This window comes from Dipodomys merriami, unplaced genomic scaffold, assembly GCF_024711535.1.
Source record: "Dipodomys merriami isolate MVZ:Mamm:240054 unplaced genomic scaffold, mDipMer1.0.p SCAF_9, whole genome shotgun sequence".
NCBI classification, from domain to species: domain Eukaryota; kingdom Metazoa; phylum Chordata; class Mammalia; order Rodentia; family Heteromyidae; genus Dipodomys; species Dipodomys merriami.
The window spans coordinates 4,752,393-4,824,481 of record NW_027206512.1 but is presented as its reverse complement, the minus strand read 5'-3'; the positions used below and the strand labels follow the sequence as shown (position 1 = coordinate 4,824,481).

Here is a 72,089-nt window from a genome sequence, read left to right as displayed (position 1 = left end):
TTGGTAGGAACATTATATGGTTTTAACTGAAACTTAGCTCATAGTCACTCAGGGGCAAAGTCACTCGAGGGCAAACACCTGCCTTAAGCAGACACTATCTATGGCTCCAAGAATTGTTTGTGCATGGCTTTCTGTCATAAATTCCTAGCATTGGAGCTAAAGTGGGCCACGAGTTAAGTCGCAGAACTGAGATGGGGTCTTAAGTAACATGGAGTTGCTTAGGTTTCTCAGTATAATTGACAATCATCAAGAATACAAACAAGGGGGCTGGGAAGGTAGCTCAGTGGTATAGTGCTTGGCTTGCATGCATGAGACCCTAGGTTAGATTCTTCAGCACCAAATAAGCAGAAAAAGCCAGAAGTGGCACTTTGGCTCAAGTGGTAGAGCACTAGCCTTGAGATGAAGACCTGAGGGACAGCACCCAGGCCCAGGGTTTAGGTCCCACAATTGACCAAAAAAAAAAAAAAAAAAAAAAAAGAAGAATACAAACAAGTTGGGTGCTAGTGGCTCACGCCTGTAATCCCAGCTATTCAGGGGGCTGAGATCTGAGAATTGCAATTTGAAGCCAGGCCTGGCAAAAAAAGTTTGTGAGAGGCTCTTATCTCCAACAAACTTCTCAGAAAAAGCTCGAAGTGGCTCTGTGGCACTAGAGTTGAGCACAAAGAGGCTCAAGAACAGTACTCAGTCCCTGAGTTGTTTATATATATGATATATATATATATATATATATATCATATATATGCACACATATAGGTATATATACATCCCCCCAACATTTTTTGTTTATATATATGGATACATATATATGTGCATATATATATATATAAACAAAAATGTTGATGGGATATAAAGAAAAAATAATTCTAGTATACTGTTGGTGGGAATATAAAGTAGTGCAACCACTCTGAAAGGTAGTTTGGAGGTTCCTCAGACAACTGAACCTAGAACTATTCCATAATCCAGTGATGCCACTCTTGGGCATCTACCAAAAATATTATGTCAGGACATAGTAAAGGTTCTTGCCTGTTCATATTTATTGCTACACTATTCACAATAGCCAAGTTATGGAAACAGCCCAGGTGCTCTACAATTGATAAGTGGACCAAGAAAATGTGGTACATATATACAGTGGAATTTTTCTCATCGATTAGTTATGTCTTTTGTAGGGAATGGATACATCTAGAAAGAATTATGTTGTTGAAGTAAGTCAGACTTAAAGAGATAAAACAAATCTTATTTTCTCTCCTATAGAAAAGTTAGATCTAAAATACAAACATACGTAATAACATATACAAGGTTATATGCCTATACACATAATTCATTGAATAAAGTATACTTAGTGGAGGAGTCCAGTGATGTTACTCTTTTGAACAATTAAGAAACTGTTTAACAAAATAAACACCAGGAAGCAGAAACATATTCTGAAAGGGCAATGGGGGTCATATAAAAGGAGTGAGAAAGGGAAAGTACAGTATTTATATTAAATGTACATTTTGTAAAAATTGAACTACGTGACTATAGGGTAGAGATGCGAAGGTAGCAATGGGAAGAATGGAAGAAGTGGACATGATTAAGATGCTTTATACATATAACTTGAAGACCCTTTGTACAACTACTTAATAAAAACAAACAAATAATAAAAGTGCTAATGGAGATTCCTAAAATAAACAAATAAATGATGAATAGTTAAAACATTCATCAAGCACACTATCTTAGCAATTAAAGGCATATAGTAAAAGTACTGATACCAGAGAATCGTGGTAGCAAAAATTAAATCCCTTGAAAGTTAGACTAGTTAATAGAATGCTAACTGCTGACACAGTCTCAATTAATATATATTGTAGATTGTGTAATGCTATTTCAAGCATGGACTATAAAAAATTACTGAGCTGAAAATAATGAAAGATAATTTGAATAATGGTAACATCATGGTTTCCATCTAATATTTATACCATATTGCAATTTCATATTCATCCTCATTACCGTCAAACAGCAGCAATAAGGCAGAAATGAGCCCTACTGATTTCCTGCAATACATCTTCCCTGCCATTAAAAAAGGAAAGGCCTATTTCAGTAATGAGATAAGAGTTCATTCTTTTTTTGAAGAGAGAAATATTCATGCTATAAGCTCATAATATCCTGACTCTCAAAAGAAAAAGCAATTGAGCTTTGATTCTATTAATACTCTGAATTTTGCTTATAAATACAAGAGAGTTAGGAAATGAAATTCTCAAATGCAAACAAGAGAAAACACCTCACAAAGAGTCTAGTCATATTGGATTAATTTAAAGACAGTATTTATTTATCTATTTATGCTTTCTGTTTTCTGAAATATTAGAGAAAAATATTTTGGCTTAGATGCTTTTTTATTCAAGTATTACTTTAGAAAAATGCCATAAACCAATATATTATTGAAAATATTTTGCTTAGGAAGCTATATAATATGAATGGAATATATATATATGGTATTAATGATTATGGATAGTCTTCCATTGCCTTGAAATAATTCATTTTCACAGCTGTTTTCAACTTGTCATTGCTTTATATTTTCCTGCTTAAAATTTGCAAGGCCAGATTATTTCTTATTCATTAACACAAGGAACAAAGTCCAGTATAACATATTATATCATCATCACAGCAGGGGACTCACACCTATAGTCCTTGCTATTCAGGAAGCCAAGACCATGAGAATCATAGTTGAAGGTACCCCATGTAGAAAAAGTTTACTACATTTTGTTTTTAACATAACCAGTAAAATATTAAGCTTGAGAAATGTTTTAAGTGCATGAGTTGAGCAAGCAAGTGATGTGCAAGCAAGTGATGAGCAGGTAAGTCAAATGAGTATGAGGACTTGGGTTCAAACTTGGTCCTGCCATGCCCTTTCCCCCCAAAAATGTTACCAGTTACCAATCTAGGAACCTAGAGTCTCAATAATTAAATCAAGTAGAAAAACAGACCAGCATGACTGACATGTTTGTGTTATTCATTGAGAAAATAATTAGTTAATATTTTGTGCTCTAATGTGAAATAATGGTTAAATGTAACCATCAGTACATATTGATGATTTTATCATTTTTAATATTAGTAGGTAAACTGTCTTCAAATTGCATTCTTTCTATCAAGGAAAGATTTTCTTTTGAGCTCATTTTAGAGTCAGGAAAAGTTGCAGGGATGGTAAAGGAATCAACATTGATGCATTAATCAAATACTGTTAATTAAACTACAGTCTTCCCACATTTCACCAGTTTTTTTCAAACTGCCTTTTATATGTGCTAATAGACTGTACCATGTTCCTTGTTATTTTCATTGTTTTTCCTTTTTTCCCCCCTAAACTGTGAAAACTTTCTTAGCCCTTACTTATCTTTCATAGTCTTGTCAACCTGTGAGGAAAACTGATGACTTAATTTTATGGACTGTTTCTTACATTGGATTTGTCTGATGTTTCCTTGGAACTGGAATGAGGGTATTTCCTTAACTAGTTAATTGTATCAAGGGGTTCATGATGTTGCTATGTTTCAGTACTGATGACAACCAATAAGGTGAGTCTGGCTAATTTCTCCTATATGTTTTTCATAGTCAGGAAATACTTTGGGTGATATACATTACAAAAGTCCAGTTACATCTCAAACTTTTACCCACTTATTTAAGTTTATCTCATTGAGTCATCAATTATTTTTGCCTAATGGTGGCCTTCTATTTCCCTTTTATTTCTATCTTTATTAATTGGAATTTTACAGTAGCAAAAAGTTATCTTCACCAATAAATTGTCAGATGTCTGATCTAGGTCAGTTTAGACATATATTTACTAAATAAGTTAATATATACTATCTCTAATTACTTTGTTGCTCAAACTATTTGATCTTTGACCAAAAGATGGTCAAATCTCACGTTGGGTCCTCAGTACTTTTGACAAGTCTATATCCTTACTGATATGCTTAAAACTATTTATGTAAGTATTTGTTGAAATACAGATCTTCACACAAACATACATTAAATATGCACCTGCATTCAGCCACTTGTCCTAGAAACCCTGGTTGATTCTATTAGAGAAAAGTATTCTATTATATGTATATATATAATATATAAATTCTATTATATATATTATTTTTTACAACCATATACATTCTTAGCTTTATTTCTAATTAAATTATTATTTCATGTGTGAAAAATATTCACTGTGAACAAGTTTAGTAAAGTTATTTTTTCAAAATTTGTGATATTAAAAATATCTTTAAGTAGTTGTGCAAATCATTTTCAATTCAACAAATCAATGCATATTGATCAATGTCACACTTTCCATCATTCTGCCCATCTTTCCCAACCCTACTTAAAAACTGTCAAGTTATATGGACTATTTTCATATGTGTTAATTGCATATAATGACCATAATTGCTCACCTTTCCTCTCTCCATTTGTCTGCTCTTCCTCTCCTAGATCATCTCACCCTGACAATCTATATTTCTGTTTCCTGGTATTCATTTAATCAAACTTCCTGAGTTGTCCACAGGATTTATGCCATTGAAAACCTCCCATGTGTATATCATACTTTATATGCATATAATCCTTCAGATGTTTATGTAATCTTTTTTTTCATGGTTCCTCTTTTTTTATTGTGAAAATACTGTACAGAGGGGTTACAATTACATGGGCAAGTAATGAGTACATTTCTTATCAAGCATTGTAGATGTTTATATAATCTTGTAATTTAGGTTTAACTTCCTCATATGAAAGGGCTACATACCTTTATGCCTGACTTACTTAAAAATAATTTTTCCAGGTCTACCCATTTCCCTGAAAATGACATTATATTATTTTTTCTGATAGATGAGTTAAATTCCAGTATATATGCCTACATAATGGAATTTAACTAATACACACACACATATACATATACACATTTGTATATGTACACATACATTGGGTATATATATATATATATATATATATAGTGTATAAAATTTCATTCTTATATTTTATATTAGGTCTAACTATTTTCCATTTTCTTTTTTAATTTTATTTTTATCATCTTTAAGTAGTTGTGTAAAGGAGTTTCATTCAACAAAGTAGTATATAAGTATAATAAATCTTAATCGTGTCAACAATTTCATCATTCTCTTCCAATGTCTCCCAACCTCAACCTTTCCCTCAATTTTCCTATTTTTGTAAAATAAGCATTGGTGTATTACCTCATTTCATTTCCACCCTCTTTTCACCCTTTATTTGTCTGCCACCTTCCCCTTAGTCCTACTCCCCACTTTAACAAATTGCCTATCATGAATAGTGCAACAACAAACATTATTGTACAAATGAATTTATTATCTCTTGACTTGCAATATTCTTGGTAGATTTTTGAGACTTGTTATTGCTAGTCACAAGATAGTTCTATGTTGATCTTTTTGAGGAATTTTCAAACTGTTTTTTAAAGTGGTTACACTAGTTTACATTTCTACCAGCCCTATGATATGGTTCCTTTTCTCCCACATACATGCCAGCATTTGTAGTTGTTTATAGTCTTGTTGAGACATTCTTACTGTGATGATATGCAATTAGTATTGCCTTACTTTACATCTTCTTTAAGGCCAGAGATGTTGAGCATTCCTTTATGTATTTATTGGCCATTTTAACTTCTCTGGGTAGTTACAATTTAGTTCATTTGCTCATTTATTAATTTTGTTATTGATTCTTTGAAGGTTAAGTTTCTTGTACTCCTTGGATTTTCTAGATATTTAATCCATAGTTGGTAATAATCTTGCATTTTGGGGCTCCCTTTTTAGATTAGCAACTATGACATTTGCTGTGCAGAATTTTTTTAAATCTTGATGCAATCTATTTGTCAATTCTCTCTCCAATTTGCTGAGTTTTTGGAACTCAGAAAGTTCCTGCCTATGCCAAGAAGTTCTAATATTTCTCATACTTCATCCTGCACGAAGTTTCAAGGTTTTAGGTCTTTGATCCACTTTGAACTGACTATTAGTACACAGCAACAGACAGTAATCCAGTTTCAGTCTTCTGCATATAGATTATCTTGTTTTCCCAATATCACCAGTTGAAAAGGCTTTTTCCCAACATATTTTTGACTATCTGTTAGTATATCCTCCTCCATTTTGACTTAACAACCTCCATTTTAGGTCCTCAGCCCTATCCCTCAATTAAGGTGACCAGACCATACCTGAACAAAATTGTTAACTCCCACTCCTGAGTATAATAGCCTCCAGCTGTAGTAGCAGAATACCTTCAGCCCAGACTTAACTGCAACTGTTTCAAATAGTAAACCTTGCTGCTATCTCCTTGCCCTACAAAGCTATCCTTTGCAAGACAAGTGTTGAATTGTATTGTGCCTAGTCCAAAAGGCAGCATTGTTAGCTTGATGGTAATAAACTTTGTTGTCCCTCTGGTTTTTTTGTGGTCCTCTGGGCTTGAGCTTTCACTTATACATACAAATATACATATGTACATACATACATACATGATAAACACACATATATGAACATATATATGCACACATCTGTATATATGAAACTATTTCTGTACTGTGATTATGTGCTTTAAACAAGGTGAGTGCACATTGATACCTATTCCTCCAATCCATTCATTTTCACATATTACATTTATTAGTAACTTTTTTCTTAAAAAGTAGTGATGATGATGATGATGATGATGATGATTTTTGCAGAGTTTGGAAGTGAACCCAGACAGGATTTTAGGAATACCTCAATTCTTAAAGGCAGAGATGAATAAACTCATGAGGATAGGTGGGAAAGTGCCAGGAAAAACATGAAACAATGAAAGAGTAATCCCTGTTTGTAAAAAGCTGGCCAGTGGTAGTTGTGAGAAATGGTAAGGCAGTGGGACTCATTGTAAAGGGCACATTGAGGAGAGCAATTCATTAAGAAGACAACATTGACTTGTATATTTAAAGGGCTTAGACACAAATGAGTCCCTTATCTCTAAGGTACGGTGCAGGTGGAAGGTCAAAGGCAAGAAGCGGTGATGGCTCCCAGTGGTGGAGAGCTAGTGACTCTGGTTCCCTGGAGTGTCTTATGTTGGAACTGGCCAGAGCTAGCTATAGATCAGAGTTCTTGCAGAAGCCAAATTCAATGATGCAAGAGGTACATTGTTCCAAGCACCCACAAACAGCAGGATATTTTCTGCAGGCATACCATATCCCTCTTGTCTGAGGTCTGCTGTAGGAGTTGCAGAAAGTAGCCCCAATCAGGAGCAGAATAGAGGCAGATGGACCTGGAAGTAGAAGAAAGCAGCAGATTCTGTTATTTCCCATACTTTATCCCACTTTTTTGTCCCTCACTTTGTAGTTTTCTTTCACATCACTTGTTCAATGGACTACTTGGGTCCTGGGATTGCATGAAACACAATAGGAGGAGAGATCTGGAAAGGCATGAAGATTTAACACACACTGGAAACTGTCTGGAAACACTTCAGATGGAGAAAGGTTAGTAGTTTTATTCTTTTGCCAGTGGCCTAAGCACTTAGTAACCCAGTGCATGGCCACTAAAATAATGTCCCATGCATATTAATCACTGTAATTGAGATGTTGCCATAGAGATCTCTGTCTGATGTTCTATCCAAGTTGGTCCCCAAATTCTTTCATGGGAATTCTCCCTTTAGATAATTTTGATTTCTCTTAATGTAATTGAGTTTAAAAAGGGAGAAGAAACATTAAAAATATCTGTCTTTGTCAAGGTTCTCTAGAGAGGTAGAACTAATAGATTTTCTTTAAAGAAATGGCTCCTGAAACTGTTGGTGCTGGCACGTCTGATATTTCCAGGGCAGATTGGCATGCTGGATGCTGGAGAAATAGGAAAGAGTTGATATTGTGATCTTTATGGGGTTTGGCTGAGGGCTCTGGTCAGGAGGGCTGTTCACAGTGCTACAAATCCATCATTAACCTCAGTTCTTCTCTGTGAAGCTGCATGTCAGAAAGCATCTCTGTGATCCTGCTGCATTGTCCTTGCTACTCTCATTAATAGTCTCCTGTGGTTTCCTAGCCTTGGTGTAGGATGCTGGGCTACTGGTTCTCAGCTATACCAGTCCAACCTCTAGCTTTCATAGGCCTTGTGCATCTGTTTCGAAAAGTAGGATATTCTTAGCTGTATATCCTTTCCTCTAGTAGCATGTTACCTTTAGTGATCTGGCCAGGGATGACTTCCTGTCCCTCTGCCTGGTCAGGTGTTGTTCCCCTTCCCCAATCACAGTGGATGTTCACTTGTCCTATGGGATGATGAGTTTTCTGCCATTTGATCAGATGCCATTTAATCATAATTAATGACTAATATTTATTAGGATAGAGGAGTCTCAGTAACTTGAAAATTCTGAATAACTTCCTTGCGACACTTTTAATGTCTGGATTTGGTCTAGAAAGACAGTTATGAAGTGCTCAGGTCAAGAGAAATAAAGGGAATTTCAGACAGGAAAGTACTGTAATGAATCACATTAACACTTGTTTGAAAAACAAGCATGTTTTTACCTGGACCAAACTTCAGAGAAGAGAATAATTCTCAGACAATGTTGAAAAAGCAAGAAGATGAACTGGTGGAGGAGAAAGAAGTCAAAATGGAAAAGGTTGTTAAGTAATAAGTTAGGGTGCTGAGAACACTTGCCATTGGAGGCAAGAGGTACTGAACTATCATGGTGGTAGTATGACTGGAAAGACTTTGGAGTTATTTAGATGGTAAAAACTTAAAAAGAAATATTAGTAGCTGACTTGTTTTGGTGGGGATGCAGGGAGAGGGAGAAAGGATGGATTGTCCATTTCTTTCTTGACTTAGTACTGGTAGTTGATGATGATATATGAGTAAAACAATAGGCACATTTGAAACTCATTAGGGTTGAGATGCCTTTGAGAAACTGAAGGAATACTTAGCAAGCAATCAGATTGCTGAGTTTGGAGCTGGCATGGAAAGCCAGCATATGGGACATTTGCCTGAAGGTAGATAACTCTACTCACTTCCAAAGACCAAAAGGTAACAGAAGATGTGACTCAGCACAAGGTCTGGGCAGCTGGGACTCCATTCATCTTCTGTGATGTGTGTCTTCTGTAAACTAGATTCCCTTTTCCCAAGTCTATATGTGCTTATGAGTTAGTTTTCCCCACTTCTTTGCTCAGGTATGCCTGAAACACCATTGCTTCTACTCAACATCCTGTAATAATTGTCTTCTGGCCTCACTGGTGCCACCTGCAGGGACTGTTGGGTGAAAATACTACATTTTCTATACAATTGAACTAGGTGGGATATAGCCCTCAATTTGCTAACAGTCATCCATCTACCTCTTCAAGCCTGAATAAAGCCAACAAAAGAGAGGGAAAATAAAAAGCCTAATTCCATCCATTAAGCCTCTTCTAGTAGCCTCTGCTACTTGTAGCTGACACCTTTTCCTGACATTTCAATTATAGAAACCAATATTCCCTTTCTGATGGCTCATAAGCTTTCTATCACTGGTTTCATAACCTGTGTTTATTAAAGCTCAATACCTCAGTGTCTGTACAGTAGTAGAAACAAATGAAACCTATTGAAAGTAAAGTCTAAGACTTATATTAATATATGGGATAATAACTTGAAAAGTGGTAGCTCATGCCTGTAATCCTAGCTACTCAGAAGGCTGAGATCTGAGGATCAAGATTTGAAGCCAACCCCATGAGATTCTTATCCCCCCAATTAATCCGCAAAAATCTGGCACTAGTGCTGTGGCTCAACTGTTAGATGCCAGCTTTGAGCAAAAAATCTTAGATATCACATCAGGTCATAACTTCAAGACCCAGTGAGGCACACATACATGAAAAATGTGGGATAATAAACATAAAGAACAGAAATCTATTCCACAACACTGAGGTAGAATAAAAAGCATATGGACATTTTAATTCAAATTAAATGTGATTCTCATCATTCCTTTGGTGAAATAATTTTATCACAGTTAGCTCATTTCCTTATTTAGTGGAATATGCACTGTGAAAATTATTGAGAAAAGAGCTTCAGGAACTTAGTCCCTTATGTTGCCTTGTAGCATGGCCAGCTTCCTCAGTGCCTACAAAAATAGATGTTTCCCAGATCCCGTGGCACATATAGACAATGATCTCTTTCACCACATGCACCAAGACTTGGTACTCCATTTTCTCCTTCCCAGCAAATCCATCTACTCACAAATCAAGTCTGTCTGCTTCCACAAGAAATCTGTCACTATGGAACTTCACAGTATTAGTTTCCAACTTATTCTTAATAGATCCTTCAGCAAGTCCTCATATTTGAATATAATTCCTTCCTTATCTCTTCTTCTTCATGACCACTGTGGTAAATGGCCATCTCATTAAAGGAACTGGATAGGTCTGGGAACTGGTGCATACCAAGTTCTATTTATGCCAGGAAATAGAAAAAGAATAGTAATCCATGAATACTAAAGGCCAGAAACTGTCTAGAAGAGAGGAGTTCTGAATAACTCTTTCAATCCTCTGAGGAGACTGTCTAATAAGAAAAGACAACTTGATAAATTAACTTGCCATTGGCACAGAATTTGGAGGTAGAATATGAATATCGTATCCACTTATTATCAACACAGACTCTTCAATAGTGAATTGAAACTTTTATCCTATGAGTTTGAGTCCTCAAATCCTGAGATAAGTGGTGCAGAGCTGCTGATTTAAAATCTCAATGCAACTTGCTGTTATTCATAATATTCAAGTGTGTTTTTATGACCTAGGAAATTAATAGTTCGATTGGGTTCTAGTTTTCAGAGATATTGGAAATTCCAGTTGAGAGGTTCTGTCATTTCCTCCCAGGGCACCTTCCATAGCATCTTTGTATTTATTCCCCCTTCCCTTGAAGGTTAGAAGTCCTTCAATAATTTTTGTATTCTCAGTTGTCTCAGTTGACCCCACAACAGTTTTGATCTTGAGACATAACTGTGAGTGAAGTTGTGAAAGTTCTAGCACATTTTTGGCGGTTTTGGCTCCAATGAGATGAATTGGGTTTCCAAGTGAACCAAAGTCATTGTTCTCTGAGTACAAGGTACAGGGATGACCTTTGATGAGGAGATTGAAAGTGACCCTGGAAGAGACCAGGACATGAAGATCACAAGCTAATCTAGCAGGCAGATAACTGCACTGAAATAAGATAGTACACACCAGCATGGCAGGCAGGCATCTAGCCTTACAAAGGAGGTCATTACCAGGACTGAGAAAATCCTTTCAAAGACAAGACCTGCAGACACTTCTTCCTGCATCCAGCTGCTTCACTAATGCACTAACAAGCTTCTAATAAGCAGGAGCAGGCTGGTTTCCAATGGGGATATTTCTGGAAACTTCAGTTTACTGGTAATGAATTCATTCAGCTTTTATAGGTTCAATTCACTTGTGCTTTACGTTTTGAAAAAATGTCCATGCTAGTATAAAAATATAGAGTACATTTTCTCCTACATGTAAATTTTATTTTATTACTATCACTAAGTAGTTGTACAAAAGGGTTTCACTTGAACAAATCATTTGATAAGTTCCACACATCTTGGTCAATGTCACCCAACCCATCATGCTCCTGCAGCTTTTCCAACCCTACACATATACACATGTATACACATTTTAAAATGCTGCCCTACTATCTCTGATTTAATATGCCATTTTCCTTTGGCTTCTTCCATTAGCTTTACTTTACCCCTATTTTAAAACAGTGTTATTATTTTGTAATAATAAGTGCTATTTTGCCAAAATAAATGCTTAGTTTGGACAGTACCAAGTTTTATATAGTACATTTCTGCTTAAACATATGAATTTATAATAATTTGTACAATTATATTTGGTCCCAGTCTTTGGCACAAAGTTGTGGTGAAGTCAACCAATAACTGACAAAGTATAAAAGATTCATATAACCAAGTTTTCAGGAGTGGGCAGGGACAATGTTCTTTGCCAGTTTGCCTTCCTTGGGGATGGGAAAAAACGTGGATTTTTGGCATTGGTTTCAAATGGGAGCTCCGTAGATCAGCCAAGCACTGGTGGCCCATACCTATAATCCTAATTACTCAAGAAAATATGATCTAAGGATTATAGTTCAAAACCAGTCCAAGATAAGTATTCAAATTTTTTTCTTTCATGCAATTGTTTCTAACATATTTATAAGATGATTTCTTTTTTAAAATTTTTATTGTGAAAATACTGTACAGAGGGGTTACAATTACAATGGCAGATAATCAAGCGTTGTAGCCTCCTCCTTTGTTTCCCCTTCCCATCTCTTCCCAGCCTCCCCCCCACCTAATCCCCCCCCCACCAAAGTTGTAAAGTTCATTTTCGACATGACAACTTGTACTTCTCATTGTTGCTACGGGTCCACCTGTATCCTTATTTAAACGACTTGTTTTTCCCCTTCCCCTCCACAAATTATACCGACATCAAATACAGTGAAAGCAGGGGTTATACTGTGGGGGAGGGACATACAAAGCAACAAAGAAATAATCTTATAAATGCATTAGAAACAAATGCATGAAAGAAAAAAATATTTAAATACATATCTTAGGGTTCATTTTCTTAACATCACCTTATCTGACCTTTTCTGCTTGACTCATACATATACTAGATATTGCAAATAAGGGAAATCATGGGACCTATGTTTCTATAAGATGATATATATGTTGCTTTGAATGTCCCTCCCCCAAGGTATAACCCCTGCTTTCACTGATGTTGGTATAATTTGTGGAGGGGAAGGGCAAAAACGAATCATTTAACTAAGGATACAGGTGGACCCATTGCAACAATGAGATGTACAAGTCATTATGTCAAAAAACGAACTTTACAACTTTGGTCAGGGGGAGGATTGGGTGGGTGGAGGTGGGGGGAGTATGGGAAAGGATGAGAAGGGGAAACAAAGGAGAAGGCAACAATGCTTGTTAAGAAATGTACTTGTTATGTTACCCATGTAATTGTAACTCCTCTATATGGTATTCTCACAATAAAAAAAGCCCCACAAAAATGAATAGAAAAACGAAAGCATTTATTGAAGACCAATAAAACAAAAACAAAAACAAAAACCCGAACTTTACAACTTTGGAGGGGAGGGTGGAGGGGGAGTGGGGGGTGATGGGAGGGCGGGAGGGGAGGGACCATAAGGGGAAACAAAGGAGGAGGTTAAGAATGCTTGATAAGAAATGTACTCATTACCTTGCTCATGTTATTGTAACCCCTCTGTACAGTATTTTCACAATAAAAAACTTATTAATTAAAAAAAAAGTCTAGGCAGGAAGTCCATGAGATTCCCTGAAGAATGCTATACTTGAGCACAAAGTCTCAGACACAGCATCTAGGACCTGAGTTCTTGCCCCAGGATGGGCACACAGAAATAAAGTAAGCATATTAGGATATTGGTAGCAATAACTAATACTAAAAAGATCATTGCTGTAATTAAAGGTTATGTAGATGTGGTTCTCTCATAATCTTCCTAACTGCACTCACCTTTCTTTCATATGAGGTGATATAATGTCTATTATGCCATGAACTGAAGTGAATGATGCAGACTCAGTGATTAGTCAGATTTAAACTTATATATTAGCTAAAGCCTATTTGGCTCTTATTTATATTCCTCTTTATCACTCCATTTCTTTATTATTTCATGATTTCTTAATTAGAGAAATGTTGACATTTTGGTTGGAATTATTCATTAGCTTGAGATGCAACTCTCAGTAATCACAAATTTGGACCAAGAATACTTTGAATATATCATTTGAATTTCAGTACATTCATATCTATATCTATATTTCTATCTATCTATCTATCTATCTATCTATCTATCTATCTATCTATCTATCTATCTATCTATCTATCTAGATAGATAGATAGATTTTTTAACAATGGTTTCAACACAGCACCTTATGCTCTCACTCAGTGATGCTCTATCACTTGAACCATGCTTCTAGTCTGGCATTGTTCTGGTTAATTAGAAGTAAAAATCTCATAGACTTTTCTGCCCAGGTTGGCTTTGAATTGAGGTTTTCAGATATTAGCCTCCTGAATAATGTTACAGATGTGAACCACTAATATATAGCATTTATCTATATCCATCTCTCTATAACAATACTCTTGTTGAAACTTTCATTTTTCACTCATTGTGCATCTTTGCTTGCTTTCTTTTGGTTATTCTGCTAAGTGACACCTTCCTCAGTACTCCTCCTTTCCTTTCCATATTACCATGAAATCTGAACAACCGTGACAGCAAGATGTTCAAGAGGTCTTTGGTTTTTACCATGGCTTAAATACTAGGCTCTGAGAGGAAAAAATCACTGAGAAATGCTCATGCTTTTCCAATTAAATACATTAACATTATTGAATAGCTAGGTACTGATGTCTCAGTTTGTATTCTAACTGTTCAGGAGGGTGAGACAGGGAGATCTCAAAGTTCCAAATCAGTCTGGGAAGAGAAATTTGAGTCATTATTTTCAATTAAGCAGCACAAAGCTTGACTTTTTAAATATTTTTTATTGTAAAGATACTGTACAGATGGGTTACAGTTACATGAGCAAGGTAATGAGTCCATTTCCTATCAAGCATTTTTACCCCCTCCTTTGTTATCCTCCCTTCCCTCCCCCTCCCCCTCGCAAAAGTTGTAAAGTTTGTTTTCAACATAGTGTCTTGTACATCTCATTGTTACAATGGTTCATCCTGTATCCTTATTTCAGCATTTTGTTATTTCCCTTCCCCTCCATAAATTAGAAAAAATGTATATACAAGGTGCAGGACACCGGAATCAAATATAGTGACATACAAAGAAACAAAAAAATGACATAGTACATTATGAGTACAATAAAAAGAACAACAATAAAGAGAAAATCTCTTGTGTCCCTATCTTGGAGTTCATTTCACTGATCAGTTTATGTGTTCATAAGTATATAGCCTTTGACCTCTTCTTCTACCAGACATATACTTGTTATTGCAGTTAAGCGAAACCATGGGACCTATTTTTTTGGGTCTGGCTTACTTCACTTAATAACATTTTTTTCCAAGTCTTTCAATTTCCTAAAAAATGGGGTGGTGTCATTCTTTCTGATGGAGGCATAGAATTCCATTGTGTGAGTATATGTGTGTGTGTGTGTGTGTGTGTGTGTGTGTGTGTGTGTGTGTGTGTGTATGCCACATTTTCTTAATACATTCAGCTACTGAGGGGCATCTGGGTTGGTTCCTTGCAAAGCTTGTACAACATAAACAAATCAATAAATAAAATTAATCACATCAACAAGAGCAAGGATAAGAACCACATGATTATCTCAATAGATGCAGAAAAAGCATTTTACAAGCTCTAACACCTCTTTATGATGAAAGCTCTGGAGAAACTAGCAATCCATGGAGCATTCCTCAATATAATAAAAGGTGTGTATGACAAACCTACAGCCAGCATTATACTTAATGGCGAGAAGCTAAAGCCATTTCCTCTAAATTCAGGAACCATACAAGGATGTCCACTCTCTCCATTTCTCTTTAATTTAGTATTAGAATTCCTAGCAAAAGCAATAAGACAAGATACAAACATAAAGGGGATCCAAATAGGGAAAGATGAGGTAAAACTCTCCCTCTTTGCAGATGACATGATCTTGCATTTAAAGAACCTCATGGACTCCACTCCCAAGTTACTCAATCTGATTCGAAACTTTGGCAAAGTAGCAGAATACAAAATTAACTCTCAAAAATCAATGGCATTTCTGTATGCCAATTATGAGATCAGCACAGCTGAAATTAGGAAAGCAACTCCTTTTGTAATAGCCCCACAAAAAATAACATACCTAGGAGTTAATGTGAAGGAAGGTCCTCTATGATGAAAACCTTATAATCCTGAAAAAGGAAATTAAAGTAGAACTAAGGAAGTAGAAAAACCTCCCTTGCTCCTGGATTGGTAGGATTAACATCATGAAAATGGCAAACTACCAAAGCTATCTACAAATTCAACGTGATACCTATAAATATCCCAACATCATTCTTCAAGGCAATATAAGAAGCAATCCAAAAATTCATATGGAACAATAAAAGACCCTGAATAACAAAAACAATATTTAGCAGAAAGAACAGTGCTGGAGGAATGTCAATACCAAATTTCAAACTCTACTACAAAGCCATAGTAATCAAACCAGCTTGGTACTGGCACAAAAACAGATCTGAGGACCAATGGGATAGAACTGAAGACCCAGAAATGAACCCAGAAACCTATAGCCACCTAATCTTCGATAAGAAGCTAAAAAAATACAATGGAAGAAAGACATCGTCTTCAGTAAATGGTGCTGGCAAATTGGTTAAACATCTGTAAGAAACTAAAGCTAGATCCTTATATATCATCCTGCACCAGAATCAACTCCAAATGGATCAAAGACCTCAAAGTCAAAACAGACACCCGGAAAACATTACAAGAAGGAATAGGAGAAACTCTAGGGCTCCTTGGAAGGGGCTGAAATATTCTTAATAAAAACCCAGAAACACAAAAAATCCAAGTTGGACAAATGGGATTGCGTGAAACTGTAGAGCTTCTCCATGGCAAAGGACATAGCTAGCAAGATCAATACAAAGCCCCCGGACTGGAAGATCTTCACTAGCCATACAACACACATATCTAAAATATACTTAGAACTCAAAAAATTAAACCCCCTAACAACAAATTCTCAAAGAAACAACCGCCTAATTAATAAGTGGGCTAAAGACTTAAAGAGACTTCTCTGAAGAGGAAATAAGGATGGCCAATAGACTAGCCATAAAAGAAATGCAAATCAAAACAACATTGAGATTCTACCTCACCCCAATTAGAATGGCTAGAATCAAGAACTCTAATAACAAAAGATGCAGGAGAGAATGTGGCCAAAAGGGAATGCTACTGCACTGTTGGTGAGAGTGTAAACTTGTTCATCCACTCTGGAAAGAAGTATGGAGGTTCCTCAAAAGATTACACATAGAGCTCCCCTATGACCCAGCAATCCCACTTTTAGGCATTTATCCAAATGATCACAAACAAGGGTATACTAAAGCTACCAGCCCAACTATGTTTATCCCAGTGAAACTTGACTTTTGGTGTGGTCCAGATGTAGAGTGCCAGCTGTGAGTAAGAAAGTTGAGCAAGGAGATGAGGTCATGAGTTCAAGACCTGCTGCTAGCACACACATACAAATACATACACACACCACACATATGTGTGTGCATACACACATGCATGCATATGTCCCAAAGCTGTTTAATTAACACTAATAATCATTATTTTATAAAAAAATCACCTCTCTATTTTTAAATTTAATTTTTTAAATCTGTTAAGTGTTAGGATTTTGTAAATGAAATACCATTCAGTTCTTAAAAATGATGGGAAGATGTAAAATATATAAATAAATTAAAGTCCTTGGTAGCTATTCTGAATATGTTTAGAAGTTTAAGAAATAATCAATGATTATGGCTTAATGTTGTAATATTTTAAAGAAATTTTTTATTTTATATGCCTATTGTAGAGAAGGAGATGAGTTATAAATATAAATAATCTTTCACCCCTTCTCATTTTGTTGCTTCAATTATCTTAGTGTATTCATTTTAACGACACTGTCATTACTTTAAAATGAATACAATAAATAACATAAAAACACCTTGCTAAATATTTATCATGAATACCCATAATACCCATTTTTTAATTACCAGTAGTGGAAGTGTAAATCTAAACAATTAAATTCATGAAAATATCTTCAGTTATTTCCCTACCAATTTAGAGAGGGATCAACTAAGAGAAGAAAGAATAATTTTACATAAAATTAATTAGATACAGATAATCCATCTCCCTGTTTGCTACAAGGAAAATATTTGCCTTGGGATGTTGAACAGAACAGCTTGAAGGGAGATGTGAAGCCAGCATATGCTCTGTAGTGTAAGACCTTTTAAATTTAAACCTAGAATTTTGATCAATAGTTCTAGTTGCATGGAACTGAAGGTTAAAGTGAGGAACTGTGTCACACTTTACATTATGTTTTCATGGTTGATAATAATTCAAGAGGAATTATTACAAATAGTCTAATTAGCCTAGATTTTGTGTTTCTTAAAAAGTAACAAATTAAACTGGGTGCTGTAGCTCATGCCTGTAATGCTAGCTATTCAAGAGGCTGAGATCTGAGGATTGTGTTTTGAAGCAAGCCTAGGGAGGAAAGTCTTTGAGACTCTTTCTCAAATTAATCACAGAAAAATGTAGAACTTGAGCTGTGGCTCAAGTAGTGTGCTAGCTTTGACCTAAAGGAGCTCAGGAACAATGCCGAGACCTACAGTTCATACCTTAGGATCAGAAAAAAAAAGTTCATTTTCTGAATTACAAATGGACATTTAATTAATATAAACATAGTAAATATTCATTTACAAAATTATCTTTTATTAACTAAAGTTAAGACAATTAGAATAATAAAAATATGTGTCTTTATAAAATACATAGGTGCACATATATATACACACATATGCATGAATGTGCAGTTGAATTGTTTTATCAAGTCTCAAGTCAAATTCTAAATAACTATTGTAATTTAATGAATCATAGTCCACATACATACATACTGACTAAGTAATTGGAATGAAAATATTGAATAGAATAGCTGATTTTACTTAGATTTTTATAACAACCCATTGTTTCTTGGTTTTTATTTTATAAAAATCGATTTCTTTACAGATAAATTATTAAATACAATTTACTATTTTTTGTAGTAGGTATTAAATCCAGGGTTTCACATTGTCACTCAGCTTATTTTTGCTCAATGCTGGTGATCTAAGACTTGAGTTACACTCCTAGTCAATCTTATTATTAGTAAGTAGGTTGGTTTCAAATTTCAATCCTAGAATTCTTAGGTTCTGAGTTGCTAGAATTATTAGTGTGAACCACTTAACTCAGACTTAAATGCATTGCTTTCTCCATCTCAGTGAAAAGTGACATGGGTGTTTTGGTGAGCTTGCATTGAATTTGTAGGTTGCCTTAGGCAGTATTGCCATGCTATTAAATTCTGCCAATCTAGGAACACAAGAGGTCGTTCCATTTCCTTATAATTTTTTACTCTATGGATTTTTTATATTTTAATTTTTTTATATAATTCTTTTTGAAAATGGTAAACACAGGGGATTACAGTTTCATAAGTCAAGCAAAGAGTACATTGCCTTTTGGATAATGTCACAGCTTTCTTCATTCTCTCCCAATTTTTTTTCTGAAAATAATGAATTTATTGTGTCTTTCCATACTTAATCTCTCTCTCTCTCTCTCTCTCTCTCTCTCTCTCTCTCTCTCTCACACACACACACACACACACACACACACACAAATCCTAGTAGTACAATTTTTTTAAATTGTGAAAATACTGTACAGAGGGGTTACAATTACATGGGCAAGATAATGAGTACATTTCTTATCAAGCATTGTAGCCTCCTTTGTTTTCCCTTCCCATCCTTTCTCATCTCCCACCCTACCCCCAGTCCCCTCCAGCCAAAGTTGTGAAGTTCGTTTTTTGACATAATGACTTGTACATCTCATTGTTGTAATGAGTCCACCTGTATCCCTTTTTAAACGATTTGTTTTTTTCCTTTCCCCTCCACAAATTATACCAACATCAAATACAGTGGAAACAGGGGTTATACTGTGAGGGAGAGACATATAAAGCAACAAAGAAATAATCCTATAAATATGTTAAAATAATTGCATGAAAGAAAAAAATATTTGAGTACTTATCTTGGGGTTCATTTCACCTAACCTCAACTTATCTAACCTCTTCTGCTTGTCTCAGATGTATACTAATTATTGCAAATAAGGGAAACTATGGGACCTATGTTTCTTTGGGTCTGGCTTACTTCACTTAATAGTTTTTTCCAAGTCTTTCCATGTCCTAATAAATGGGGCAATGTCATTTTTTCTGATGGAGGTATAGAATTCCATTGTGTATATATATCACATTTTCTTGATCCATTCATCTACTGAGGGGCATCTGAGTTGGTTCCATATCTTAGCTATGGTAAATAATAAACATATGCAATAAACATAGTTGTGCTGGTCGCTTTAGTATGGTTTTGTTTGTGATCATTCAGGTAGATGCCCAAAAGTGGGATTGCCGGGTCATAGGGGAACTCTTTTTTTTTTTCAATTTTATTTTATTTTATTTGTGAATATACTGTACGAGGGGTTACAATTACATGGGCAGGATAATGCATATATTTCTTACCAAGCATTGTAGCCTCCTCCTTTGTTTACCCTTCACATCCCTTCCCAGCCTCCCCCCTCCCCCCCACCAAATCCTCCCCCCCACCCCCGCACAGATGTTGTAAAGCTCGTTTTCGACATGAGAACTTGTACTTCTCATTGTTGCAACAGGTCCACCTGTATCCTTAAGCGATTTGTTTTTCCCCATCTCCTCAACAAGTTAAACTGACATCAAATATAGTGAAAGCAGGGGTTAAACTGTGAGGGAGGGACATAGAAAGCAACAAAGAAATAATCTTATAAAAGCATTAGAAACACATGCATGAAAGAAAAAAACATTAAAATACATATCTAAGGGTTCATTTTCCTAACATCACATTATCTGACCTTTTCCACTTGACTCATACATATACTAGATATTGCAAATAAGGGAAACCATGGGACCTGTGTTTCTTTGGGCTTGCTTACTTCACTTAATATAATTTTTTCCAAGTTTTTCCATTTCCTAACAAATGGGGCAATGTCATTCTTTCTGATGGAGGCATAGAATTCCATTGTGTATATATACCACATGTTCTTGATCCATTCATCTACTGAGGGCAATCTGGGTTGGTTCCATATCTTAGCTATGGTAAATAATGCTGCAATAAACATAGTTGTGCTGGTAGCTTTAGTGTGGTCTTGTTTGTAAACATTTGGGTAAATGCCCAAAAGTGGGATTGCTGGGTCATAGGGAAGCTCTATGTTAAGTCTTTTGAGGAACCTCAATACTACTTTCCAAAGTGGTTGAACAAGTTTACATTCCCACCAACAATGAAGTAAGGTTCCCTTCTGTTCACATCCCCTCCAGCATCTGTTGTTATTAGAGTTCTTGATTTTTGCCATTCTAACTGGAGTGAGGTGGTATCTCAATGTTGTTTTGATTTGCATTACTTTTATGGCTAGGAAGGTTGAGCATGTCTTCATGTGTCTATTGGCCATCCTTCTTTCTTCTTCAGAGAAGTTTCTCTTTTAGTCTTTAGCCCACTTATTTATTGGGCAGTTGTTTCTTTGAGGATTTGTTGTTGGGGGATTTAATTTTTTGTGTTCCATGTATATTTTAGATATGAGACCCTTGTCTGTTGTATGGCTAGTGAAGATCTTCTCCCAATCCATGGGCTTTCTATTGATCTTGCTAGCTATGTCCTTTGCCATGCAGAAGCTCTGCAACTTCATGCAATCCCATTTGTCCAACCTTTCTTTGATTTGTTGTGTTTGTCGGTCTCTATTTAGAAAATTTAGGCCTGTGCCAAGGAGATCTAGGGTTTCTCCTATTCCATTTTGAAATGTTTTCAGAGTGTCTGCTTTGACTTTGAAGTCTTTGATCCATTTGGAGTTGATTCTGGTGCAGGGTGATAGATAAGGATCTAGCTTTAGTTTTCTATGAGTACTTAATGAATTTTGCCAGTACCATTTCCTGAAGAGGCTGTCTTTCTTCCATTCTATTGTTTTAGCTCCCTTATCGAAGATTAGATGGCTATAGGTCGGTAGGTTCATTTCTGGGTTTTCAATTCCATTCCATTGGTCCTGAGGTCTGTTCTTATGCCAATACCAAGCTGTTTCCATTACTATGGCTTTATAGTAGAGTTTGAAATTTGGTATTGATATTCCTCCAGCAGTGTTCTTTCCATTGACGAGCGTTTTTGCTATTCGGGGTCTTTTATTGTTCCATATGATATTTGGATTGCCTCTTCTATTTCCTTGAAGAATGAGGTTGGAATTTTGATGGGTATCGCGTTGAATTTGTAGATAGCCTTGGGAAGTATTGCCCTTTTCACGATGTTAATCTTTCCAATCCAGAAGCATGGGAGGTTTTGCCATTTTCTAAGTTCTGTGTTGATTTCCTTTTTCAAGATTTTAAAGTTTTCATCATAGAGGTCCTTCACTTCTTTGGTTAAGTTAATTTATTTTATTTTTTGTGGGGCTATTACAAATGGAGTTGCTTTCCTAATTTCAGCCACACTTTTCTCATTGTTGGCATACAGAAAAGCCATTGATTTTTGAGGGTTAATTTAATACCCTGCTACTTTGCCAAAGTTTTGAATCAGTTTGAGTAATTTGGGAGTGGAGTCTATGGGATTCTTTAAATATAAGATCATGTCATCTGCAAAGAGGGAGAGTTTTATTTCTTCTTTCCCTATTTGGATCCTCTTTATGTCTGCATCTTGTCTTATTGCTGTAGCTAGGCATTCTAATACTAGATTGAAGAGAAGTGGAGAGAGTGGGCATCCTTGTCTTGTTCCTGAGTTAAGAGGAAATGGCTTTAGTTTTTCACCATTAAGTATAATGCTGGCTGTAGATTTGTCATATACAGCCTTTATTGTATTGAGGAATGTTCCATGGATTCCTAATTTTTCCAAAACCTTCATCATAAAGGGGTGTTGGATCTTGTCGGAAGCTTGTTCTGCATCTATTGAGATAACCATGTGGGTCTTATTCTTGCTCCTGTTGATATGATGAATAATATTAATTGATTTGCGTATATTGAACCAGCTTTGCATCCCTGAAATGAATCCTGTTTGATCATGGTGTATGATTTTTTGGATGAATTGTTGAAGTCGATTGGCCAAAATTTTGATGAGAAGTTTTGTATCAATGTTCATCAAAGAAATGGGTCTATAGTTCTCTTTCTTTGATGAGTCCCTGTCTGGTTTTGTGATGAGGGTTATGATGGCTTCATAGAATGTGTTGGTAGTGAACTTTCTCTTTCAACTTCATTGAATAGTTGGAGGAATATTGATGTGAGTGCTGCTTTGAAGGCCTTGTAAAATTCTGCTGTAAAACCACCTGGTCCTGGACTTTTCTTAGCTGGGAGGTCTCTTATTGCTGTTTCTATTTCAATGCTTGATATGGGCCTGTTAAAATGGTTTAACTTATCTTGGTTTAGTTTTGGCATATCAATATTTGCTAGGAAAAGGTCCATTTCTTTCAAGTTCTCAAACTTATTAGCATAAAGTTTTGAGAAGTATTCCCTTATAATGTTCTGAATCTTGGTTGTTTCTGTGGTGATGTTTCCATTCTCATCTCTGAGTTTATTAATTTGGGTGTGTGCTCTTCTTTCATAGTGGAACTCTTATCTGGAGTCTTTTGAGGAACTTCCATACTACTTTTCAAAGTGGTTGAACAAGTTTACACTCCCACCAACAATGCAGTAAGGTTCCCTTCTGTCCACATCCCCTCAAGCATCTGTTGTTATTAGAGCTCTTGATTATAGCCATTGTAACTGGGTTGAGGTGATATTTCAATGTTGTTTTGATTTATATTTTTTTATGGCTAGGGAGGTTGAGCATTTCTTTATGTATGTATTGGCCATCTTTCTTTCCTCTTCAGAGAAGTTTCTCTTTAAGTCTTTAGCCCACTTATTTATCTCCCAATTTTTTTTGTTCTTCTCTTTTGTTCTTCAGAATTTATACTTTTCATTGTAGAGGTCCTTCATGTCCTTGGTTAGATTGATTCTAGATATTTTATTTTTTATTTCTACTATAAATAGAGTTATTTCTTAGATTACACTCTCAATCTTCTCATTGTTGTCCAATATAAAAGGTACTGATTTTGTAAATTAATTTTATGCCTTACTACTTTGTCAAAGTCATTTATGAGACCTAGAAGTTTTGGAATGGAATATCTAAGGTCCTTTTGTTATAGGACTATTTTGTCTGCAAATAGAAAAACTTTTAGGTCTTTCTCATGTGTTTGAATCCCCTTTATGTCTTTCTGTTGGCTTAATGATTTGGCCAGGAATTCCAGTATTAAGGTAAAAACAAAAGAGGGGAGAAAGCAGAAATCCTTGTCTTATTTCTCATTTAAGAAAAAAGTTTATTTTTTCACAATTTAGTATGATGCTAGTTGTAATTATGTCATAAACAGCCTTCATTATGTTGAGAAATAGTCTATCTGCTCCCAGTTTCTCCAGAGCATAAAAGAGTTTGTATCTATGTGATGATCATGTGATTCTTATCTTTGGTTCTATTAATGTGCCATGCTACCTTTATTGATTTATGTATATTAATCAGTCTTGTATCTCTGATGAATCCCACTTGATATAGTGTATTACTCTTTGACTGATTATATTTATTAAGGAGCTTTATATCTATGTTCATAAAAGGGATAGGTCTATATTCCTTTTTTTCTCATTGAGTTCCAGTCTATTTTTCAGATAAATGTGATGCTGGCTTAATAGAATAAATTTGGTAGTGATCCCTTTCTATTGCATGGAAGAATATATGTATTAATTACATGAACTCCAAGAAACTTAAACAAGTAGTTTTTAATTTTATTTTTTTTCTCTTGTCGCTGTTTTTGTTTCTGTACCTTCTATCTTGTTTTTAAGTTTATCTATTTCTAGAAGGGTAAGGGGAGGGCTCAGAAATGGTGGGACAAGAGGTGAACATGTGCAACATTGATACTCTAATAGACACTATGTCGAAAACGAACTATACAGCTTGTCAGTAGGGGAAGGAGGGAAAAACTGGGAGAGAGTGAGGGATAGGTGACACCATTTAAAAAGAAATGTACTTATTACCTGACTTATATAACTAACTTTTCTGTATCATTAACTATATTAATTATATTTGAATATATATGTATTTGTATGTATATGTGTGTATATATATAATTTTTTTGTAAGTTGTGGGACTTGAACTCTGGGCCTGGATGCTCTCCCTCAGCTCTTCAGCTCAAGGAGAGTGCTCTACCACTTGTGCTACAGCACCACTTCTGGTTTTCTGGTGGTTTATTTGAGATAGGAGTCTCACAGTCTTTCCTGCCTGGGCTGGCTTTGAACCATGATCCTCAGATCTCAGCCTCCTGAGTAGCTAGGATTAAAGGTGTGAGCCACCAGCACCCTGCTTATAATATTTTTAAAGTCTTAAAGTATTCACCTGTGGAACCATAAGGACTTAGGTCTTTCTTTGTTTGGGGGTTGTTTATTGCTATTACATTTTGTTAGTTGTAAGAGGTATGTTTATTTGAATTGTAGCCTTTGCTTCAGTTTGTTACATTAATGTTATCTAGAAATACATTCTTTTTTTGCTTGATTTTTCAATTTGTTGGTGTAAAAGTTTGCAAAGTAATCCTATACAATATTCTGAGTTTTACTCTTATCTCTTATATTGTCCCATATTTCATTTCTGATTTTGTTTATTTGAGTACTTTTTTTGGCCAGGTTTGATAAGGGCTTGTTAATTTTGTTATTTTTTTCAAAGAACCAACATTTCATCTTGTTAATTACTTGAGTAGTTCTTTTAGTCTCTAGTTCAATTTTTTATGACCTAATTTTATTTTCCCTTCCATCTGCTGGTTTGAGGTTTGTTGCTTTTTTTAGGAGCTAGAGGTATAAGATTTGAGTACTAATTAAGATATTTTTAGTTTATTAATGGTAGGTGTTCTTAGCTAGAAACTTTCTTCTTGGTATTGCCTTAGCTGCTTCCTAAGGCTTTGATATGTTTTATAATCATTTATGATGGATTCCAGGAACTTTTGGATTTACCTTCTTATTTCTTTACCTTGATGACTCACCCATCATTCAACAATGTCTTGTTCATTTTCCGCAATTTTGGGTAAATTCTGTGGTGTCTTTTGTTGTTAAGCTCTAATTTTATTTGTAGTTTTGCAGGACACGGGAATAATTTCAATCATTTTAAATTTGATGAGATTTACTTTGTGATCTAGAATACAGTCTATATTGCAGTCTATATTGTAGAATGTTCTATGAGCTGCTGTGAAGAAAGTGTATTGTGGCCATGGTGGGTGAAATATTTTACAGATGTTTGTTAGGTCCTGTTGTTCTATGCAATCAATTAACTTTGAAGTTTCTTTGCTGAGTTTTTAACTGGATGATCCATCCATTCACAATAATGGTTTATTGAGGTCTTCAGTGATTATTGTGTGTTTCAAAGTATTTTAATGTTTGTTTGACAAAGTTGGATGCTTCAGCATTCGGTGCATAAATATTAAGAATCATTACATCTTCCTGATAGAGAATTGCCTTTATTAATATGGGATTGGGAACCAGTTTTATAACCATTGTAACTGCTCCTGTGGAGCACTGGTGAGAGCTACTCTCTCTCTGGCCTTCTCTGGCCATGTTTGGTTTCTAGAATTGGAATAAGGTTTCTCAGTCCTGATCCCTGCTCGTGTGGGAAAAAGGAGATAGGGCACTCACCAGTGGTAGATATCTATGGGATCTCCTTTTGCATTCCTCTTGTGGAGCTTCTTTCTGTAGGTTAGAGAAATCACCAATGTGAAATTCCTTTGTTTACTCTTGCTTTAGAGCTATCAGAATTGTTCCCACCACATGAGCCACCAATTATGGCTATTTATAAACCTCTAAATTCAGAGTCAGAATTTTCATTCCCTGGGCTGATGCAGTAGATATGTAGATCTCAGGAGAAGAAAAAAAGTAAAGAAAAAGGAATAAAAATCACAGACCCCAAGCTATAGCTATGGCTCATTATTATTGCTAAACCAAGCTTCTTCATGAAGTTGTTTCAACCTGCACCAAACCATGGATCTGCTGCTTTACCAAATTTAATATAATCACCAAGAAAATATTTACTTTATGAAATTCCATTGGATTATTCAGGGTACTAAATTTCTGGGGTAAGGCACACCTACCAATCTCATTCAGCCAACTTCATGGTTTTTTTTTTGTTTTCCTCCATGACCACATGGGCTAAGACAGAAATGTCATTTATACCATGTTTCTGCTCAGAAAATCCTGTATGAGTAAGAGTCTGTTTGGGTGCTTTTATGAAAAGTAGGAACATGAAAGGTAAGAACCTGACCACTGACTGTTCACCAAAATCGAATCAAATTTCTGGTGTAGAAACAGCCATAAGTTATCAAGGAGGTATAGTAGTTATGAAAATCAGTGAGGATGGCTGTACTAAACAATATACTCTCAGTGCAGATACAACAGCCATCTTTCAGAAGGAAATTCCATCTATAATCAATGAAGGAGCTAGAAAAAAGAATGCCAGGCTTCAAAATTTTCTGCTAATCAAGATTGAAGTCAATGCTCATTTGCCAGCCTCCAAATAGTAAAGCCCTTACTAATTATGCTAAGTCCACTTTGCCCATGTTCTATATAAATAGAACAACAGATCCTGGATGACAGAAAATCTCTTAACAATGTCGTTTCCTGACTTTTAAACCCATGGTTGAGATCTGCAGCTAAGAAAGACTGTTCATTTCAAAAGGATATTGCCTTTAAACAATGCACCTAGACAGTGAAAAACACTCATAGAAATGGAGATATATGAAATTACTGTGCTGCTACCTATGAAAACAGCATGTATGAATGAAAAATTAATTATGACTTTAAAGTATTTTATATTTTTTATTGTGAAAATACTGTACAGAGGGTTTATGATCACATGAGCAAGGTAATGAGTACAAGTACATTTCTTATCAAGCATTGTTGCCTCCTCCTTTGTTTTTCCCATACCATCCCTTCCCTCCCATTTTTTTTGTCGGTCTTGGGGTTTGAACTCTGGGCCTGGGCACTGTCGCTCAGCTCTTCAGTTTAAGGCGAGCACTATACCATTTGAGCCACAGTATCACTTCTGTTTTCTGAGTGGTTAAATGGAGATAAGATTTTCAGGACTTTCCTGCCTTAGCTGGCTTTGAATCATGCTCCTCAGATCTCAGCCTCTTCAGTAGCTAGGATTACAGGTGTGAGCCACCAAAGCCCAGCCTAAAGTTTTTTTTGGGGGAGGGGGAGGGGTCCGGTTGTGGGGCCTGAACTCTGGGCCTGGGCGCTGTCCCTCAGCTCTTCAGCTCAAGGCTAGCACTCTACCACTTAAGCCACAGCACCACTTCCGGCTTTTTTCTTTTTGCTTATGTGGTGCTGAAGAATCGAACCCAGGGCCTTAGGCATGCAAAGCAAGTGCTCTACTACTGAGCCACCTTCCCAGCCCCCTAAAGTTTTATTTTTAAAGAAATACATTTGGGTAATCTTTAGCAAGATGCATTGTGCATATAAACTGATTTGAATTGAAACACTTTTGTACAAATACTTAAAGATAATAAATATAAATAAAAATATATTTCATAAAAATTTAACTTCCCTAGATAGTAGTTTCTCTAATTTGTCTAGGTAAGGTTAAATTGGAAGCCTTCTAGAAGGATTCACCCTTTTACATTAAGTTCAATTGTGATTCTTCAGTGGAGGTAAAAGTCTCAGAACTAACACTTATTGTATCCACATTGACGGCTTTCAGGGAAGTAAGTACAGATGTCTTGGAACCAGCAAGAGAGTTAAAATTACTATGTGAGCCTAAAGATGGGAGTGAATCATTGCAATTGTGTGCCAGATTTTAATGGACAAGAAATTATTTTTATTGTAGAGCAAACAAGACTATTTAGATAGAATGTATTTTTTATGAAAATGCCATGAATCTTGCTTAAATGACATCACAGGCTGTGGAATATTCCAATGAATGGTTAATAAAGTAGAAGCAGAAGTTGGAGGAAAGACTCTAACTAGACATTTTCTGCTTATTAATAATGCTACTCAACAACCCTGAGTACTATAGGGAAAGTATTCATGATTCAGTCACTCAGCACACTTTACCACTTTACCCTTCCTTTTTTCCTACTTTCCTTCCCTCCTTCCCTCCTTCCCACTTTCCTTCCTTCTCTGATTTTTCACTTTTTCTTTCTCTCTTCTCTTTCTTTTCTCTGTCTTTTTTTAAGATAGGGTCTTTACTATGCAATGTAAACAGATCTAGAACTTGTTATATAGCCCAGATTGCTTCAAAATTTTGAATCTCTGTCTCCAACTCCCAAATGCTGAGATTCCATGGCTCCCTCAGTCTTCAGAAGCCACTACCCTGATCAGTTAGTAATCATTAACATGAGGCAAAACTTAGCAACAACAAAACAATGACTCACAGAAAGCTCATATATATGTTAGTATTTTTAGCAGTACACTATTTTTAAATTGGACATATTTTGAGGACATGATGTGATTTTACACTTAAAAACTACATTATAATTTAGACATAACATATATTCTGGGAAATAAAAAAATAAATCTGACTTTTTATCGGATACTTGTAATGTTTGGTGTCTTGGAACTAAATGTGTACATTTTCATAGAAAGTATTCAAAAATGTTCTCAATGAGAAGCACTAGGGAATTTTTAAAAGCTGAATTAGATTAATGATATATCAGGTAAAAAGGTGTCACAATAAATCTATTTGTAAATTTCTCAGAATAAATTTTAAGTCAGAGACAATACATTCAAATTGCTGAGACCACAAGAAAAAAACTGCCAACTAAGAACACTAGTGCTATTAAAACTGTCTTTCAAAAAGTGAAAGGACAAATTTTCTCAAATAAAAAATATCTGAAGAAATTCTTCAGCACTAGATATGACTTTTGAGAAATGCTAAAAGGATTCTTTTAGATAAAAGGAAAGAGAACCACATTTATGATAACATGTGAAAGTATAAATTTATAGAGAACTAAGTAATGATTACTGTAATAATGTAACACTGGTGGGAAAAATTACTTTTGTTTCTATGAGAGTTAAAAGATAATAACTTCAATGATAAAAATATTATATTACTAGATACCCAACAGAAAAGATGCAATACTTGAGCATATGAAACTACTCAAGAGGCTGACATCTGGAAAACTGTGGTTTGAGACTAGCTCTGTTAGTAATGTCTGAAAACTCATCTCCAAAATGACTGGCAAAAAAACAGAGCTAGAGATGTGGACCATATGGTAGTATGCTAACCACCAGCCCAGCAAGTGAGAAGTCTTGAATTAAAATCCCAAAGAAATGAGTCTGTGAGTCTGTGATGTAGCTTGCTCAGCAGTGGAGCTCTTGCCTAGTATACACAAGGCCCTGGTTTCCAACCTAGCACTGCCAAAACAAAGCAAAACATTCCCTGAATTGTAATGCCAATAATACAAAGCATACATATAGGAAAGTAAACTTGAAAATTTAATGGGTGATCAAATTTATTACAGCTGATTTATTGTATAAAAATTTTTATGGACATGTATGGCAATAAACATAAAATATGTATAGTAAATATGCAAATGTAAAAGATAAAGTAAAACATAAATATTAATATTCATATGAATACATTTAAAGTATATCATAAACATATATGAAAATGTGCCAGTATATGTAGAGAGCTGCGAGAGGCTGCACCTGGAAGATGGTGCCAGCTTCCGCCCTCCGCCTTCCCGATGGCGAGTGCTCTCTGTGGTAAACAACTCCTGATATTGCTAAGGCAAAGAATCTGGCTTGCTTCCGCGCACCTGAACCTATTGGTGGTTCCCACGTGGCGTATCAGGGTTGGCTACCCAGCGGGTACTTAAGGCTGTGGGGAATGCTCCCCGGGGTTGGGGTCAGAAGATGACTAAAAGGTCCTGAATAAACTGCAGAGAGAAGAGTCCGGTGTCGCGTCTCCTTGCTGGTCGAGGCGGTAGCGACAAGTATACACTAATAATTATTATTTTTAGTCGTGAGGCTTGAACTCAGGGCTCTTTTTGCTAACAGCTAGCACTATACCACTTTGAGCCATAGTGCCACTTGCCACTTCTGTTTTGTTTTTGTTTTTTGGTGGTTAATTGGATATAACAGTCTCATGAACTTTGAATCTTGATCCTCAGATCTGAGCGTCATATAATAGCTAGGATTACAGGCATGAGCCATTGGCACCTGGCATAAATAATTTTTTAATTAACAAGACACATAAGAGGATAGTGAGACAAAATCTAAAACTTTAGAAAAGCAAACAATAACCAGAATGACAGTAATAAGTTATTTTCTATCACTTAAAGTCAGAGTGACTGAATGAATAAAAAGTCAACATCCAAACTGCAGATGCCTTATTCTTATTAGCTAAGGTGTAGAAACAAATGAAAAGTCCAATGAAGAAATTAAGTCCAATTAAGAAAAATGTGGCACACATAGGAAATGGTCTATTTTAGCCATTAAAGCAGGAAATCTTGTTATACATGACAATATGGATCAGCCTTATGCAACTCCCAAAAGAACAAATATTTCATGAAAAAGTTTTTTTTTTTTACAGGAGATATGTAAGATATTCCAAATCATACAACACAGGAAGATTCATGTCTTCCATATACTAGGGCTAGGGGCAAACAATGATTTGGTGTTAGGCTAATAGAAAGTTTCAGGTATTCAATGTCAACTGCATAACTTTATATTTATAATAAACAATATTTTACTCTAACCTAAAATTTTAATAGGGTTTACTTTTTTTTTTTTTTTTTTTGCCAGTATTGAGGTCTGAACTCATGGCCTAGGCACTGTCTCTGAGCTTCTTTGGCTCAAGGCTAGCACTTTATCACTTGAGCAATAGCACCACTTCTGGATTTTTGTGTTTATGTGGTACTAAGGAATCAAACCCAGGGCTTCATGCATACTAGACACGCACTCTACCACTAAGCCACATTCCCAGCCCAAGGGTTTACATTTTTAAATGGAAGCTGCTTTGTACAACTACTTAAATATAATAATAAAAAATAAAAATAAATAAAATATAGCACTTAAAATTTAAGTGTTGATTTGTTTATTCATCCTATGTTCTCTGCCCTTTGAGTTCTACATTTTAACCATTTCTGTGTGCAATGCGTACCATGTTCAATGTTTTTTTTTTTTTTAAATTTTATTTTATTTTATTTGAGAACATACTGTACAGAGGGGCTACAATTACATGGGCAGGATAATGCATACATTTCTTACCAAGCATTGCAGCCTCCTCCTTTGTTTAACCTTCACCTCCCTTCCCAGCCTCCCCCCTCCCCCCACCCAATTATACCCCCCTCCCCCCCCCCCACACCGACATTGTAAAGTTGGTTTTGACATGACATTTTGTACTTCTCATTGTTGCAACAGGTCCACCTGAATCCTTAAACGAATTGTTTGTCCCCATCTCCTCCACATGTTATACTGACATCAAATATAGTGAAAGCAGGGGTTACACTGTGGGGGAGGGACATACAAAGCAACAAAGAAATAATCTTATAAATGCGTTAGAAACACATGCATGAAAGAAACGAAAACATTAAAATACATATTTAAGGGTTCATTTTCCTAACATCACATTATCTGACCTTTTCTGCTTGACTCATACCTATACTAGATATTGCAAATAAGGGAAACCATGGGACCTATGCTTCTTTGGGCCTGGCTTACTTCACTTAATATAATTTTTTCCAAACCTTTCCATTTCCTAACAAATGGGGCAATGTCATTCTTTCTGATGGAGGCATAGAATTCCATTGTGTATATATACCACATTTTCTTGATCCATTCATCTACTGAGGGGCATCTGGGTTGGTTCCATATCTTAGCTATGGTAAATAATGCTGCAATAAACATAGTTGTGCTGGTAGGTTTAGTGTGGTCTTGTTTGTAAACATTTGGGTAAATGCCCAAAAGTGGGATTGCTGGATCATAGGGGAGATCTATGTGAAGTCTTTTGAGGAACCTCCATACTGCTTTCCAAAGTGGTTGAACAAGTTTACATTCCCACCAACAATGAAGTAAGGTTCCTTTCTGTCCACATCCCCTCCAGCATCTGTTGTTGTTAGAGTTCTTGATTTTTGCTGTTCTAACTGGAGTGAGGTGATATCTCAATGTTGTTTTGATTTGCATTTCTTTTATGGCTAGGGATGTTGAACATTTCTTCATGTGTCTATTGGCCATCCTTCTTTCTTCTTCAGAGAAGCTTCTCTTTAAGTCTTTCGCCCACTTATTTATTGGGCAGTTGTTTCTTTGAGGATTTGTTGTTGGGTGGTTTAATTTTTTGAGTTCCAAGTATATTTTAGATATGAGACCCTTGTCCGTTGTATGGCTGGAGACATGGACTCTTTGCACTGGACTTGTCATAGAGCTGATTTTCCTGGTACTGCCTGCTGTCAAAACAGTGTTTTTTTTTCTTATCCTGTGAAACTCATTGCTTTTGTGACTCATAAACATACAGATCATTGAAGTATGAAATATGGGTTTTTGCCTCAAATTTTAGTGCTCAACCCAGATTATTTTAAAGAAAACATATACTTTTATTATTCATTTTATTTTAATTTAACAAAATGAAAAGGTAAGTTCTGATTTAAGCCCATCATTAATGACCTTTTATAGAAAGTTGCTTTTGTAAGAGATGAATTTAGTATTCTGTATACTTCAGGAAAAATGAAAAATTACAAAAATGCTGTTTAGCTTTGTAGTCTTTGAAATGGGAATACACCCAAATTAAATTTGATTTAATTTAGTCTACCGGTAAATCATTGACTTAATATACATCTAGTATTGTATTACATACTATCAAAATGCATAGACACATGAAAAAATTTCATCCTCAGACCTACATCATTTTTCCTCTCAAGAAGATAGTAATCACTCCTTTATATATAGTGCAAAACACCTTAAATATATTCAACAAAAAGAACTTCTAGTCTGTTTATTATCCTAAGAATGATGAAATAGTAAAGTTGAAGCTAATTAAATTTAAGGAATTGATTTCTTGGATATTTATATGCCCATTTATTCTTGTTTTTGTGTTGGCCATTTGTTGGTCATGAACAGGTGAATCAAAGCAAGGCCATTTCTTTAGTCCAGAAATCTATAAACCCTTTCTTGAGAAGTAAATACTAATTTCAGAGCCCATGGATCCTATAATGTCTTACACAAAGACTCAGCACTGATGTTGCAGTATAAAAGCTGCATTGATGAAAATGGAATAAATGACTGTGGCTATAAATATTATAAAATAATACCATATTCACCAAAATAGATGGTAAGCTAGATTTTGTCTATGAGAAGTATTTTGCTTGTTCCTGCTCTAGACCTGTACTGCTCAGTAATAACACAGCATTAAACATTTTGATTCTCATTCAACATAGCCATATTTTGAGTTGACAAAATAGGCACTGGTGGCTGGTGATGTGGCTCTGGGTGTGTCTGTGAGGACATAGAGGATTAACTAAAGGGAAAAATGATGTGTCCTGATTGGGGGCAGGACATTCCATATATTGAGGGGCTCAAATGGGATAAAAGTAACCCAAGAGAAAATCTGTAGTGGGTACATTTCTTCTGTATTGTCCAGTATATGTGGTGAGGAGTCTCTGCCACAGCTACCATCACCACAGGCCTAGAATCAACAGAGCCAAGGACCACGTACTGAACCCCTTAGATCAGGCAAATCCTTTGTTCCCTAAGATGTTTCTATTAGGTATTCTGTCATGGTAACAAAGGTAACCAACAAAATATATTTAATAATAACATGCAAAATTCATTTTTGGTAAAGAAGTAGTGGCTAATTTGTTTGGTATCTGTTACTAGTCCATTTGTATTCATTTATTTACTTGCTGGGTTTTAAACCCAGGGCCTTATGCACTGAAGGCTTATACCAGAGTTTCTTATGGTACTTGTATATATACTCAGATGTCAACATGGATTGCATCACACAGGACATCTTGTTAATTAAAAGGGGAGTGGATGAAAATACATGGCACATCAATATCAGTTTTATTAAATTACATTTCTATTAATTCTCAAATAAGGAATAAAGCAAATCATCAATCATAGATTTTTATTTCTTTGTTGATGGTAGCCTTATACACTACTCCTGATTTATTTCAGTTGTTAAAATTCATTTTAATTGTTTTAGTCTTCTAACAAACAAACAAAAACAATCATGTTAAATGAAACATAATTGCAATAGACTTACTAATGGGATATTGACTATTCAGTTTTTCTATCCATCTTCTTAGGGCAAAGTGTTGATGTCTGTATATTGTATAGCTCTCAGATTAATCCACATCTTTCTGATACTGCTTTTATGACAATCTAATAAAATATTCATTGAATAACAGAATAACACTGTGCAATAGAAACTAAAGCATCACTCTTTAAAAATGTATAGAAAATGATTGTATATGGAATATATTTAATATCAGAAAGAGATGTAATTAACTTTAAGGTTGCTCAGTACTTTTATTATTGAACTATGTATCTTGGAAACCATAGGATAGAATGCAAAGTATAAAAAAAATACTGACATCAAATGTAGTATGTTATTTCCTAAGAAGATATGTTTCCTTCTAAAATTGAGGCATCTGACTTTATTAGGTCTTATCCCTCCACATCCATGGATATATGGATCCCCAGAGGCTCTTATGGTACTTGTATGTATGGCTTGCATCACACAGGGACATCCTGTTAGCTAACAAGGGAGTGGATGAAAATAAATAACATATCAATATCAGTTTTATTAAATTACATTTCCGTTCATTCTCAACAAAGAAACAAAGCAAATTATCAATTGTAGATTTTTCTTTGTTGATGGTAGCCTTGTGATCTTTGATACAACTATGAATTCAATACACAATAACTATAATCAGAATGACACAATTATAGAATATATGTAATTTTGGAAGTTAGTGAATTTAATTAAGTAATTTAGAGACTATCAGCCAGATGTTGTGGTACATGTCTGTAAGCCTAGTTACTTGTGAGGCAGTGAAGAAAAATGTAAATTCAAAGACAACCTGAAGTGGTTGAACAAGTTTACACTCCCACCAACAATGAAGTAAGGTTCCCTTCTGTCCACATCCCCTCCAGCATCTGTTGTTATTAGAGTTCTTGATTTTTGCTATTCTAACTGGGGTGAGGTGGTATCTCAATGTTGTTTTGTTTTGCATTTCTTTTATGGCTATTGTCTATTGGCCATCCTTCTTTCCTCTTCAGAGAAGTTTCTGTTTAAGTCATTAGCCCACTTATTTATTGGGCAGTTGTTTCTTTGAGGATTTGTTGTTGGGGGATTTAATTTTTTGAGTTCCAAGTATATTTTAGATATGAGACCCTTGTCCATTGTATGGTTAGTGAAGATCTTCTCCCAATCCGTGGGCTTTCTATTGATCTTGCTAGCTATGTCCTTTGCCATGCAGAAGCTCTGCAACTTCATGCAATCCCATTTGTCCAACCTTTCTTTGATTTGTTGATTTGTATGTCCCTCCCCCACAGTATAACCCCTGCTTTCACTGTATTTGATGTCGGTATAATTTGTGGAGGGGAAGGGGAAAAACAAGTCGTTTAAATAAGGATACAGGTGGACCTGTTGCAACCATGAAAAGTACAAGTTTTCATGTAGAAAATGAACTTTACAACTTGGGGGAGGGGCGGACTGGGGGGGGAAGATGGGAAGGGATGGGAAGGGTAAACAAAGGAGGAGGCTACAATGCTTGATAAGAAATGTACTCATTACTTGCCCATGTAATTGTAACCCCTCTGTACAGTATTTTCACAATAAAAAAATAAAAATTAAAAAAAGACAATCTGAATAAAGTCAAGATCATATTTCAAAAACAAAATAAAAAGAAAGAATGCCTACAATTTGATCCATGGAGCATGCATTAAGTTAAAGAGCACTTGGCTATCATGATTGAGGCCCTGAATTTAATCTCTATTACTAGAAAAAAAAAATACTTAAGCATACATTAACCTAAAAAATTTTACTCAAAGAAGAATTTTTATTATAGTTTAAATTATTTAATTTTTACTTTTAATTTACTAGAGGATTTATTATCATGTATAGTATAAGCATTTTGTTCTGTTTACATTTAATTCTATATCTGTACTGATTACTAATATTATAGGGAAAGATTTCAAAACTTGAAGGAAAAGTTTGAAAAGGTATCATATCATAAATTGTTTTACCTTCAATGAAATATCTTTATAATGAATTTGAGATAAAGATTAGAAATAATTTTTCCCTTGAATTTAGCTGTGGAAAGATTCTTGTGTCTTTCCATTGCAGAAATTCCCTTCAGAATAGATCTCTTTATGAAATGGGCAAGAGAAGTTCTACTAATATCACCATTCACCCTCATAATGTTGAAAGTGGTATGACTCTTAAAATATGTCAATTCATCTTTTTGATAAAAATGAGTGATTTGAAGAAAGGTACTACATCTATGTATACAATATCAAATATAATTTATCATCCTTACTTTCAATTCCAAGAATGATGTTTCAACTACATGTAAATATAATATTTATAATAAATTCTCTATATGGATTATAATATTTTATGTTTTAAAATTTTATCACCAGGAGGTCTTATGTGTACAGCTTCTGTGTGAAATATTTGTCTTTTTTAGTAGCAAAAGGGAAAAACAAAACCTACAACATATTGTTTTTATTCTGAGCATATCTAAAGTTTCCAAATATTATTTGTTAATTATTGATATATTAGTTTAATTTACATGTATTTATACATCTATCAATTTTCATTCTAATTAAACCACTTATACAATTGTATAAGTGCATTCCATTGTAGTTTGAAAACATACTTAAGATGAATTGTGTTTTTTATCTTTATTAGATTGTATATTATGGGGCAGAATTGGTTTATTTTGATTAATTTTCCATTTGCTTGAAAGGAATGCACATTCTGGTATTATTGGGTATAGTATTTAAAAATTTCTATTAGATCTGATTGAAAGATAGTACTTTGAAGTCCACTATATATAGCTATTAACAATGCATATCTGCAAGCTCATTAATTCCTAATAATTAAGGTTCAAATATAAAATTGTAATTATAAATTTCTCTTTATTTGATTTTATTTCTGTAATATTCTTTATGGATTTAATTTTAGTGTTCTGATTTTTGGCACACACAGTTTTAATATTGATGTATTTTCTTAGAGAATTGACCACTCTAGCATCATAAACTCTCCTTATTCATTCCTAATAAACTATTATTTCAATCTTCTTTATTTAATTACACAAATATAATGACTCTGTTTCTTTTGATTAGTGTTAGATTAGAATATCTTTGCCTATCATGTGTAGGTATTTACAGTTTTGTAGTAGCAGATGTACATACTACCTTTTTGGGGAAAACTCACAAATGCTCTGCAAACTTAGAGCTAAATACTGTACTGCATATGCTTGACTTGTGTTTCCTACAGTACTATCCAACTTCTACTGAAAGCATACTGCCTTACACAATATCGCAGATTGTCACTGATCTCTTCCATTAAGCATCTTCACTATTATCTTGCTTTTTGATCAGAATTTGCTTTTAATGTCTGTGTCAGTATTCGGGCTCAGACTTTAAACTTAAACCCTTATGCTATCACTTAGCTTTTTTACGCAAGACTGTTGCTCTACCACTTGAGCCATTACTCAAGTTATGAATTTATTTATTTGTTTTTGTTGATCATGGGGTTTAAACTGAGGGCCTGGGTGCTGTTCCTCAGCTCATATACATTTAACATAGTTTGACTCTTTTACATTACTTTGATCTCTGCCTGTTTTGACAATTCTTTTTTTTAAATTGAATTTTATATTATTTGTGAACATACTGTACAGAGGGGTTACAATTACATGGGCAGGATAATGCGTACATTTCTTACCAAGCATTGCAGCCTCCTCCTTTGGTTTACCCTTCACATCCCTTCCCAGCCTCCCCCCTCCCCCCCAATCCCAATCCTTCTCCTTCCTCCCCCTTCCCCCCCCCCCCCGACGTTGTAAAGCTCGTTTTGGACATGACAACTTGTACTTCTCATTGTTGCAACAGGTCCACCTGTATCCTTAAACAACTGGTTTTTCCCCATCTCCTCCACAAGTTATACTGACATCAAATATAGTGAAAGCAGGGGTTATACTGTGGGGGAGGGACATACAAAGCAACAAAGAGATAATCTTATAAATGTGTTAGAAACACATGCATGAAAGAAAAAAAAACATTTGAATACATATCTAAGGGTTCATTTTCCTGACATCACATTATCTGACCTTTTCCGCTTGACTCATACATATACTAGATATTGCAAATAAGGGAAACCATGGGACCTATGTTTCTTTGGGCCTGGCTTACTTCACTTAATATAATTTTTTCCAAGTTTTTCCATTTCCTAACAAATGGAGCAATGTCATTCTTTCTGATGGAGGCATAGAATTCCATTGTGTATATATACCACATTTTCTTGATGCTTTGACAATTCTTATATCTTTCAATTTTACAAGTTCTACTTCAAATGAGGAAATGGAAAGCCAAAAGATTTAATATTTCAGACAGTACCATTAAGATAATAGGAATGGAGGCAGTAATATAGTAGAGGCTCAACAGGGGGTCTACACAGCTTTCTCTGAGAAACCAGAGTTTTAGGGCCTACTGAATAGTCTGTCTTCAGAGTCACACCAAGTGAACCATAACTGTAAAGAGATTTTTGCCAGAGAGAAACATTACAAGCAGCCTGCTTAATAAAACAGATTTGAGCACACATTGGCGGTGGTGACTTCTATTGTGGAAGCAGCCAGAGAGATTCAGGACAAAGGTACCAGAGTCAGAGTGCATGCAGCGATCCACTCAATTCCAGCATGAGCTTGATGACTAGAAATCCACATACAAGCCAGGCACAGAAAGACACAGAGAAAACTAACCGTGGATGGTTGTGAATTTTGGATTATCATCTTGGTTGGTTCAACACACCTGACAAAAGATACCATCACACCCCAAAGAGCACAACTTCTGGAAGAAAGCCCTCTACCACCCAAGAAGAATGCCATCTTTGATACTGGCATAGAGCCAGCCAGAGCAGACAGCAGTAACACAGGCTGGAGAAGCAGTAAATGCAGCACCATTTTCCAACAGGGCAAAGGAATCTGACCAATGAGAGCTAGCTACACCCAGGGCAAGGTTGCCCCACCCAGGGGGAGAAGGCTCCTCCCAGAGAGGGGCATCTTTACTTGAGAAAGGCACTGCAAGAGACAACTCTGCCCTTCTGCAGTGAACAAAGTCATTCCTGTCATATAAAAATTCAACCTGCAGCTTAGTCAGCTACAGCAATTACAAAACCAAAGTCTGTAAAATCTCAATGAAAAACAAGAGAAAACAAACCTGGACGGCTGTAAAACCAAAAATGGCTCCAGGTTGGGTTAAAAGAGATCTCAGGAGCTAATTCCTTTGGGAAAAGACACTGATTCTAGAAATGCTCAACCAAATTCAAGATCACTTGCAGAGATTCCAACCTACAGAGACCAGCCATCTCTTCCTGCACTACACACAAATCAAATCCCCTCTCCCACTGTTAGGCTGGGAGGAGGGACACAAAGACTTCAGGCTTGTAAACCAGACATTTTTCTGCCCTCTCAAACTGACTTGAGAATCAAACTAAGCCACAAGGAAAACTGACCACCATAAAGAAATCAAAGGCACCAAGAGACTGAATAGTGGACATTAGGGAGACACAAAGTTCCTTAAACAAATTGAAGATTTTTTTCTTTTTGTCTTCTTCCTACTGTTCTGGGCTTCCTTCTTAATTGTATGCATACTTTATTCAGATTATATTTTGATTGCTCAGTTTTCTATTTCCTATCCTTAGTATTTTAAATTTGAGTATTATTATTTTATACATATCTAGTTTAATTTTTTTCTGAATATAGGTCTTAGTTTTCTTCATTCTGTTCCTTTCCTTTTCTATATTCCTCTATTCTTATTTGCTCCTCCTTCTATTTTTCATTATATCTGTTAATATTTCGTTCAATTTCACCTTAACCCATTGTCCTGTATTTCTGGTCCTTCACGTCTTCATTTTCTTTAGTCTGTTGATGCTTTGTTTGTGAGTTAGACTGTATTTGTTTCCATTTTGACTGTATCAAAGTTGTTCATTGTGCTATCTTTTAGATTCAAATTACACTCACAAAAGATTTCTTCAATGATCACAGCTATATATAATCCCCACTCCTGAATCATAATACCCCTCCCCAAACAAAGAAAAGAAGTGGATAGATGAATACCTTCATATGGTTTTGAACCTATAATGTCTGTGCAATAACAGAGTTTAGGGTGGGTTTTTGTCTTAAAATTGTATTCCATTATATTTTTGGATTTGCTCTTGTTCCAAAACAGAGAGGTAGAGAGGAAAATACCCATCTATGATTTTTGAATCTCTAAAAGTTGTGCAATTACAGGGCTCTGGGTTGGTGCCTGTCTTAAAATAGTGTTCTGTTGAGGTATTGGCTTAGTTTTCATTATCAAATGGGCAGAACAGCAATAGAAACAGAAGAATATTGGCAACTCATGGAACCTCAACACCCACTCAAAATAAATAGGCCACTGAGAAGTCAGTGAAAAAGCTCTCAAAATGCTCTACAAGCACTATTGATAAATATGCTGAATGAAAAGACTGAAAGTTGAACATGGCTATGTGTGAATGTGATGAGGCTAAGAAGAGATTAATTGGGAATTCATGGAACTCACAAACAGAATGCTTAATAAATTCCAACAGAAGGAAAGGGGATCCAATAAAATTATAGCCACTCAGCTAAAGGATTTGAGATAGAACACTGAAAATCAAATCAAGAAATAAACAAATCTATGTAAGTTCCAAGACAGAATTTCAATAAAGAAATTGAAGCCATCAAAAATGCAGCTAAGATATGGAACCAAACCGGATGTCCCTCAGTAGATGAATGGATCAAGAAAATTATATATATATATACATATATATATATAAATATATATATAAATATATATATATATATGAATTCTATGCTTCCATCAGAAAGAACAACACAGCCCATTTGTTAGGAAATGGAAAGACTTGGAAAAAATTATATTAAGTTATATTAAGTGAAGTAAGCCAGACTCAAATAAACCTAGGTCCCATGCAATAACTAGTATACTTCTAGGATAATCTTACCAGATAAGCAGAAAAGGTCAAAAGCTATGTACATATGACCATATAAGTTGATGTAAAGTGCAATGAATCCCAAGACAGGGCACAAGAGATTTTATCTTTGATGATGTTGTTTTTAATGTACTTATAAGGTACCATGTGATTTTTTTGTTTCTTTTGTATGTTCTTCTCCCATGGCATAACTGCTGTTATCACTGTATTTGATTCCAGTGCCCTGCATCTTGTATATACATCTTTCTATTTGGGGGAGGGAAAGGAAAATAACAAAATGCTTAAGAAGGATACAGGTTGATCCAGTGTAACAATGAGATGTATAAGACACTATGTTGAAAATGAACTTTACAAATTTGGTGGGGGGAGAGGGAGGAATCAGGGAAGTGTGGAGAGAAGGGATGGCTTGGAAAAAACAAAGGAGGGGGTAACAATGTTCGAAAAGAAATCTACTCATTACCTTACTCATGTAACTGTAACTCCTCTGTACAGTATCTTTACAATAAAAATATATATTAAAAAATTAGCAATTAGAAGGCAGGCAAATAAAAACAGAGTAGAAAGTCTTTCCAAGAGATTAGATGATGCACAAGTTAGAATCTCTGGAATTGAAGATAGTCTAGACTTTATAGAGAATGAAAAATTAGTCAAAACAAATTCAAGAAACAAGATATATCAGATATATCCCTACAAGAGTTTCAAGTATCAATCAGAAGACCTAATTTCAGTCAATAGTTATTGAGGAGGGTCAAGAAAGGATGCTGATTGGCTATGAAAGATATTTAACAGAATCCTTGTAGAGAACTTATAGAACATCTGAAAGTATAGGCTCATACAAAAAACCTTTGGAACTCCAGACAGACCAGCCCAGAATAGAACATACCACAGCCACATTAAAATGTCACAGGCTCAATAGAGACAAAGGAAAGGATGGTTAAAGTATCAAAGCAAAAATGTCAATCACTTATAAAGCAAAACCAATTAGAAAAACTACACATTTATAAGCATAGATCATGAAAACAAGGAGAGCCTGGAATAAGGTATGTCATGCCTTAAATAAAAACAACTATCAACCAAGAATACTGTACACAGTTAAGCATTCCTTCATAAATGAGGTACAAATAAAAACCTTCCACAGAAAAGAAAAAAATGAAACAATATATTTCCACTGAACAAGCATTACAAAAGATATTCAAAGATATTCTACACATAGAAAACAAAGAACCCAATATAGGGATAAAAATGGTCTCTCAACATACAACCAGATAATTATTGTTAGAATTGGCAAGGCATTGCCCCTAAGAAGGACGTTAACATGGCAATAACTGCCAAATACCTTTCAATCTTAACTCAATATTAATGGCCTTAACTCTCCAATTAAATGACACAGTTTGACTAGTTGGATCAAAAGCAAGGTCTATTTACCTGCTGTCTTCAAGGAAATTATAGACCCATTTCTTTAATGAGCATCAATAAAACCACCTTAATTAAATTCCAGCCAACTGAATTAAACAACTAATAAAAATCATATATCATTATTTTATGTAGTATTATTGAAAAGGGTTGATTCCAGGTATGCAAAGCTGGTTCAATATACACAAGTCAATTAATGCAGTCAACACATCAGTAGAAGCAAGGGCAAGAGCCATATGTTCATCTCAACAAATTTAGGAAAACGTTTGAGAAGATCAAACACCCCTTTTTAATGAAAGCTCTGAAGAAACTAGGAAGCCCTGAAGTAATCCTCAATATAATAAACTCTGCATATCACAAACCTACAAGTTAGCATTATACTGAATGATGAAGAGCTAAAACCATACTTACAAAATAATCCAATCTACAAATTTGATGCAATATCCATTGATATCCCAACAATCTTCTTTAATAAAAAAGAAGAAGCAATCCAAAAATTGATATGGAATAAAAGAAGACTCCAAATAGCAAAAACAATCCTTTACAGGAAGAATGATACTGAAGGAATTTCAATACCAAACTTCAAACTCTATTATAAAGTCAGTTATAACAACAGCTTTCTACTGACCCATGAACCAGACTATAGGCATGAGCTACCCAGCTTGATTTATCAAATTTTAACTGAGCATTTTACATTATCTAATTTTTCTGCCTGCTTAGCATATCAGCTGTACTTATTTTAAAAATAATTTAGCAGAGTTGAACATGGATGGTTCTTGCTTGTAATCACAGATACTTCGGAGGCTAAAAGTTGATGGATTTAGGTTCCAGACAAGCAGAGAGGAACAGTGTGACTCATCTCAAAAATAGCAAGTGAAAATAAATAAAGCAAACCAAACAAAAATGAAACAAATAAATAGGCATTGATGGTTTGTACTTGTAATCCTAGTTACTTAGTAGGCTGAGAGCTGAAAGTATTTTTTGGAAACCACCCTGGGTACAAAGTCCAACAGACTTTTTAATATAAAATTAACCAGCCAAAAAGCTTAACTGGATCTGTAACTCAAGTGTTATAAGGCCCTGAGTTCAAGCCCTATAACATCTAAATAGTACTACAGTTACTACTAGTATTACTACTAATTGAAATAATGATAATTGCAATTTCATGGTTGCCTCAGTATTTTACAATACACATTTTAACCTATGTCTACTTTAGATCTTTCCATACTTATTCAAGAAGAATATAAATCTATTAAAGCACAGTATTCTGGATTTGCTCTTCCATTTCCTATGGTATTCCTGTTAGTAATTTTTCTTAATCATAATCTATATTCACCTAATATATTATTAATATTACATTATTATTATATTAATAGTAGTAGTATTACATCATGATGATGATGATGATGATGATGATGATGATGATGATGATTATTTTGCAACTACTAGGCTTAGGAAACATGGCATCAACTTTACAAGAATGGCCTTCTACAATTCAAGCCACACCTCCAGCTCTCACTTTTGTTGGTATTTTGGGGATGGTGTATTTGGGACTTTTCAGCTTGAGCTAGCTTTGACTTATGATCCTCTAGATCTTAGTCTGAGTAGCTAAGATTACAGGTTATAATTAGCTTATAAATGTAGAAATAAAGACATTGGGTAGAACACAAGTAATACAAATGTATTAACTGAAATTTATACCACCTTGGTCATGTACAGTCTTTATATGGAGGGACCCTTCAAATCATTCTTAATGTGTGTTTCAGTGTCTTAGTTTTAAGTGTATCCTCTTGGTTCCTAGAGTTTGTCCCTATGCTAACAATTACCCATATAGTCTTACATATAGCCACCTTTCCCATAAGAGTCACAACATAAAAATCTTCCTTAATTTCAGTTCAAATTTCTGGAAATTCTGTTTTTGTGTACTTGAATCTGGTTTTGGTGCTTACTAGTCTCTTAAATTTTTTTTTTATATTTATTATAAAGCGGATGTACAGAGAGGTTACAATTGCATAATTAGGTAAAGAGTATGTTCTCTTTGGGTAATTTGACCCCTTCCCTTTCTTTCATTTTTCTCTTTTTATATAAGGAAATATTTATTTAAGGTTTAACATTAAATTATACAAATAAAAGTTTTTATACACAAATCCACATTGAGTCTTAACACATATCAAAGGACAAAGTAAAAACAAAGAAAACTAACTGGTGGCTATATACTGGACATAATTGTGTCTTATATACTAGAAAGTACTTACAAAATAATCAGATCCACAGAAAACCAATCTTCAATGTAAGATGGGTTTTTCTTTAGCATCTGCTGCTTTCTCTAATGTTCTCCTTTAGTATGGCTTGTAATTATTTTGATGATTGCCACCACCTCAAGATGCCTTGCCATAAGTGCTCTGTTGACCACTGTAGTCTACATTTCCCTGCCCATATCCATAGTTCCCATACTTATACCATAGTATAATCATATCTGCCATAGTCACTATAGTTTTGATCAACACCATAGGCAGTATTGTAATTTCTATATCCTTGCTCATAATAGTTATTCAATCCTTGGTTCCAGTTTTGGCCTTAACCTCTGCCACGTTCCCTACTATGACCTTGTCCTCCAGCTACAGCACCTATTCCTCTTTTTGGTGTTGCGTTGCTGTTTATACACTTCTTTGGGTTGTCCAACTTTGATCTCACATTCCGGGAACCAATTTAATGGTATCTGCTTCCTAACAATTTCTTCACTGGCTCCTCATCTGTATATGTGATAAAGCAAAACCGTCTTCTCTCATTTGTTTTTGTATTTATGGCAAGTTTAATCTTTTTAATCTCTCCAAAGACCTAAAATGTTATTTAATTTTTTTCTTCAGAAGTATCTGGGCTCAAGGTACCTTTTTAAGGGGTTCTTTGCCTTTTAAAGCTTTGGCCCTTTTTAGGATCTATCAATTTGCCATCCAATTGGTGTTCTTTCGTTTCCAAAACTTTAGGAACACTAGCAGCGACTTTGAAAAGCACAAATGCAAATCCTCTTGATCTTCCAGTGACTCACTATGTTTTAATTGTGCAGTCTACAACTTCAACAAATCGAGACAAATACTCTTTCAGATCTTTCTTGCTTATATCTTAGCTCAAGCCTCCAGTAAACATTTTACCATCATCCTGCTGATTCTGGCCCTCCTTGATTTTGGATCCCTCTGGGAATTCCTCTGCGTTGCTGTACACATTCATGTCCTCCATGGTGGTGGACTGGTCGGGCGAAAGGTGGTGGCGCATAGTACAGGTGGTGGCAGAGCATTGTATGGCAGCAGAAATGCGCTCCCGAATTTTTTCTGTTTCTGTTTCTGTTTTTGTTTGTTTGTTTGTTTGTGTTTAGATTATTAGTTTCTTAAGTTTGTTTTTATGTTTCAACAAATCTTGTAATTTTTTTTCTTTTGTGCCTACACAGGAATTCTGAATCGGCACCTCACACTTTTTTTTTTTACTTTTCTGGGGGAAGCTGGTGTTCTGCACCTCCATTTCTGGCATTTTGCTTGTTAATTCGATATAAAAGTATTGTTTTTAATGAACTATGTCATTTTTTTGTTTCTTTTGTATGTTCTTCCCCTATGGTATATTCCCTGCTATTATTGTATTTGATTTTGGTACCTTGCATCTTGTATATACATTTATCTAATTTGGGAAGGGGAGGGGGAATAACAAAATGCCGAAACAAGGACAACAACGATACTCACAAGACATGTTGGAAAAGAACTTCACAACTTCTGTAGGAGGTAGTGGGGGAAGGGGGAAGGGAAGAGAAAGTTGGAGTAAAACAAAAGAGGAGGTAATAATGCTCGACAAGAAATGTACTCATTACCTTACTCATGTAACTGTAACCCCTTTGTCTAGCATTCTTACAATAAAATAAAATTAACAACAACAAGTATTCTGGATTTGTCTGCATGGACTGGTTTTGAACTGGATTCCTCAGATCTCAGCCTACTGAGTAGTTAGGATTACAGCCATGAATCACAGATGCCCAGCTTCACACTTCTGATTTGTTGAAAGATATATATGTGATATATAAGAACTGGGGTAAATAGACCTGTTATGTGAGGTTTCATTTAATCTAGCACCAAGTTTTAGACATAGTTTGTGTCCCCGGAGGTTCATGTGCTAGAAGCTTTGTCCCCTGTGTGGCAATTTTGAATCCCTACTGGAAGGGGTTCTGCCCTTGCAAGAGATTCACCTGATAGTTCTCATGAGAGGAAGTTGTCATATCAAAATGAACGGTGTATCTTCCTTGCTCCCTGTGCTGCTGGGGACTGAATACTCCTTTATTCTTGGTTCCCACCATTATATTTTGATGTAGTAGAAGGCCCTCAGCAGAGTCTAAATCAGTGAAACCACTTGATCCTGGAGATGCTCAGCCTCCAAATTGTTATTTAAATAAAACTCTTTTTTATACAGCACACAGCCTTCCTTGTTTATTATGGCAATAGAAAACAAATACGTTTGTATGGGTATTGATGTGTATTTAACCCCTGTTGTAGTTAAACTGCTAGAAACTTTACATTCCACTGCTGTCTTTGTTTATGTATCTCCCTTTTGACTTTGTTGTTTTCTAATACTTATCTTTAGAGAGAGTCAGTGTTCTGCTCATCTTGCATCTACAACCAATGATTATTGTACTGAAGTTCTGATGACATATCCAGGCAGGGAAATAGATAAATCTGATGGTCCAATAAAATAAGTTGATTCTGGTTCATTCAAATTTTTCATGTGGCAAAGATGGGAGTGAAGACTTCCATGTCTTCTTTATTTGTCAGAACTGAAATGAGACCTACCCTAGCATATTTTTTTTTCTGTTGGTCGTGGGGCTTGTCATATTTTTAATTCAGGTTTTTCATACTATGTATGAGGTTAAGTACCTTTCCTTATTTATTTATTCATGTATTTATTTTGCTTTAAGTTTTAATGTTTATTTCCTCAAGACAGCCTAGGCTGAAGTTAATTTAGATAAATTTAACAAGCTAGTTTTCTGCTGTTTCTAGCTTCAAACTTTAACCATATTTCTCATGACAAGAAATGCTGGAAAAAATACTCTAGTTCAACAAAGAGGTATGATTGCAAAGTAAGTTTTGTTCATTTTATAATGTTTCAGAATTACCAGTTGATTTTTAAATGTAAGTGTTGTATGAATAGCAGTTTTCTATAAGAAACATGCCAAGTTAACCACCATTAGCATCTGTATTGTTTGTGTTTAAAAATCAACTGGTGGAAGTGGCACTGTGGCTCAGGTGGTAGAGCACTTGCCTTGAGCTGAAGAGCTCAGGGTTAGTGCCAGGCCCAGAGTTTAAGCTCCATGGCCAACAAAACAAAACAAACAAAAAAACTGAATATAAAAATCAACTGGTAGTTCTGAAACACCTTTCCTTTTTTTTTTTTTTTTTTTTTTTTTTACAAAAGAGCATTACATTCTGCACACTGCTCTGAATAAATGCCAGGGACATGTGAAATATTGTTACTTACCTCCCTGTCCCCCACCCCCCGAATGTTTACAGTGACCACAAGCGAGGTGTTCACAATCATTACATAGGGGGAATTTTTTTTATAACCACCAACAATGAACAAAAAATAAAATCCACCTGTTGCTGTTTCAAAATTTCAATGTTAGCTTTTGTACACCCCCCAACCCTGTTTATAAAGACCTAAAACATTACATCTGGTGAACAGCAAAGATTTCACTGCACCTCAAATGCAGAACACTTACAAAACAGAGGAATGTTGGCTTTTTAAGCTGAAGCAGATTTTTTTTAAAAAAGATGCAGGACTCCTTCAGTTCTTCACTATCTTAGAAAAACTTTCCAGAATACTGCTTCACACTGTTCTGCAGTAAATATTTGTGCATTCTGTATCTGGTCCTGTGTTTCTGTAATGGTAGTGATCCAATCTTCAGATCCTTCTAAAGGCTCATCAATTTTGACCAAAGCTTCTGACTCATGACAGATTTATTTAATCCTTTGACCACCTTTGCTAATAATAGATGCAGCAAAATCTTTGGGAATGGTTACTTGTGTAGTAATAATAGGGCCACCAAGATCACTATATGAGCCACGACTCCCTGCATAGGAATAATCATATCCAGAGCCACCCTGTGGTTGGTAAGCCATCTGCCATTCTGATGGGCACCATGTATCTATCGCAGAGTCCCATGTTTCATCAGCACTAAAACCAACCATGCCATCATAGCAGTCTCCAGTTCTTTCTTTTCTGTCATAGGCCATTACAGTACTCTACACGATCAGTGAGATTTCTCTAATAACAAACTACAGAAATGATCCCTGAAAGTATAGTCTTACTTATATAGGAGATTTTATCAAAACAATTTCCTTTTGTCCAAAAGGGTGCAATCACTCTCAGACCTAGGCAGGCACACCAGGCAGGGAAATCTGTTAGTTTTTTGTTTTGTTTTGTTATTTTTGGTCAGTCGTGGGGCTTGAATTCTGGGCCTGGGTACTAGCCCTCAGCTCTTCAGCTCAAGGATAGATCTCTACTGCTTGAGCCACAGTGCCACTTCCAGCTTTTTCTGTTTATGGGGTGCTGAAGAATGGAACCCAGGGCCTCCTGCATGCAAGGCAGTCACTCTACCACGGAGCCACCTTCCCAGCCCTGTGGGTTTTTTGTTTGTTTGTTTGTTTTTGTTTTTGTTTTTCTGCGAGTCCTGAGGCTTGAACTCAAAAGCCTGGTCATTGTTCCTGATTGTTTTTGCTCAAGCCTAGTGCTCTACCACCTGAGCCACAGCACCACTTCTGCCATTCCTGAGTGGTTTATTAGAGATAAGAGTCTCGAACTTTCTTGCTTGCTGGCTTTGAACTGGTATCCTCAGGTCTCAGGCTCCTGAGTAGCTAGGATTACAGGTGTAAGCCACCATTGCCTAGCTCTGCTAGGTTTTTATCAGCGTCCAAACTGTCCCTCCTCCTTGTCAAGAAGTTAAGACTAGACTCACATCGATTGCCAAGATTAGAAATGGGACTGTTCTTTAACTCTTATAAAAGACTTGATTTACCTTTTATCTCCTCTTGTCACAGCTGGCTGGAAGCAGGATTGGGAATGGAATAACTGACAAATATAGTTGGAAGAGGTTGATGAAGTCAGTGGGAAGTTCCCATTCAAGCAGGGCCCTGGTGGCTCATATTTGCAATCCCAGCTACTCAGGAGGCTAAGATCTGAGGATCTTGGGCCAAAGCCGGCCCAAGCAGGAAAGTTTGTGAGGTTCTTTGTCTGCAGTCACCCACCAGAAAATCAGAAATTGTGCTGTGGCTCAAAGTAGTATAGCACTAGCCTTGAGCAGAAGAGCTCAGAGACACCACCAGGCCCTGAATTGGTGACCCACATCCAAAAAAAAAAAAAAAGACTCCAACTCAAAGGGATCTTCCTTTTAATTCTATTGATAAAGATTTTATCTTCCTCATATGGCTAGCTGGTCACAAGTAGCATACCTGGTAGTTGAAGTTTATTCTTTTTTTTCAAATTTTTTATTGTGATTGAGTGCTTACATAATTTCCCAAATTTCACAGTATTGTGGGATAATGAAGCTTAGTTAAAGTCACAAACACATTCTAATTTTCATAGGACAAATTGTCTATCATGGTCTGTAACATTTATGAGTTCTATGAGCTTTGCAATACAGTTATTGCTTCCACATTGGATGATATGTACATTTCTTTTGTTTTGCATAGCATCAGCTGTTCCCTCTTTCCCACTTGTTCCCTCCCTCCCATTGCTGCCATTGAGTTGCTTAGTTCATTTTGATCAATGTCCAGTGCATTTGATGTTGTATGTTTTTCCCTGATTCCTTCTAGTTCTGTGTCATCCTCCCGGTTTCTCTCCATACATGTGATCAGCAGCATGGGTGTTATTTAGTAGTGATTCGACCAGATGAATGGAAGTCCTTTGTTTCTTAAGTCCTGTTAATGTTGTCATATTACCTAACATTTTGGATTTAACATCCACTTATCAGGGAGACCATGTGCCATTTGTCTCTTTGCATTAGGCTTACCTCACTCAACATGATTTCTTCTAGCTCCATCCATTTCCCTGCAAATGCCATTATTTTGTCATTTCTAATGGCTGCATAATATTCCATTGTGTATACATACCACAATTTTTGGATCCATTCATCTGTGGTGGGACATCAGGGTTATTTCCATATCCTGGCTATTGTGAACAGTGCTGCAATAAACATGGAGGTGCATGTGGCCTTATATACTAATTCCTGTTGTTTAGGATAGATGCCTAGAATGGTATGACTGAATCATAAGGGAGGTCAATATTTGGCTTTCTGAGGACCCTCCAGACCACTTTCCAAAGTGGTTGTATAAATGTACATTCCCACCAGCAGTGAAATAGGGTTCCTCTTTACCCGCATCCGCTCCAGCATTTGTCATTGGATGACTTGAGGATGTGGGCCATTCTGACTGGGGTATGGTGGTATCTCAGGGTTGTTTTTATTTGCATTTCCTTCACAACCAGGGATGGTGAACATTTCCTCATATGTTTCTTTGCCATTTTTATTTCTTCATTTGAGAAGTCCCTCTTTAGTTCCCTTGCCCATTTAGTAATTGGTTTGTTAGGTTTGGGAAGGATTAGTTTCTTGAGTTCCCTGTATATACTGGATATTAATCCCTTGTCTGATATACTGCTGGTAAATATATTTTCCCAATTAGTTGGTTGTCTTTCTAGCTTGTTTGCTACAGCTTTAGCTGTGCAGAAACTTTTTATCTTTTTTATTTTTTTTGGGTGGGGGGTCCGGTCGTGGGGCCTGAACTCTGGGCCTGGGCGCTGTTCCTCAACTCTTCAGCTCAAGGCTAGTGCTCTACCACTTGAGCCACAGTGCCACTTCTGGCTTTTTTCTTTTTGCTTATGTGGTGCTGAGGAATCAAACCCAAGGCCTCAGGCATGCAAGGCAAGTGTTCTACCACTGAGACACCTTCCCAGCCCTGAAACTTTTTATCTTAAGGTAGTCTCATTTGTCAAGTCTCTCTCCAATTTGTTGTGACCCTGGGACTCTGTTCAGGAAGTTCCTGCCTGTGCCTATAAGTTCAAGTGTTTCTCCTATTCTGTCCTGCAGTAGTTTCAGAGATTCAGGTTTGATGTTAAGGTTTTTAATCCATTTTGAGTTGATGTTGGTGCATGGTAATAAGCTGAGGTCCACTTTTAGTCTTCTGCATGTGGCCGCCCAGTTTTCCCAGAACCAGTGGTATGTCTTTGGCTCCTTTGTCAAATATCAGCTGACTGTAGGTACATGTTTTTATTTCTGGATCTTCTGTTCTATTCCATTGGTTTTCAGGTCTGTTTTTGTACCAGTACCATGCTGTCTTTGTTATTATGGATCTATAGTAGAGTTTGAAGTTCAGCATTGAGATCCCTCCCATGTTGTCTTCTTTTTTCCTAAAATTGTTTTTGGCTATTCTAGGTCTTTTGTTGTTCCATATGAATTTTTGGAGCGTTTTCTGTTCTTCAGAAATGTACATCATTGGGATTTTAACAGGAATTGCATTAAATTTGTATATTAATTTTGGCAGTATTGCCATTTTCACTATATTAAGTCTACCTATACAAGAGCATGGAAGATCTTTCCATTTCCTAGTGTCTTCTGAAATTTCTTTCTTTAACTTTTTATAGTTTTCATTAAATAGTTCTTTTACATCTTTGGTTAGGTTAATTCCTAAATATTTTATTTTGGGGGGAGGTTATTTGCTTAAGTTCCTTGCATGAACTATGATATGTTCGATTTTGGAGAAAGTTCTATGAACCGCTGAGAGGAAGGTATATTGTGTTGTTTTAGAGTGAAAAACTCTATAGATGTCAGTTCCACTTAAAGTATGGCCTCACTTAATTCGGTAGCTTCTTTGCCATCCTCTGGTTGGTAGACCTGTCCTTTGGTGAGAGTGGGGTGTTAAAGTCTCCTAGTATTATCGTATTGGGATCTATTTTATTCTGTAAGTTTGGGAGTATTTGTTTAACATATTTGGGTGCTCCAATGTTTGGGGAAAATAAGTTGATAATGGTAATATCTTCCTCTTGGATTGTTCCCTGTATTAATATGTAGTGTCCTTCCTTGTCTTTTTGTATTGATTTTAATGAAGTTTATTTTTTTCAGATATCAGGATTGCTACTCCTGCTTTCTTACTGGGGGCATTTGATTGGTAGATCCTTTCCCAACCCTTCACTCTGAGTTTGTTTGTATGTTCAGCTGAGAGGTGGGTCTCCTGAAGGCAACAGATGGATGGGTCATGTTTTCTTTTTCTTTTTTTTTTTTTTACTAATAAAGGAAACTTAATTTATTTATTTATTTTATTTTTTAATTGTATTTTATTTTATTTGAGAACATACTGTACAGAGGGGCTACAATTACATGGGCAGGATAATGCATACATTTCTTACCAAGCATTGCAGCCTCCTCCTTTGTTTACCCTCCACTTCCCTTCCCCGCCTCCCCCCTCCCCCCACACAATTTTATCCCCCTCCCCCCACCCAATTATACCCCCCTCCCCCTCCACACCGACATTGTAAAGCTGGTTTTGACATGACATTTTGTACTTCTCATTGTTGCAACAGGTCCACCTGAATCCTTAAACGACTTGTTTGTCCCCATCTCCTCCACATGTTATACTGACATCAAATATAGTGAAAGCAGGGGTTACATTGTGGGGGAGGAACATACAAAGCAACAAAGAAATAATCTTATAAATGCGTTAGAAACACATGCATGAAAGAAACGAAAAAATTAAAATACATATTTAAGGGTTCATTTTCCTAACATCACATTATCTGACCTTTTCTGCTTGACTCATACCTATACTAGATATTGCAAATAAGGGAAACCATGGGACCTATGCTTCTTTGGGCCTGGCTTACTTCACTTAATATAATTTTTTCCAAACCTTTCCATTTCCTAACAAATGGGGCAATGTCATTCTTTCTGATGGAGGCATAGAATTCCATTGTGTATATATATCACATTTTCTTGATCCATTCATCTACTGAGGGGCATCTGGGTTGGTTCCATGTCTTAGCTATGGTAAATAATGCTGCAATAAACATAGTTGTGCTGGTAGGTTTAGTGTGGTCTTGTTTGTAAACATTTGGGTAAATGCCCAAAAGTGGGATTGCTGGATCATAGGGGAGATCTATGTGAAGTCTTTTGAGGAACCTCCATACTGCTTTCCAAAGTGGTTGAACAAGTTTACATTCCCACCAACAATGAAGTAAGGTTCCTTTCTGTCCACATCCCCTCCAGCATCTGTTGTTGTTAGAGTTCTTGATTTTTGCTGTTCTAACTGGAGTGAGGTGATATCTCAATGTTGTTTTGATTTGCATTTCTTTTATGGTTAGGGATGTTGAACATTTCTTCATGTGTCTATTGGCCATCCTTCTTTCTTCTTCAGAGAAGCTTCTCTTTAAGTCTTTCGCCCACTTATTTATTGGGCAGTTGTTTCTTTGAGGATTTGTTGTTGGGTGGTTTAATTTTTTGAGTTTCAAGTATATTTTAGATATGAGACCCTTGTCCGTTGTATGGCTAGTAAAGATCTTCTCCCAATCGGTGGGCTTTCTATTGATCTTGCCAGCTATGTCATTTGCCCTGCAGAAGCTCTGCAATCTTATGCAATCCCATTTGTCCAACCTTTCTTTGATTTGTTGTGCTTCCGGGTCTCTATTCAGAAAATTTCGACCTGAGCCAAGGAGACCTAGGGTTTCTCCTATTCCATCCTGTAATGTTTTCAGAGTGTCTGCTTTGAGTTCAAGGTCTTTGATCCATTTGGAGTTGATTCTGGTGCAGGGTGATATATAAGGATCTAGCTTTAGTTTTCTACATGTAGTTAACCAATTTTGCCAGCACCATTTACTGAAGAGGCTGTCTTTCTTCCATTCTATTGTTTTAGCTTCCTTATCGAAGATTAGATGGCTATAGGTCTGTAGGTTCATTTCTGGGTTTTCAATTCTATTCCATTGGTCCTGAGGTCTGTTCTTATGCCAATACCAAGCTGTTTTGATTACTATGGCTTTATAGTAGAGTTTGAAATTTGATATTTATATTCCTCCAGCAGTGTTCTTTCCGTTGAGGAGCGTTTTTGCTATTCGGGGTCTTTTATTGTTCCATATGAATTTTTGGATTGCCTCCTCTATTTCCTTGAAGAATGAGGGTGGAATTTTGATAGGTATCGCATTGAATTTGTAGATAGCCTTGGGAAGTATTGCCATTTTCACGATGTTAATCTTGCCAATCCAGGAGCATGGGAGGTTTTGCCATTTTTTAAGTTCTGTGTTGATTTCCTTTTTCAAGATTTTAAAGTTTTCATCATAGAGGTCCTTCACTTCTTTGGTTAAGTTAATTCCTAGGTATTTTATTTTTTGTGGGGCTATTACAAATGGAGTTGCTTTCCTAATTTCAGCCACACTTTTCTCATTGTTGGCATATAGAAAAGCCATTGATTTTTGGGGGTTAATTTTATAACCTGCTACTTTGCCAAAGTTTTGAATCAGCTTGAGTAATTTGGGAGTGGAGTCTATGGGATTCTTTAAATACAAGATCATGTCATCTGCAAAGAGGGAGAGTTTTATTTCTTCTTTCCCTATTTGGATCCCCTTTATGTCTGCATCTTGTCTTATTGCTGTAGCTAGGCATTCTAATACTAGATTGAAGAGAAGTGGAGAGAGTGGGCATCCTTGTCTTGTTCCTGAGTTAAGAGGAAATGGCTTTAGTTTTTCACCATTGAGTATAATGCTGGCTGTAGGTTTGTCATATACAGCCTTTATTGTATTGAGGAATGTTCCATGGATTCCTAATTTTTCCAGAACCTTCATCATAAAGGGGTGTTGGATCTTGTGAAATGCTTTTTCTGCATTTATTGAGATAACCATGTGGTTCTTATTCTTGCTCCTGTTGATGTGGTGAATAATATTAATTGATTTGCGTATATTGAACCAGCTTTGCATCCCTGAAATGAATCCTGTTTGATCATGGTGTATGATTTTTTGGATGAATTGTTGAAGTCGATTGGCCAAAATTTTGTTGAGAAGTTTTGCATCAATGTTCATCAAAGAAATGGGTCTATAGTTCTCTTTCTTTGATGAGTCCCTGCCTGGTTTTGGGATGAGGGTTATGATGGCTTCATAGAATGTGTTCGGTAGTGAGCTTTCTCTTTCAATTTCATTGAAGAGTTGGAGGAGTATTGGTGTGAGCTCTGCTTTGAAGGCCTTGTAAAATTCCGCTGTAAAACCATCTGGTCCTGGAGTTTTCTTAGCTGGGAGGTCTCTTATTGCTGTTTCTATTTCAATGCTTGATATGGGCCTGTTAAGCTGGTTTAACTCATCTTGGTTTAGTTTTGGCATATCAGTATTTGCTAGGAAAAGGTCCATTTCTGTCAAGTTCTCAAACTTATTAGCATAAAGTTTTGAGAAGTATTCCTTATAATGTTCTGAATCTTGGTTGTTTCCGTGGTGATGTTTCCAATCTCATCTCTGAGTTTATTAATTTGGGTGTGTTCTCTCCTTTTTCTGATAAGGTTTGCTAAGGGTCTGTCAATTTTGTTAAGTTTTTCAAAGAACCAACTCTTTGTTTTGTTGATTCTTTCTATAGTTTTTTTGGATTCTAATTCATTTAATTCTGATTTAATTTTGATTATTTCTTTCTGTCTACTGGATTGGGTTTTATCTTGCTGCTCTTTTTCAAGGAGGTTTAGGTGTGTCATTAAATTGCTAGTTTCCGAGCTCTCCAATTTGTTGATGTAGGAGCTCAGAGCTATAAACTTGCCTCTGAGTACTGCCTTTGCTGTGTCCCAGAGGAGCTGGTAATTTGTGTGTTCATTTTTGTTGAATAGCATGAACATTTGAATTTCCTTTCTAATCTCTTCCATGACCCACTCATGATTCAGCAGTGTGTTGTTCAGCCTCCATGTGATACCGGACTTTCTTTGGTGGCTTTTGGTGTTGAGTTCTAATTTTATTCCCTTGTGGTCAGAGAGAATGCAAGGTATAACTTCAATGTTTCTGAATTTAGACAAGTTTGCTTTGTGGCCTAAAATGTGATCTATTTTAGAAAACGTTCCATGTGCTGCTGAGAAGAACGTGTATTCTGATGCTGCTGGGTTAAATGTTCGGTAAATGTCTTTTAAGTCTAGTTGATCTATGCAGCTGTTTAGATCTGCGGTTTCTCTGTTGAGTTTTTGCCGAGTTGATCTATCTAGTGGGGAGAGTGGTGTGTTAAAATCCCCAACAATTAATGTCTTTGGATCTATATGGGATTTGAGGGAAAGTAGTGTTTCATTGTTTGGCGAATAGATATTTAGAATTGTAATATCCTCCTGAAGGAGAGATCCTTTAATTAGTATGTAGCGACCTTCTTTATCTCTTCTCACGAATTTTAATTTGAAGTCTATTTTATCTGATATTAGGATTCCAACTCCCTCCTGTTTATGAGGGCCGTTTACTTGGTAGATTTTGTTCCAGCCTTTAACCTTGAAAATATGTTTGTTTTTACGGGCAAGATGTGACTCCTGCAGGCAGCAGATAGAAGGGTCTTGTTTTTTAATCCAATTAGACAGTCTATGTCGCTTAATTGGAGAGTTCAGTCCGTTAACGTTAAGAGATAGGACTGAGAGGTATTTGGGAGTTCCTGCCATGTTATCCACCTTCTTGGGGGCTGTGAAAGCTGGGTTCTTCCTAAGGTTCTTGGATTCTCAGTTTGGGTGCAGTTTCTTGGCCTTTGTTGCGTTCTTGTTGGTTTTCTATGTGTAGGACATCTTTAAGAATCTTTTGTAGGGCTGGTTTGGTGGAGATGTATTGTTTCAATTTTTCTTTGCTAGGGAAGGTTTTTATTTGGCCTTCAGTTATGAAGGAGAGTTTAGCTGGGTACAGTATTCTTGGTTGATAGTTGTTTGTTTTTAAGGCATGGCATACGTCATTCCAGGCTCTTCTTGCTTTGATTGTCTCTGCTGAGAAATCTGAGGTGATTCTAATTGGTTTCCCTTTATAGGTGATTAACCTTTTCTCCTTGACAGGTTTAAGGATCTTTTCCTTCGTCTGGGTTGATCCTGTGTGGATTATAATGTGACGGTGGGATGTCCTATTCTGGTCTGGTCTATTTGGGGTTCTAAAAGCTTCTTGTATCTGAATATGCCTATCTTTTTGTATGTTTGGGAAGTTCTCTGCTAAGATCCTGTTAAACAAATTTCCTAGACCATTAACTTCTGTTTCTAGGTGCTCCTCTACACCCATTATCCTTAGATTGGGCCTTCTGATGGTGTCTTCCAGGTGTTGGATAGACCTATCATATTTCTTGGACTTGTCTTGGATGGTTGTATGTTCTTTCTCTATAATATCTAGGCTGTCTTCAATCCCTGAGATTCGATCTTCTGCATGGTCTAACCTGCTGTCAAGACTCTCTACTTTGTTTTTTATCTCTTTTCCTTCTAATTGGTCAGCTTTGATGGCTTCAAGTTCTTTGTTGAAGCTCTGTTTTAGGTCTTGTATGAATTTCTTTACTTCCTTAATTTGGTGTTCAGTGTTTGTTCTCAAATCACTTAGTTGATTGGTTATGGTTTCTTTGGACTCCCATTCCTTCTGTTGGGTTCCATTGGGTCATGTTTTCTGATCCAATATGCAGTTCTTTTTCTTTTGATTGGTGAATTAAGACCGTTAATATTAAGAGATAGTATAGAGAGATGCATTGTGCTCCTGTCATTCCCTGTTTTCCTTACTTTTTCTTTTTTTCTATCCTCCTGAACTTGCTCAGACTTCTATTAATGCCTGTCTGGTGTGGGTCCCCATTCCTGGTTGCTTTCTTCAGGTTGTGTTCCCCCTCTTAGTATTCTTTGTAATGCTGGCTTAATGTTTATGTATTCATTTAGTTTTTCTTTACTATTAAAATTTTTCAATTCTCCATCGAATGTGAATGCTAGCTTTGCTGCGTATATCAGTCTGGGTTGGCAGTTATTGTTCTCAGGGCTCGGATGGCACTTTCCCAGGCCTTTCTTGCATTCAGTGTCTGTGTGGAGAGATCTGCAGTGATTCTATTTTTTTCTCCCATTGTGGTATAGCTCCTTCTTCATTTTTTCTGCATGCAAGATTGTTTCCTTATTATTCAGATCTATCATTTTTACTATAATGTGCCTAGAAGTGTTTCTCCTGGGATCCTGCTTGTTAGGTGTTCTATGTTCTTCTGTTATATAGGTAAGATGATCTTTTTTAAGATGGGGGAAATTTTCACCTGTAATCTTGTTGAATAAGTGTTGCATTCCCTTGCTTTGATATTCTTCATCTTCCTCCACTCCAATTATATGAAGGTTAAATTTCTTGGCACTATCTGCTTGCTCTTGAATTTCCCTTTGGCATAATTTAAGTGATTTTTCCATATCTGTGATTTTTTGGTCCAGTTGGTTTATTTTGTCTTCTATACCTGACATTCTACATTCCATTTTGTTCACTATGTTAACTATGGTTTCCATTGTGGTTTGCATGGAGGAAATGGACTCATTTATAGATTCGATGTTGTTTCATCAAAGTACTAATATCACCTCTTAGTGAGGCATATACTGCCTCTATTTTTGTACTAATCTCACCTCTTTGTGAGATGTGTATTGCTTCTATTTTTGCATGCACCTCCTGTTTGATACCCTGTATCTCCTTCGATATTTCGTCCTTGTGTTCTTTAAATTTCTGATCTATTTCTCACTTTAGTTCTTGAGTCATTGCCTCCAGCATCTCTTGGATGTAGCTTTTGTCTTCCATTCCTGCTTTGCTCCCATTGGGGCTCTCCCCTGGGTGGCTGCTGGATTTTGGGGGTAGCTTGCTATCCTGATTGTTGATAAACCTTGTAATTTTTCTCTGTGATTTCTGCATGGGGATTCAGGGATTATTGGAGACCAATCTGAAATTTTGTTTTGGTCAATAGTGGTCTTTCTTTGTGTGGTTGCTGTTTCTGTCCTAGAGGAAAGAGTCTGTACCTGGTGTTGGTCCTGTTGGGAGCCAACCTCCAGCTGCTGGTCTGACTCACATAGGGTTCTTGGCTCCCTGCTGTAGATCACCAGCCTAGACTGCCCATCTTTAGAAGGGTTGAGCAGCCTAGACTGCTCCTGTTTACTCCTACAGGTGCTCTTGGCAAGATCAAATGTGCTGGATTTACTCTCCCAGTTGCTGGAGTCTGCTATGGGCTCCTGATTTTTTTTTTTTTTTTGCTAGTTGTTGGTCTGAACTCTGGACCTGGGCGCTGTCCCTCAGCTATTCAGCTCAAGGCTGGCACCCTACCCTTGAGCCACAGCATTATTTCTGGCCCTTTCTTCTTATGTGGTGCTGAGGAATCAGAACCAGGGCCAAATGCACACAAGACAAGCACTCTACCACTGAGCCACCTTCCCAGCCTGAACTCCTGACTAGTAGCAGGTGCTGGTGGCCTGAGTTGTCCAAATACTGGCCCAGGATATATGGCTCAGGTTCTGGTGGAGTTTGGGCTTCTGGTTCTCTTACCCTGGACACTCAGCTCTTTTGCTGTCACAGGTGTGATTCCCATAGGATGCAGTTCCCTGTTTTCCCACCTCTGCTGAGGCACATGCTCAGGTTCTGACTTCTGTTTGTGGGAGTTGGCTGTGCTGCTCAGGTACTGGGTCTCTAGGCCGGGTCCTGGCTTCCTCCCTGGGGCATGCCAGTTGGACCTGTACTGCTGTGTATCCCACCTGGGTTATGCAGCCTGGAATACACAGTTCAAGTTTCTTCCACTGTTGGCTGTTGTGAACCAGGGGTGCTGTTCCTGGCTTGGACATTTAAGCTCCCTTCCAGGGGCACTCTTGCGCTATCCTGGCAGACTGGGTGTGCTTCATGAGCTGGTGAAGCTCTCAAACAGTTCCCAGTTTTAGTGGGTCCTGTAGTCCAGGTGTTGGGGTAGAGGTCTGTGTCAGGGTCTGGGGGTTCCCACCAGCTCTGGTCTCCCTTGAGGGTTATGCTGTACCCTGTGGGGTACTCACCCTGGAGCTAGTTGTTTCTGTGTAATGTGGGTTGCCAGTTGCTGCTGCAATCAGAGTTCAGTTGATATCCTTGTGGACTGGGCCAGGTGGTGGTGGCTCTGTGTTTTTCTCCTATGTCTCTGCATTTGTTGATGCTGTTCAGGCCGGCACTGCTGGATAAGTCTCCAGCCTCCAGCCGAGGGGTGGAGGAGCAGTCTCGGTGAAGGTTCTGAGCACTGAGGTTTGTCTCTGTTTGCGCTCTCTGAATCAGCACCAGTATCTTGCAGGTCTTCTGTTCTGGTGTTCTGTGGGCAAACTGTGTAGTTCTGGGGTTCATACTGAGTGGCTTTGGCAGGATGGAGCCTTTCTGCTAGGAGAGTGAGAGATGGGGGTGGGATCTTTGTGCAGGTTCCGGCTCAGAGGTTTCTCTGTTCATCACAATTTGCGGGTCTGACACTGCTATCTTAGGGTGTTCTGCAGATGACCACCTGTGTCTCTGGGACTCCAGCAGCCCCTGCTGGGCTGGGCTTGGCTGGCTGTGGCTTGGCATATTGCCACGCAGCCAGTAAAGATTGGGGGAGGTGTCTTTGTACTCCTCCATTCTGAAATTATTCCTTTTCTTTCTTTCTTTTTTTGTTTTTTTTTTTCCCCCGTATCCTGTTTTTCTCTGGGTGTTCATCTTTTTGTTGTTGTTGCTCTCTTGGGGAAATTAAGCATTGGAACTTGAACTCTCTTTTTGGTAGGAGAGAGCTGTGGCGTTTCTCTACTGCCCTGTTGCCATCTTGGTCCCCCCTCTCCACCCTTCCTTTTCCTTTTCACCTCAGTTGTAAGCATGAAGTTCCTAAGGTCAAGGATGTTTTCAGTTGTGGAACTGTTGCACTACTCCTCTCATTACTGTTCTTTTCCATTTTAACATGCAACAGCAGCAGGATGAGTCCCCCCTGTTCTCTTTCTATTTCCCTTTACCTCATCTATCACATTACTTTGATAGCTTCCCTTCAAATCACAGTTCTGCCTTCCTCTTCTACTTGTAAGGCTGCAGTTATTACATGGGACCAACCTGAATAGTCCACAATAACCTCTTTTCTTATTACACAAGTTGCAAGTGAATTTTCCAGATTATTCTTTATCATAGCATTTATTCTTTCTTTTTTTCCAAGTGCATTTTTCTACTGGGATACACCTGAGAAAATGGGAAAGGGTAAGTTGAAAAATTATGTATATGTATATTATTTAAATCATGATTTGAGGTGAATAGTTGTATTTGATCTAGATCTACTTTAAGACATTTTAAATAAAATAAGAGAAACTTGGAGAAATTACATTATTTAATAGGAATCTTATAATTGTGTAGGAACTAGAGTGAAGGGGTATCATTTATTCTGGTAAGGACTGAATGTGCACAGTGCACTTTTACCAACTGCTGTTCTTTCTGCATAATGTAATTCCTACCTCACTTAAACCATGTGCTTACTCTTTCCAGGCCTTTGGCATTGTTTTTTCATTCTGCATAAGATACCTTTATCATACCAACAAGTTCAGTTTCGACCCACCTTACTTTGTGATTATCCCATGCTACTTATAATCTATGAAATAAAACAGTCCCCTAATAAGCCTAAGATTATTGTCACCTTCTAATTGCTCACATCCATTGCAACTTATATCCACTTATGTATCTGCAGTCTGTCTTTTCTAAGTCTGGATTTCACTTGTGCTCAGCCTTGTCATCACACAGTTTTTCACACTTTTCATTTAACGTAAGAGAAAGCTGAAGATGACCTTGTGGTTAATGACTAGTAACTTCCATATTCACAGTTCATACCAGTTGTTCACATTTGCAGAACCATTGTGTGTGCATGTAAATTTTTTTGTACTACCATTTATGAGCAGGTGCATAGTGCACACACATACCTGTATACACATATATATACAGTGTTGATGGTGTCAAATGTGTTTAAATTGTTAGTGGGGGTACTCTTATAGAATATCTTTGACCAAGAAGGAATTCTTGGCATTTGAATGTTCAATGATTTGTATATTTACCTGTGCTAAAGCTCTAAACATAATGGTGAAATATTTCTTTTTTTAAAAAATCTTTTTGCTCTGTTCCCTTTTGGTCCTTTTTTTTTTTGCTTAACTTAATTGCTGTTCTATTCATCCACAGATTATATATATATATATATATATATATATATATATATATATATACATATATATATATATATATATATATATATAGGTCTTGGGTATATTCCCTCTCTCCTTTTCCCTCCCCACATTCCTCTACTATTATTTTCTCCTTGCAATTCTTCCTAAGCCTAACAATTTCTGTCTGCAGACTCCTTCTTTGATTTTCTTAGTCCACTGATCCCTAGTTGTTTGTTGTTGAACTAGATTGTACCCATTGAACAAGATTGTACATGTACACATTTTGACTGAATCAATCTGTGCAACTACAGAGCTCTGGTTGATGCTTGCCTTAAAATACTGTTCTAGAACAGAATTGGTTTTGCTTTCATGAACAAATGGTCAGAATAGGCCCTAGAAACACAACAAAAATGACATGTCAGGTATCTCAATATACACTCATGATAATCAGGTAAAAGAGCAGTTCATGAATAATCCAGAGGTGAGTCTCCAAAATGCTCTACAAACACTACTGGTAAACATTCTGAATGACAAGACTGAAAGCCTGCAAAGATCGCTGTGTGAGCATGATAAAAGCATGAGCATTATGAGGCTAACCAAAGATTAATACAGGAACTTCACAAACATGAGAGGCTAACCAAAGATTAATACAAGTATTTTGTGAACACAAGGAAGGTATTACTTGAACAGGATGAGAATAAACAAAGATTAATAGAGGCATTCATGGAATCCACAAACAGAAAGCTGGAGGAATCCAGGGAGGCCACAAAGGGAGTGCTGAATGAAGCCCAACAGAAGGAAAGGGAGTCCAATGAAACTATAATCAATAAATTAAGGGATTGGAGAATAAACACTAAAAATCAAATTAAGGAGGTAAAGAAGTCCATACAAGATCTAAAACAAAGCTCCAACAAAGAATTTGAAGAGATCAAAACTGACCAATTGGAAAGGAAATAAAAACAAAGTAGAAAGTCTTAACAGTAGGTTAGACCATGTAGAAGATTGAATCTCAGGGATTGAAGACAGCCTACCATTATAGAGAAAGAACAGACAAATATTCAAGACAAAACCAAGAAACATGATAGATCTACTCAATATTTAGAAGACACTTTCAGAAGGCCTAATTTAAGACTAATGGGCATAGAGAAGGGCCTAGAGACAGAAATTAAAGGTCTAGGAAATTTATTTAACAGGATCCTAGCAGAGAACTTCCCAAACATGCAAAAAGATAGACCCATTCAGATACAAGAATCCTTTAGAACCCCAAATAGACCAGACCAGAACAGGACATCCCGCTGTCACATTGTAATCTGCACAAGATCAATTGACACCAAGGAAAGGATCCTTAAAGTTGTCAGAGAGAAAATATCAATCACCTATAAAGGGAAACCAATCAGAAACACTTCAGATTTCTCAGCAGAGAAAATGAAAGCAAAAAGAGCATGGAATTATGTATGCCATGTCCTACAGACAAACAACTATCAACCAAGAATACTGTACCCAGCTAAACTTTCCTTCATAATGGAAGGACAAATAGAAACCTCCCACAGCAAAAAAAAATTGAAACAATACTTCTCCATCAAACCAGCCCTACAAAAGCTCTTTAAATATGTCCTACACATAGAAAACCAACAAGAGCATGATATTAACCAAGAAACTGCCCCCAGAGAATCCAAGAATTATAGGAAGAATGCAGTTGGCACAGCCCCCATGAAGATAGATAACATGGTAGGAACTAGCAAAAACCTCTCAGTCCTAACTCTCAATATTAATGAACTTAACTCTCCAATTAAGTGAAATAGACTGTCTAATGGGATAAAAAGGCAAGGTCCTTCTATCTTCTGCCTTCAAGACACACACCTTGCCCCAAAACAAACATATTCTGAAAGTGAAGGGCTAGAATAACATCTACCAAGCAAATGGCCCCCATAAGTAGGTAGGAGTTGCAAACTTATCAGACAAAAGAGACTTCAAATTAAAATTAGTGAGAAGATATAAAGAAGAACATTACATACTAATTAAGGGATCTCCCATTCAGGAGGATATTACAATTTTAAATATTTATCCACCAAACAACGGAGCACCCAAATTTATCCAAGAAACCCTACTTTCTCTCAAGTCTCACATAGAGCCAAACACATTAATTGTTGTGGACTTTAACACACCACTTTCCCCTCTGGATAGATCAACCAGGCCAAAACTCAGCAGAGAACTACTTAACAGACATCTATAAATTATTTCATCCAGCAGTATCAAAATACATGTTCTTCTAAGCAGCACATGGAACATTCTCTAAAATGGACCACACTATAGGTCACAAAACAAATTTATCCAAATTCAGAAACATTGAAATTATGCCTTGTGTTCTTTCAGACCACAAGGGAACAAAATTAGAATTCAACACCAAAAGCCACTAGAGAAAATCCTGTAACACAGGGTGGCTGAACAACAATGTTGAACCACCAGTGGGTCATGGAAGAGATTAAAAAAGAAATTCAAATGTTCATGATTTTTAACTAAAATGAATGCAAAGACCACCAGCTACTCTGGGACACTTCAAAGGCATTATACAGAGGCAAGTTTATAGCTCTGAGTTCCTACATCAACAAATTGGAGAGATCTGAAACCAACAATATAACGAGGCACCTGAACCTCTTTGAAAAACAGGAACAAGCTAAACCCCAATCCAGAATTAAATGAATTAAAGTCCAAAAAAAACCCCATAGAATCAACAAAACAAAGAGTTGGTTCTTCAAAAAAATTAACAAGGGGCTGGGAAGGTGGCTCAGTGGTAGAGTGCTTGCCTTGCATGCATGAGGCCCTGGGTTTGATTCCTCAGCACCACATAAGCAGAAAAAAAAGCCAGAAGTGGTGCTATGGCTCAAGTGGTAGAGTGCTAGCCTTGAGCTAAAGAGCTGAGGGACAGCGCCCAGGCCCAGAGTTCAGGCCCCACGACCGGACCCCCCCCAAAAAAAATTAACCAAATTGACCAGACACTTAGCAAATTTTATCAGGAAAAGAAGAGAACAGGCCCAAATAAACAAACTCAGAGATGAGAACGGAAACATCATCACAGAAACAATCAAGATTCAGAACATTATAAGGGAATACTTCTCAAACTTTTTTTTTTTTTTGTCGGTTGTGGAGCCTGAACTCTGGGTCTGGGTGCTGTCCCTGAGCTCTTCAGCTCAAGGCTAGCACTCTACCACTTGAGCCACAGCACCAATTCCAGCTTTTTTTTTCTTCTTATGTGGTGCTGAGGAATCGAACCCAGGGCCTCAAGCACTCCACCACTGAGCCATCTTCCCAGCCCATACTTCTCAAACTTTTATGCTAATAAATTTGAGAATCTGAAAGAAATGGATGAATTCCTAGCTAATATTGATATGTCCAAATTAAACCAAGATGATTTAAACCAACTTTACAGATCCATATCAAGCATTGAAATAGAAATAGCAATAAGAAACCTCTCACACAAGGAAAGCCCAGGAACAGATGGATTTACAACTGCATTAAACAAGGTCTTCAAAGTAGAACTCATACTAATATTCCTCCAACTGTTCAATGAAATTGAAAGTGAAAGTTCACTCTCAAACTCCTTCTATGAAGCCATCATAACCTTAATCCCAAAATCTGGCAGGAACTCATCAAAGAAAGAGAACTATAGACCCATTTCTTTGACAGCCAATTGACTTCAACAACTTATCAAAAAATCATACACCACGATCAAACAAGATTCATTTCAGGGTTGCAAAGCTGGTTCAAAATACACAAATCAATTAATATAATCCATAACATCAACAAGAACAATTTAGTATTAGAATGCCTAGCTAGAGCAGTAGAACAAGAAGCAAACATAAAGGGGACCCAAGTAGGGAAAGATGAAGTAAAACACTCTGTCTTTTCAGATGACATCATCTTGTATTTAAAGCATCCGATGATGGACTCCACTCCCAAGTAACTCAATCTGATTCGAAACTTAGTCAAATAGCAGGGTATAAAATTAGCCCTCAAAAAATCAATGGTTTTTCTCTATGCCAATTAGAAGAGCCCGGCTAAAATCAGGAAAGCAACTCCTTTTGTAATAGCCTCACAAAAAATAAAATACCTAGGACTTAACTAAAGATGTGAAAGACCTCTATGATGAAAACTTTAAAAACCTGAAAAAGGAAATTAAATTAGAACTATGTTAGTGGAAAAATCTCCCTTGCTCCTGGATTGGGAGGATTAACATCGTGAAAATGGCAATACTGCCAAAGGCTATCTACAAATACAATGCGATACCTAGCAATATCCCAACGTCATTCTTCAAGGAAATAGAAGAAACAATAAAAAAATTCATATGAAACAATAAAAGACCCTGAATAGTAAAAACAATCCTTAGCAGAAAGAACAGTTCTGGAGGAATATTCATACAAAATTTCAAATTCTACTACAAAGCCATAGTAATCAAACCAGCTTGGACTAGCACAATAACAGAACTGAGGACCAATGGAATAGAATTGAAGACCCAGAAATGAACTCACAGAGCTTAAACACCTAATCTTCGATAAGAAGGTAAAGAAATAGAATGGAAAAAAGACAGCCTTTTCAGTAAATGGTGCTGGCAAAATTGATTAAACCCCTGTAGAAAACTAAAGCTAAATCCTTTTATATCACCCTACACCAAAATCAACTCCAAATGTATCAAGGACCGAGAAGTAAATGCAGACACCTGAGAACATTGAAAGAAGGAATAAGAGATACTCTAGGGCTCCTTGGCATAGGACAAAATTTTCTTAATAGAGACCTAGAAACACAGCAAATCAAAGATAGGTTGGACAAATGGAATTGCATGAAACTGCAGAGCTTCTCCATGGCAAATGACATAGCCAACAAGATCAATACAAAGCCTAAGGACTGGGAGAATATCTTCACTAGCTGTACAAGTGCAAAGGTCTCATATCTAAAATATACTTATTACTTAAAAAATTAAATCCCCAACAACAAATCCTCAAAGAAACATCCTCCTGATTAATAAGTGGGCTAACGACTTAAAGAGAGATTTCTCTGATGAGGAAATAAGAATGGCTAGTAGACATGAAGAAATGCTCAACCTTTCTAGCCATCACCTCACCCCAGTCTGAATGGGTAGAATCAAGAAATCTGATAACAACATATGCTGGAGGGAATGTGGCCAAAAGGGAACCCTACTGCATTGTTGGTTGGATTGTAAACTTGTTCAATCACTTTGGAAAGCAGTATGGAAGTTCCTCAAAAGGCCACACTAGAGCTCCTCTATGACCCAGCAATCCCATTTTTGGGCATTTACCCAAATGATCACAAACAAGGTACCAGAACAACTATGTTTATCACAGCATGATAGCTGCTATGATATGGAACCAACCCAGATGCCCCTCAGTAGATAAATGGATCAAGAAAATGCAATATATACATCTATCTATCTATTTATCATATGTATATATATGATATCACATTTTCTTGATCCATATATGATATATATGATATATAGATATATCATATCAATATATCCATATATGATATATATATCATATATATCTATAGATATAGACATATCTATATATACCTATCTATAGATATATATCATATATTCATATGTATACATATGAATTCTATGCCTCCATCAGAAAGAATGACATTGCCGCATTTGTTAGGAAATGGAAAGACTTGGAAAAATTAATATTAAGTGAAGTAAGCCAGACCCAAAGAAACATAGGTCCTATGGTTTCCCTTATTTGAAATATTTAGTATATGCATAGGACAAGCAGAAAAGGCCAAAAGCTATGTACATGTGACCTTAAAAGAAGATGCTAAGTGAAATGAACCCTAAGATAGGGACACCGAGTTTTTATCTTTGTCGATGTTTTTAATGTACTTATTATGAACTGTGGGTTTTTTTGTTTATTTATTTCTTTTGTATGTTCTTCCTGCATGATATAACCCGTGTTTTCACTGTATTTGATTCTGGTGCCCTGCATCTTATATATACATTTTTCTAATTTGAGGAGGGGAAGGGAAATAATAAAATGCTTAAATAAGAATACAGGTTAACCCATTGTAATAATGAGATGTACAAGACACTATATTGAAAATGAACTTTACAGCTTTGGGGATGGGGGACAAGTTGGGGAGTTGGGGAAGGAAGGGATGATAAGGAAGAAACAAAGGAGGGGGCAATAATGCTCTATTGGAAGTGTACTCATTACCTTACTCATGTAACTGTAACCCCTTTGTACAGTATCTTTACAATAAAAATATATATTAAAATTTGTGCTTTGCAACAAATCAAAGAAAGGTTGGACAAATGGGATTGCATAAGGTTACAGAGCTTCTGCAGGGCAAATGACATAGCTAGCAAGATCAATAGAAAGCCCACGGATTGGGAGAAGATCTTTAATAGCCATACAACAGACAAGGGTCTCATATCTAAAATATACTTGGAACTCAAAAAATTAAACCACCCAACAACAAATCCTCAAAGAAACAACTGCCCAATAAATAAGTGGGCGAAAGACTTAAAGAGAAGCTTCTCTGAAGAAGAAAGAAGGATGGCCAATAGACACATGAAGAAATGTTCAACATCCCTAGCCATAAAAGAAATGCAAATCAAAACAACATTGAGATATCACCTCACTCCAGTTAGAACAGCAAAAATCAAGAACTCTAACAACAACAGATGCTGGAGGGGATGTGGACAGAAAGGAACCTTACTTCATTGTTGGTTGGAATGTAAACTTGTTCAACCACTTTGGAAAGCAGTATGGAGGTTCCTCAAAAGACTTCACATAGATCTCCCCTATGATCCAGCAATCGCTCTTTTGGGCATTTACCCAAATGTATACAAACAAGACCACACTAAAGCTACCAGCACAACTATGTTTATTGCAGCATTATTTACCATAGCTAAGATATGGAACCAACCCAGATGCCCCTCAGTAGATGAATGGATCAAGAAAATGTGGTATATATACACAATGGAATTCTATGCCTCCATCAGAAAGAATGACATTGCCCCATTTGTTAGGAAATGGAAAGGCTTGGAAAAAATTATATTAAGTGAAGTAAGCCAGGCCCAAAGAAACATAGGTCCCATGGTTTCCCTTATTTGCAATATCTAGTATAGGTATGAGTCAAGCGGAAAAGATCAGATAATGTGATGTTAGGAAAACGAACCCTTAAATATGTATTTTAATGTTTTCGTTTCTTTCATGCATGTGTTTCTAACGCATTTATAAGATTATTTCTTTGTTGCTTTGTATGTCCCTCCCCCACAGTGTAACCCCCGCTTTCACTTTATTTGATGTCAGTATAACATGTGGAGGAGAGGGGGACAAACAAGTCGTTTAAGGATTCAGGTGGACCTGTTGTAACAAGGAGAATTACAAAATGTCATGTCAAAGCAAGCTTTACAATGTCGGAGTGGGGGGGGAGGGGGGTATGATTGGGTGGGGGGGAGGGGGGAGGCTGGGAAGGGAGGTGAAGGGTAAACAAAGGAGGAGGCTGCAATGCTTGGTAAGAAATGTATGCATTATCCTGACAATGTAATTGTAACCCCTCTGTACAGTATGTTCTCAAATAAAATAAAATTAAAAAAAAATTTGTGCTTTGGAAGACTATTATAACAAGTAATAGTACTGTTTGATTGAATATTTATCATTGGCAATTTAAAAATATGAAATTTCTTTAAATGAAGTCTTCAGAGCTCAGAATATCTTTTATGCATCAACTTATCCACCATTACAGGGACAAGGACACCAAAGAGTAACTGTGACTTATTAAAACATGAAGGCAATTACATTATTGCTTTATCCAAGGATCACGCAATTGTTTAAATGGAACCCTTTGCAAAACTGGATAATAGGAAAGAAATAGAGAGAAACTGTTGTAATTTTAAACAGAATTCTATAATGAAATGGCAGAAGATACCAAGTGCAGGATTTGGGAAGTGATGGCACTCATGAGGAAGGTTTGAAGTCCGTCTTATCACAAAGGCATATAGTGAAAAATCCTGAATACATTACTTGTCTAGGTAGGCAATAAATAAGATAAACTTCTTATACAAGAAAAATATTTTTTCTCAAAAAGGAGTGTTTTCACTTGACTTATTTAAATTAATTTTCTTTACAGAGTCTGCCATCTGTTATTCTGACATGTTTTGTGGTGAAAGGGCACTCTGAAAACTGCTGCATGCCCCAATAAGTCTTCTATTATTCACAAAGTCAAAATTTAGAATACATATCATACATTATTAAATGTCTTTCTTGAAACTCAATCATCTGAACAGGAGTATCAAATAAAACTTTTCTGATATAAAAATACTATTCAGATAGTATTTCATTCTATTTATTTCAACACTTTTGTCACAGATGTATTCCAGATTAAGCACCTTACCAGAAACTAGTATTTTTCCTTCTATTTCTTTCCTTCCTTTCTCTCTCTTTTTTATCTCTCCTTACTTTCTTGATCTCTGCATTGATTCCTTCCTTCTTCTCTTCATTTCTTCTTCCTTCTTTTAACTTTATCTTTAAAGAAAACTATCCAGTGACTTATAAATTAGCTTGTGTTTGCCAAAGGATGGAGGTGATAACTAAGAACTGGAAATCTAACCAAAATTGTTGTGTGTGTTTGTGTGTGTGTGT

The 72,089-nt window shown here is 36.4% G+C and overlaps 2 pseudogenes; both read right to left on the bottom strand.

The window, feature by feature from the left end:
• Positions 1-45,642: 45,642 nt before the first annotated feature.
• LOC138820752 (heterogeneous nuclear ribonucleoprotein D-like pseudogene) lies at positions 45,643-46,537 on the bottom strand (annotated as a pseudogene).
• A 2,917-nt stretch (positions 46,538-49,454) lies between these two features.
• Positions 49,455-49,639, bottom strand: LOC138821153 (small nucleolar RNA U3; annotated as a pseudogene).
• Positions 49,640-72,089: the final 22,450 nt, after the last annotated feature.